Source organism: Polyodon spathula, chromosome 1 (assembly GCF_017654505.1).
Source record: "Polyodon spathula isolate WHYD16114869_AA chromosome 1, ASM1765450v1, whole genome shotgun sequence".
Lineage (NCBI taxonomy): Eukaryota > Metazoa > Chordata > Actinopteri > Acipenseriformes > Polyodontidae > Polyodon > Polyodon spathula.
In genome coordinates, this window is record NC_054534.1 from 40367712 (window position 1) to 40428659 (window position 60948).

General features: G+C 38.0%; 3 protein-coding genes across 6 annotated transcripts in view; all 3 read left to right on the forward strand.

Moving 5' to 3' along the window:
* LOC121318732 (kinesin-like protein KIF27) overlaps window positions 1-3730 on the forward strand; it is a 22912-nt gene extending 19182 nt beyond the window's left edge. The window contains exons 14-18 of the mRNA XM_041255740.1: window positions 135-350; window positions 962-1168; window positions 2073-2271; window positions 2625-2789; window positions 3162-3730. Coding sequence (XP_041111674.1) covers window positions 135-350; window positions 962-1168; window positions 2073-2271; window positions 2625-2789; window positions 3162-3607 — 1233 coding nt within the window. The 3' untranslated portion in view covers window positions 3608-3730. The remainder of the gene's footprint in view (window positions 1-134; window positions 351-961; window positions 1169-2072; window positions 2272-2624; window positions 2790-3161) is intronic.
* Window positions 3731-6098: 2368 nt separating this feature from the next.
* LOC121318741 (G kinase-anchoring protein 1-like) lies at window positions 6099-29776 on the forward strand. Of its 2 annotated transcripts, none has more exons than XM_041255752.1 (12): window positions 6099-6192; window positions 9924-10165; window positions 11410-11568; window positions 12070-12147; window positions 13449-13581; window positions 13678-13700; window positions 13949-14101; window positions 26499-26585; window positions 27065-27128; window positions 27878-27948; window positions 28377-28454; window positions 29432-29776. In XM_041255752.1, the coding sequence occupies exons 2-12, from the start codon at window positions 9938-9940 to the stop codon at window positions 29471-29473; spliced, it is 1116 nt and encodes a 371-aa protein (XP_041111686.1). In that variant the 5' UTR covers window positions 6099-6192; window positions 9924-9937; the 3' UTR covers window positions 29474-29776. The 2 variants fall into 2 exon arrangements, with proteins under 2 accessions (XP_041111686.1, XP_041111695.1); XM_041255761.1 differs by lacking the exon at window positions 6099-6192 and adding an exon at window positions 6557-6659.
* An 8540-nt stretch (window positions 29777-38316) lies between these two features.
* On the forward strand, window positions 38317-57143 carry LOC121318753 (ubiquilin-1-like). Of its 3 annotated transcripts, none has more exons than XM_041255784.1 (11): window positions 38317-38839; window positions 42816-42967; window positions 43105-43226; window positions 45329-45591; window positions 46354-46512; window positions 50064-50271; window positions 50468-50607; window positions 50947-51030; window positions 54799-54914; window positions 55259-55415; window positions 56643-57143. In XM_041255784.1, exons 1-11 carry the CDS (start codon window positions 38720-38722, stop codon window positions 56793-56795), a joined length of 1674 nt encoding a protein of 557 aa, XP_041111718.1. In that variant the 5' UTR covers window positions 38317-38719; the 3' UTR covers window positions 56796-57143. The 3 variants fall into 3 exon arrangements, with proteins under 3 accessions (XP_041111718.1, XP_041111709.1, XP_041111727.1); XM_041255775.1 differs by having other exon boundaries at window positions 38322-38839; window positions 50465-50607; XM_041255793.1 differs by lacking the exon at window positions 55259-55415 and having other exon boundaries at window positions 38324-38839; window positions 50465-50607; window positions 56643-56758.
* Window positions 57144-60948: the final 3805 nt, after the last annotated feature.

The window sequence follows — 60948 nt, forward strand, 5'->3', positions numbered from 1 at the left end:
TAAAAAAAAAAAGTTTAACTGTAGTAGGAAATGTGAATCATTCACAATACCTTCTCTAAAGAGTATTATTTTATGTATGTTATGGTTGAAGTACACTATACAAATAGCAACAGCATGTTACATGTTTACATTAGGCTTTAAGCAAAGACATCTTGACACTGTCAACTCGCCTGAGTGTAGTGGACAAGGAATTGTCGGATAAAAACAACCAGTTCCAGGGCAGCAGTGCAGAGAACAAGAAGAGGATTTCCAAAGAGGTGGAGGTGCTCCAGCAAGAGAGGAACCAGCTGCTAAAGAAGAGAGACTGCCTCGATGACAAGCTGAGGAATGGCAGAGTGTTAACTGTTGAGGTGAGGGAGACTGAAATCCTGGAGGGGTCCCCTTCCTGGCATGCAAGTGTCCACACAGTTGCAGGCTGAATTATAAAACAGTAAATAGATGCCTTTAAGCAAAGCAAGCTTGCCTTTTAGCCATAAGGACAGGGTCATATCATGTCCATGTCATGTCTGTTACATGTTATAAATGAGGTTTACCCAGTTACATACTGTAGAAATCACAGTAACATGTCTACTATGACAAGGGATCTATTTCAGGATACATTTTGACTGCGAAAAGGCATTTTGTTAATAAACTGAGCAAAGACAGAGCAATATTTATGTTTCTTGGATTATCACAGATAGCTACTTTTCAGATAAAGGATTTTGCAAACCTTATGAAAGGAATACAACTATTTTAAAAGTAGATGAATTAGCAAGGAATTTCTTACCCAGGTTTGGTATACTTTGCATAGATTATTACTTTGGAGAGATTCTCTGATGTATGTTTTCACAGCACTGTCACCTGAGGTATTAATTCTGTCATGAACTTAGAAAATAAAAAAATATAGAAAATAAAAATGTTAATAAAAATGATGATGTGTGATCTGTAGAGAGTAAAGTTTAATTCTTGTTTCGTTTTTTAGGAGGAACACATTCTTTTCCAGCTAGAGGAAGGTATAGAGGCTCTGGATGCTGCGATCGATTATAAAAATGACACTATTGACAGCCAGCAGCACTCTGTTAGGGCTTCTACTGAAATGCTGACATCCAGTGAGGCCGGGATCATGGTTAAGCTCAGTACTCTCTCTTTCTCTGAGATCAAAGCTCTTCTCTTCAGATACTTTAATAAGGTATGCTTGTAAATAAGCAACATTTGGGTTCATTTAGAAAACAAAAAAAATTGAAACGTGTAAAATAAAGGTTTCAGGATGCTTGTAGAAGGGAAACTGGTGGAGAAGGAGGTAGGAAATCCACAGAAGATGTTATTCAAATATTAATCTTGGTAATGAGCCAAGAAGAACATTCCTGAATGTGGCTGATGTTCTAAAAAAATAAACAAATCAGGCCTTGGTGTACAGTAAGTCTTAAGTTGCCATGGAGCTGCCTGAGCTTCTGTGTACTAAATGCCAGAAAGCTAGTTGTAAAGAAACTGCAAAAGAATGAATAATGTGCAAACAGAAATGGATGCCAAGGTTGGCAACAAAAGACAACACACATTCACACATAGTATGTTAGCGGTAGCACTGGAGCCATTTGTAATAAATATCTATACAAGTTAAAACAGATTGTTGTGATTCTACAAGGTGCTAAAACAACAATTTGACTTTGTAGAAAATCGTTAGCATACTACTTGTATGTGTATACAACAACCCTCTCAGTGTTATGTTGCACTGTATTGCATTAATCAAAATTCGTACAAGAACACTTTCAGTAAAGACTTTCAGATTTCAGTAGTGGATGATCAGTTTGGTTTCATTTCTATTATTTTTTTAAGTAAATATGCTATTATATTACATAAACACCTGTTTTACAAATACTAGGTTAAACTACCCAAATACTAACTTTATTTTGCAAACTCATTGTGTTTTCATTGATTTCCTCATGAATGGCACAAAATAAAACTGACCCCCTAGAAACTGTTGTTCTGAGAACAAACCAGTTATCCAAAGCACTTGACAGTGGTAAACTGTTGTATTGGATTTTGACAGCTTTTTTATTGGATTGTGACTGTACTACAAATCCTGTTCCTTTAAGGTTGTGTGTCTGCGCGAATCAGAGCGAAAGCTCCAGCTGCAGTGTGAAGAAATGGGGATACAGATGAAAGAAGAGGAGCGACTCGTCCATGAGCTGGAGTCTGCTCTGGAGCGCCTCACGCTGGAGATGGACAGGCGTCTGACTCTGCAGCAGAAAGAGCATGAACAGAAGATGCAGTTAATATTGCAGGGGTTCAAAGGTAGGGAAAAGCCTCAACTTATTCTTCCTGTTTAATTTTTTTTTTTCCCTTTTCAGCAAAGATTAATAAATTGGGAACTTTCAAACTGGGTATCTACAAGAAACCAAGCAGTCATTCAGTAATAAATAAATTTAGATTTTAACCTGTGTATAATAATATATATAATATATAATATATATATATATATATATATATTATATATATATATATATATATATATATATATATATATATATATATATATATATATATATATATATATATATATATATATATATATATATATATATATATATATATATATATATATATATATATATATATGTGTATGTATGTATTGGTGTCCTTTACAGAACAAGGCAGTGATGGTCTTGCAGAAAATATTAATATTTATGAAGCTAAAGTTCAGCAGCTGGAGAAAGATTTGTTCTTCTACAAGAAAACAAGCAGAGAGCTAAAGAAGAAATTGAAGGAAGTGGTAGTGGATTCACTCAACCAGCAGTGTGCTTCAGCAAAAGGTGAAGTATGAATTATTACAGAAGAATACAAAGAACAATGTGCTGGTACTTCACATACCCATTCTTTGATTTGAGAATTTTCAAAATTGATCTTTTCTTACATTATTATGACAATACTGTTGCATACAAACAAAAAAAATCCAACTTCAAACAATGTGGTAGATTCCATCTATAATTTTAATGATTTATGGAATGCATTAATAATGAACTTTTCACAAAGATTGTTCTTTTCTAATGAATCTGTTGCTGTGCCAGCATCACAGAATCAATATCATATTATGTGTTTTTAGACCAAAAAAAAGGGTCTTATGACTTAAAACAGAAACATGTGGTGAATTGGATGCTTTTCTAATCATTTAATGTTTTCCCTAGGTAATGGGGATGAAAAAAGTGTCAGCATCTCAGAAGAGGACAAATGGCCTACCAAGTTTGAAAGTAACAAAGCTAATGCAAACTCTCAAAAGGACAGTGCTAATCTTCCAACAACTACCCAAGTACAGAAGAACAGCAGAATTTGGGATGCGATTGCAGAAATAGCCCAGACTCCCACTTCTGCAAGCAGGAGGCGTTTAGCCTGCTATGAGGAACAGTCAGCTGGAGATGAAACCCCTTATTCAATCACTGCTCTTTCATCAGTTTCAAAGACTGGAGACAGTGCAGCACAGCTCGTAACTCCAGTCAGGGTGTCGAGGAAGGAACTGAGGCGGATTTCTGCATCAGAACTGTCAACAAGACGCTCCAGCCTTGGGGCCAGTGTGACCTCAATCCAGGAAGACTCCATTGAAATAGCACGAAAATCCACTGACTTTAAACATTAGTAAGCACTTAACTGGAGCCTTTAACAGCTTCAAGAAAAAGGGTTTATAGCATAAACTTAAGAGTGCACAAAACACATTCCCCAGATAGAAAGTCAAAGTAAAAATAAAATCTACAGTTGTATACATTGAAGCACTTTCATTATTGCTAAAGATTATAAAAGCAGGGTAAGAACAAGTTGTGGAGAAATAATAGGTTTTAAGAATAAAAGTGAATTTCTTGGAGCTATTTAGATGAATTCCCAGTAAAACAAAATGTTGGTAATGTCCAGATAAGCATTTTAAGTGTGCCTGAAACCATATCTAGCAAATACCACTGTTCATATTTGCAACAAGTAACAGCATCAGTCTGCAGTGTGTGATTGCACATGTACTGGTTTATCATTGGATACCCCCTAAAAGTGTCAACTACAACATTTAAAAACATACAGTATCCCAAACCAAGGTGTGTTTTTCATTTCTGGTGTGGTTTTCAGCATTGTAAGCATCTGGCTATGCTTTCATACCCTAAATCCTTTAGCTTGTTTCCTGCAGACATTACTTTGACCCTCAGCTTTTAAATAATTTTCCAGCTTACAGGAGCGTGGCGTTGTGAGGTTTCTCAAAGATTCACATGGCACATTACAGCAATTCGGCTAATGTAAGCGGTGCCTTTACACTTGCATGAATATTCTGGAATGTTGACCAAGAGGACGTATTATGGAAGATTTTGCTTGTGTAAATGCTACCGAATGTGCCCCCTTATCCTGTCAAAAGTTGGGGTTCGATTCAGGCACAATCTGAATATTTGCTAGCGTAGCGGCGATGAGGACACCTGGAACGATTTGAGAAAATTCCCAGCAGGCACTGCACGCAAACCAGCTACGTCATCACCTTGCTGCCTTCCAATGATTAACTAGGTTGTAGCATTAAATACCATGATTAAATATTCACTGCCTATACATTACATGAACATAGTGAAATAAGATGAAATATACGTTGCTCACTTTGAAAGTTTTTATTATCCGTTTCGTCAATGTCCACCACAAGCACTGAAGGAAGTAGTATTTTCAAATAATGGTGCCCAGTGATGTCGTCATCACACCTTAGTGTCAAATGGCTTCACCTTCCAAAGTGTGCGTGCTCATTCTCTTCTCCTGAGAGAAGTACCCCTGCTGTTGTTGAGATGAATGTTAACCTTGGCATGCTCTACAGTGAAGATAACAAAACCATTCCATACATCTTACTTGTTCTGGTCTTGGCTACAAACATGTTCATTTTAAAACATATCTGGTACTATGTTAGGTTAAAGAAAGTTCTCAATTCCTATCCCATGCCTTACGCTTAGAAAATATATTACACTTGCACTTCCTAGCAAATTTCACCACAGCAGTGTCTTCCTGGTCAAAGCTGTGAGGCAATATTTTGTGTTTCTTCTGAACATTTGATACCTGTATAACGAATGGAAATAAAATGTATGGAATTATTTTGTTAACACCAATAACTTAAAAATCACTAATAGTCGACCTCCAATATCGATAAAATGGAAGAAAAAAAAAAAAGCATTATATCCTGATCAAGAATACGCAATCAACCTTTCTTACCAGTGGCTACCAGTTGCATTGGTTTTGCACCAATCTTCACATAAAAAAAAGTATATTAGTTAGATTGAATGATTATATCAAAGTTTACCCATTAGGCTACATTGGCTTTTGTTGCAAACTGCAACCTCAGAGTTACTCTGTTATTTATCACAAGATAAAAGAAACACATATACATGAATTATAAAAATGAGTAGGCAACAGAATTGAAACAAATCGATTTCGCTAATTCAGACCAGTCCCTATGTATATGCTGTATTTTAGAAAAAAACCTTTCTTTTTTGGCTTCTGCTTATTTCTTTTTGAGATGTACCATGGCAGTACCAAGATTTTGCAAAGTTTAGTCCTGCATACTGCATAGGCACATTAGCCTTTTCATATGTGAACTTCACATTTTACTCCCTGATTAAAATTAAATAAATAAAATACAGTTCATCATAAGAGTTAATTCCAATAAACTGTAAATCTAAAATTATACATTTTTGTATACTTTAAGCAATTGTAATATTTAAGTATTTAATATGATGCTGCTCTCTCTCTCTCTCTCTCTCTCTCTCTCTCTCTCTCTCTCTCTCTCTCTCTCTCTATATATATATATATATATACATAGATAGATAGATAGACAGATAGATAGATAGAAAGGGATGCTATTAAACTGCCTTTTAGTACATTTTGTGTGGGTGCAGATGCACTCAAAAAGTTTTGAATCAAAGTTTTGCACACAACGAACAATAGTTGTTATAGACATCATTTATAGCTTTCGTTGCTGCCAGGAAACACATTTCTTTAACCTAAACTTATGTAAATAAAACACCTGTACATCAGCGCCCCCCTCCCCCGAAAAATCCTGATGCTGTGGTTTACAAATCCCCCACCAACTTTCTAACCATAAAGCCAAACCCAGCAACAATTTCCCAGCGTGCTCAGTGATGTTTTGTACTTCCGGGTTACGGTAATCCCTCAGCTGCTGTGTTGTGAGAAGTGAGACTGCAGAATAAACTCAAACAGGTTCAGAAACGTTTTTATTTATCAATTCCAGTAACTGCATTCGCACATTGCAAACATTGATTTGTTTAATATGATTTTATTAGCATTATGTTTTGTTAATGTCCGATGTTGTATTTTATTTGTTATTGTCAGAAATACTCATTGTTTATTCATTTGAAAAGGACAGTTTGTTGTCTTGCGGTAACTAGACCTGCAATTTCTAATTTACTATGCTGATAAATAAGTAATATTAGTGAATCTGTTGATTTTTTTTTATTGCGTTGTTTCTGTTTGTTATTTTTAATAATTGCTTAAAGCATTGTTTTGTAGTTTTGATTATTGTCGGTGTCACGTCACTTATGTTCCGGTTTTGCGGACATGCGCATGTCCAGGCTATTATCACCCTGCACTGCAAATGCCCAGATTTTTTTTCTCTTAAGACCGAGGACGGTCAACAGAAACTGCTACCTATTTTTTTGGATGAGACAGTACGTGTTTTTTAAAGTTACATTTTACTCCGCATGTAATAATTCGTTTTATAGTAAATATATACAGCTTGTGTTAACGAACGGTGAAGTGTACTAGTATAGAGTTAGATCATTTAAAAAAGCAAAAGATAAAACGGCAACTATACAGTGACTGCAAATTTTTTACATTGAAGAGTAGCGTTTTCTTGACATTACAAGCAACTCTTAAGTACACCTTTTGTAAAGCTGTTTTGCAAAGGCATTATTATTATTATTATTATTATTATTATTATTATTATTATTATTATTATATATTTCCTGGTGCGAATTCCGGTCATGCTGTTAACTTAAAAATAAGTAATTTAATTATATTGAATTATTTTAGTTCTGGTATATAGTTTTTAGAATATTTTCAAAGAGCTCACTATATATCTACCAAGAGGAGTGAATTGCTGGATTGTTTTAACGACCAAAAAAACAGAAAAAAAAAAAAAAAAGTTTATATCTACAGATGGAATTTTGGTACAGGTAGCACAATTTTGACAAAGTAGCAAAAATAGACGTTCCACCGGTGCTGTGTTAATATCCCAGTGGATAAACAGTGGTGTTTTGTATTACTTACCAAGTTAGGTTTAACTATAATTATGCAGCAATTTTAACTGAATACACTTTTGTCAAACGAATGACTATTTGTTTAATGTATAAATATATATTTCCTATTTTGATGCTGTATATGGAATGTCAAGTATTTGGTCAAAACTATGTCTGCTGTGCTCAAAACATGATGAACTGCGCTATCAGATCATCATAAACCTTACATTAGTGGCCTTAAATACCTCCAAAGTGTAGGCCTGATACGAGAACACAGTACAGTTCTATTATGCCAAGTTTCCATAGTCAAGCCAATTTGAGTACACACCCTAATTGACCTCCCCAATGCTGTGTTTCCGTGTTTTTGTAAAACTCGAGTTGGTCTCCAATTTGGGCATATACCTGAGTTCTTTGGTACCATTTCACTGTGCATTGGTACCATTTCGGGCTGAGCAGAAAGTACGTCACTAATCGTGGAATCTTGGGGTCTTAGCAACAATCTCTATGAAAGCCAGTGTCAGTTGTAAATTATAGTTACAAAAAAACAAAATAATAGCTTGCCTGTAATTTAACTCCTTAAAAAAACAAAAATGATTTAACATGACAGCACATGATGCAACGTGGAATCATGATGAAACATTATCACTGATTACTGTTTGGGGAGATCGGGTCATTCAAAGTAAGCTTCAAGGATCTTTTCAAAATCAAAAAGTGTTTTAAAATATAAGTCAAGTTCTACTTTCTATGAGTGTGAGTAGGAATGCGCTCCAATTTAGGGAAAAAAATCAAGGACCACAGAAAACATTCTGCTATTATGACAGATTACTTGCGATTTTAGGACACTGTCCAATATCACAAGACAGTCTGCAGTGAATTTTCTGGAAAAGTATCCATTGCCGTGTTTGATGATAACAATGTTACAATGTCAATAACGATGATACAGTTACCTGGTTACTATCTGGCCACCTGTGAACAGGATGACTTTGCGGGGGTGACATCAGACCAGAAATACAGACTCCAAACAGTGAGGAATGGTGGATGAAAACTGAGACGCAATGGCTGCGATCAGTGTTTTATTAAATAATAATAATAAACAAAAGATTTAAACAAAAACAGCTCACCAAAACAGGACACGACACTTGCGGCCAAAATAAAAAGGTAAACAAAACGGACAACACTAAACAAGACAGTGGACGAACAGACAAACAAGTACCGTGCTGACACTTCCAGCACGCTGTAGGAGTTGTTATTTTTAATCAAAACTCTTCTCTCTTACCAATTCTCCACTTCCGAACACACAACCCTGAGTGTGTGAAAAATGCAGCTTTTGTGCAGCTGTACCGAGACTTGATTGCTAATCAATCATTCAATTGGAGTCTCGGTACAACTGCACGTGAATTAATAAAAGTGGAATTCCCCGTGCTTGCATGTTATTTTACCTGCATTTGAAGTACTGGGCAATCCTCGTGCCTAAATACAAATATACATTTTAAACACTTGTGCTCATAACCCATATTTATAGCCTGTGTATAAAAACCAACATTAACACACTTCATACAACATAAAACACTGATAAACATAAAGGGGCGGGACACTCCGCCACACCACTTCTCACGATAATACGAGTGAGACTTGTCCAGTTCACGTAATAACTCGAGAAACAGTTTTTGTAGCCAACTCGCGTTGCGCCTCAACTCGAGTTTTGGAAAATTCAAGCTAACCCAGGAGCATTTGAGTGCGCTCGAGTCGGCTTGACTATGGAAACAAGGTATTAGTCATGGAGTCTCCATTCATTTTCTTTGACTATAGAATTTAACTAGATACACTACACCACCCTCAAGGGTTTTTTTTTTTTTTGTATTGCCTATCATTAGCTTCATGTCTTGATTTATCGTGTTGCTATATTGAACACCTCTGAAAAGCATAGGTCATTAATTTCTTCAAGTGCCTGCATGGTATTGTTTTAAATTCAGGTTTTCTCCAGGGGGTACAGATTGTTGTATGTAATATTAGAGCATCTTATTATTCTCGTCAATTAGATTTTCTTTGTATCGCTCTGTTTCAGTTGTGACATCTTGGTGACTTTTAAAATGTACTCATTGCCTCAATAGAGATCATGTCTAACCTCCAAGAACATCTGGTGCAGCACAGTTTAGCTACCTACCCCTTTGCAATACTTCATCTAGTGGATGTAAGCAATACATTCAGTGAGAAATACCACATTGAACAAATTGAGAAGTAGGGGCAGAGTGTTGCAGGGGGAGAGGTTAATCTTTACACTCTGGTATACAAGATACAGTTGAGATTAGACATTATTCTATAGCTGTTTACTGAGGCTACAGTGGTGCGATTTGAGTTTTAAAGAGTCACTAGGATGCGAAGCTCAGTTAAAAAAAAATCTAAAGAATTACCACCATCTTTTTTCCAGCTCTATTATGGATCACTTGAATCCTCAGTTATTTTTGGGGAAAAGATTAAGTGCGACACAGTGGAAATAAAACATTATTCAAGTTATTTTGCATTCAGTTCTGTAAAATGTTGCAAGAAATTGTATTGCAGTTTGACATTGTAGTGTTCAGTAACTTTTGAGGCACTTGAGTTGATTCAGGTTATGCAGTCATCGTAGTACAGAACAGTACTGTGTGGTAAACCAAAAAGGATTTAGTTCTCATCTGTGACTTTTTCGGTTCACAGGTTCTAACGCAGTAATGACTTCAGCCGTGATCTCCTCTGTTCCCACCACTGCATCCAGATTTGCCTTGCTGCAAGTGGACAGTGACAGTGACTCTGACTCTGAGCCTGGGAAGGGGAAAGGTGGTCGGGATGCAGGCAAATCCCGGACTGGGAAAGCATCTGGGAGCAAATCTAACAACAATGAGAAGAAAAAAGAAAAGAGAAAGAAGAAAAAAGAGCAACTGCAAAGTGAAGCCAATGAGGTAAAAACACATTTGTTGTGGTAGTCGGTGAGAGCATCAGCATCTGAGGGTATATGAAGGAATTGTTTGTTTACGTGTTATATTTTTTGCAGCGAACCGCATATCCGGGAGATTCTTATTGACAGTTTCAAAGTGATGGCCATACTGTATGATTCTCTGAAAGTCACACTTTTTACATGTTAAGTAAGGCGGATGTAGGACATGGTATTTGTCTTTTTCATTATATGGAAGCATATGGAAAGACCTTGCCGTGGACTTGGGCGTGAATGATATGTATTGTAAAACATGAAATTATGAACTGATAGCATACATAAACATGTGGATTTTGTGCAGTATAGGTTATTATAAGCATATACTTTTTATTTCAATTGTAGTCGAGGAAGTAAAGAAACAATGGCCTAACCTGGAGACACATAGCAGAGAAAGAAGCATGACAGGGCAAGGGTGGTCAGGGTTTAACACAGTCAGAAAAGAGGCAGTACATGAAAGTGATGGAATTAATGGCTCCATACACAGAATAGTCGTCATTATGGTAAAGTATTTTCGGTAGATATATTTATTACAGGAGCGAGTGTTTGAAAAATTCAAATATTGGTCATATGGTTTCTGATGCTGTGACAATTGTGCTGTGTAATATCATATGTTTTATTTTTATATTATGTTTTGCGTAACAACATTATTGTAGATCTAGTAGAAATGTAATAATTGGCAAACTTCCATCAGCGTTTGCTGATCATTAAGTTTATACTACATTTAACTTTTTTTTGTGTGTGTGTGTTCAAAGTTATGTAAGAATTAACAACATAATTGTATTTATTTTTTATTAAAATGCTGAAACTAGGTATATTTACTTCAAAGCCTCCACTACACATTAGCACTCTGAAGTACGATATTAACACATCTAGTGTGCAATGGATTGACACAGGACTTTTTCGGGTGACGGATAATAAAGGACAGAATGGATCCAGTGTGCCATGGCCCTAATTGGGAGAGATGTGCAGTGTACTAGTCATAGTAATAATACTAATCCAATATTTAACAGGTCAACTAATTCTGTACAGATTAAGTTAAACAAGTACCACTGTATATAAACTGTGTGAAAGAATACAGTATGGGAAACCTTCAAACTTGCTTTACAACGTCTGTGATTTTTTTTTTTTAATTTTAATATGATTCAGGGAATTATTTAATTAAAAAAAGCAACAGAATGAGTTGGTGAACCTTCTTTGTATTTGATTTGATAGTTGCGAAGTCTGGCGTTTAAAAAGCTTCCTCAGAAGTCATCCCTGGCAGCATCAGGCCTCAGCCTTCAGAACATTGCTGCAGATCTGGTCCACCACAGCACAGCAGAGCACCAGGCACCGGGACCCAACTGGCAGCAGTGGAAGCAAAGGGATGAACAGGTATCAGGGAAGCAAAGGTGTAAGAAATGTACTGTAGGGTTACACAGAAAACTGGGCCTGCTAACAGCATGTTTGTGTGAGGAGAGGGCAACATTTGGAAAAGGACAGCGCCAGACAGAGATTGATGTGCTTACAGAATACCAGAGTAGGGGTGGGACAGAAATAGATGTGTCAATGTTGTGACCACGTCTTAATTTGTTGGATGACTGCCTGATTTTTGTTCCTGTCTGTTTCTTAGTCCAGATCCTTCACATTCCTAGTTTACTTAAGGGATGTGCAGAAATCTTAATGTTATGGCTAAAATCTACTTTATTCATTTATTTATTATTATTATTATTATTATTATTATATTATTATACACACAATACCAGCCAGTACAGTGGTTAAAAGTGGAGGAGTTTCAGAAACCAAAGTCCAAACTGAAATGCAGTGCACTTTTATTAGTTAGATATTATTATTATTATTTTTTTTTTTTAGCTTTATCTTATGTTTTATTTGCAGTTAACAAGTGAACTATATGAAACAGATCTTGAAAAGGCATTGATTTTAAGCAAACTGGAATATGAAGAGCACAAGAAGGTATTGTCACAATCTCTTCCTTGAGAATCATTTGGTTTTTGGCATTACAAAGATATATTAATATCTGTATTTTTTTACATGGATTTCGGATACAAAAATCAATGTTCATATTTGCTAGAAATGACAAAAATACCTCACCTCACCAGAAGTTGGGCAACTGTTTCTAAAATGGCAAATGAAAAAGAGCTCCTGTAATATGTGAGAATTAATATATTGAAAAAAAAAACATAGGATCAACACATCAGCTCTTGAGCCTCTATTGAAAAGTATTAGACAACAAAAAGTAACCAAACCAGATTATGTACACATAGTGCTCTCTATGGAATGCCATCTGGGTCAAAAACTTGTGCTGCTTTAGAGCGAGTGAGAATCTCATGGGACAGAAAAAAGGCAAGCACGTTATTCTGAAATGCCTCGCCTAAACAGTGCCCAACTTGCTGGAAAGGTTGTGTAGTGATTTTTATATAGATTTGAAATGTTATGTTTTTTGTTGCGACTTTATGTGAAATGTAACGAGAACCAAAGCGGTGAGTTTTCCCTTTCATTTTACAACGCCATTTCTACGTTTTATTTGAAGTGTTTAAAGTTACATTTCACTTTTTTCATTTGCTTGTTCAGCTACAAAAAAGGCAAAAAAAATGTGAGTGACCACTGTTTTCTGCGAAGAAACGGCAATGGCAAGGAATGAAAAAAAAAAAAGTAAAAAATAAAATGCGATGTCAACTTTATGTACTAAACAAAACAACATTTAACTTGAACTGCTATTTGGCGTCCTTTGTTTTGTAGTTAATTCACTGGGGTGAAATAAGGCCTACACAACATATTCTTTATTCCTGAGATTTTTGTACTTTGTGTCACATATTGTAATGTCTTACTGTAAAATAAAAGCACACACATGGGCCACGCCCTTCGCCCACTGCCCCTGCTGCTTGCATGCCTGCTTTCTGAGCATTATAATGGCTTTTATTGCTTTTTTTGAAAATATTTGAATATTCGCTCAATTTAAATATTCATTTAAGAAAATTCTGTGTTCATTCCAGCACACACACATATAGATAGAGAGAGAGAGAGAATAAGATAATTCATTTTAGCCGTTTGAAAGTGTAGGGGTCTGACTGTTGAACACAGTGAAGACATACATCATTGTTAAATATTCAGGGTGCCTGTTATTATTCTGTCAACGTAAGATTTTTAGACGGTCAACTTGAAACCATATTGTTGGCTGAAATAGGGAAATATTTTGTAAATAACTAAAATGAGTCCTCAAACTCTCAGACTAAACAAGGGATGTTTCTTCCTAGGAGTATGAAAACGTTGGAACTACATCGCCAAAATCCAAAAGTGGGGGCAAAAAAGACAAAAAAAAAATCCATCAAGGTAAAGACAAACCAGTTAGAGTGTCCTTAAAAGATTTCCAGACAGAAGAAAATATAGGTAAGCTGGGGATGTTGTTGAACTGTTTAGTGTTATAAAAAAATTTAGCTAGTGATTCTGATTATTTTTATTTGTTTTTTGTTTCTTTTCTTACAGGGCACCTTAATAAAAAACAAGAGGTGAGTACTGAATGTTACAAAATAAAATTAGAAACAGTAACAATGTAATTGCCATAGTTCTTGGGCTAGGTATCAAATATAGCACCCAATGTACTCAAACATTCATTATGAAAATTGTTATAAAAAGCTTTTAATATGCAAAAAGTGAAACTAGTTAATATTTTTAACATCATAAATAACGCAACTAACGTGTTTTTCCTGGTAGATTGTAAATCTATTTTTTTTTTTTTTTCACGTATAATTACCAGGAACTAAAACCTGTGACTGTACCAACCTCGGATGACCGATTTTTTAACAAGTTGGAAGATGATGTGAGCAAAATATTGCTGAAAGAGAAGAGAAGAGAACAACTAACCAGCTTCGGTGGAATAGAAAACTGTGCATCCAATGACCAGGAACCGGTGGGTTGACAACTTTTATAATTCAATCAAACAATCAATCAAGCTTTATTTTTTAATAGTGCCTTTCACAAAAGATCCCCGCAAAGAGTCTTACAAGGATACCAACATTCATAAATATTACAGAAAGTAACAGTAAACAGTAAAAATTAACAACACAATAAAAACAAAACAATACAATAGTAAAACAAGCGAGACAAGGTAAGAAAACATTTTAAGCTATACAAGATTATAGAAATGTCTTTTTAATCTAGTTTTAACCCTTTCCGCCTAATCAGAATTCCCATATTTGGACATACACGTGAACATGTTGTGTTTTATTGCTTGTTGTTTGGCAACCTTAAATCAGAATTTAAAACCCAATATATTAATAGAAAGGTCTGAAGTAGCTGTTTCCAATGATATAATTTGTTAACTAGTGGAATATAAAGAAATAAATATATAAGCCACGCCCCCCCCATTAAAAAAAAAAAAAAATTAATAACTGTTAATATCGATAAGTTAGATAGAAAAAAAATTATCTGGGTATTACAGTTGTGAAATTTTATGAGAATTTCAAATAAAAACACAGTTTTCAAATATTTTTTACTGTTGACAAGCTGCAAAGCTTTATCCAAACCATAGTCTGTATGTAAAAATACCCCAAACAGCACCATTTTATGGAAGTTGGACGGACTAAGCAAAAAGTACTTTGTCAAGTCTTATGCAAAACCTTTTACACTGAAAATATACAAATACATACAGGTGAAAATGCAGTTTTTATTTTTTTTATTATTATTATTATTATTAAAATAATTTTTCTTACATTTACTAAAGTGCATGAAAAGCACAGTCTTTTTATTTTCAGGTTACACTGTAAAATAAATAAACATGCAGCAAAAACTAATCGTATTAGTATATTATTATATGCAAACGTTATAGAAAAAAGTTCAACCACAAATAGTAAAAACAAGTATGAAAACCTTACAGGGCTAAGCAGGTCATTCCTGTCCTAAACTGGAGAGGAAGCCAGTGCAAAGATGCTAGCACAGGGGTAATGTGTTCTTGTCTCTTAATCCCTGTTAAAACTCTAGCAACAGCATTTTTGTACAAATTGCAGATGAGAAATAACATGACTACCAGAGAATAGGGCATTACAGTAATCAATTTATGAAGATACAAAAGCACGCATCAGGTTCTCGGCATCTGGTCAGGAATGAATACTTTTCAATTTGATATTTCTTAGATGAAAGAAAGAGATTATGGTAACATTTCTTATGTGTGGTTTATATATATATATGGGTAAAAGATTACTCATTTCCACTCAATTCAGGATAGAAGCCATCAAGGACAAAATCAGACAAATTTTGTTTGAGACCCCTGAATCATCACCTTTTGTTTTATCTGAATTTTATATATATATATATATATATATATATATATATATATATATATGTGAGAGAGAGAGAGAGAGAGAGAGAGAGAGAGAGAGAGAGAGAGACTTTAAGATCCTTTATTAAATCATTGCAATTTAAATCCATTAAATAACAATAAGGTAAAACACAACACAATTAAGATATTTGCTGGCTCCAGGGAAACCTCCCCAGACAACAGCATACAGTCCTAAAAAACATCATGTTCTCCTTTAAAAACTGATTTTAACCAAATAAAAGAATCATAATGTAAATAAAAACAAAAAACCTTATATTAAAATAATCTAAACAGTGCTTTTCCTGAAAAAACAGATTAAACCCAAAGTAAAAACACTGTAAAACCAATAAAACCAACTAAAATTAAAACTAGAAGTTTAACAGCAGCTCTCCCTCCTCACTCAGTGAGCACAAGGTGTCTCCCACACACCACCTCTCCTGAAAGCCCTCCAGGTTACTGACTATTTTAAAATAATTAAAGTCCAACATTACCCGGCTAACTATTGAAATACGAAAGTCTGACAAAATCTGTTAGTCCTGCCTTAAAATAAAGTTAATTAAAACACTCCTATTCCATGTTATAAAATTATATGGGAACCCAAAAATAAAAATCTCCTTGCTGAAAGTCACCCCAAGAGCTTGCAGGAGCCCCTGCAGGAGGTGAAAGAATGACCCCAGCCTGACAGTCACTGAACGTGTGGAACACTGTCTTCTCCTCCTCACAGAAACAACACTCAGCACTTGCTCAAAAAATAAAAGGCTATCTCTCCAGTGAGCACCTTTCTCAGCGTACAGGAGCCTTTTAACTGCCTACAGTCTGAAGGCTGCCACCCTGCTGGCAATGCTGACCGGGCCTTGCCCCCCTTCATCAGTGGGGAGGTACAGAACTGCTGGCCTCAGCCAGTGTCTCCCGCTCCAGAAGAAATCCAGCAGTATTTTCTGAATCTCCTCTACCATTCCCCGTGGAGAGTCCAGACATGCAGCTTGTGCCATAACATGGAGGCCACCAAATTATTGATGACCAGGAATGACAGCTGAGCCAGCAGCACCTGCCAGCTGTGCAGCCGCCCCCTCACCTTATCCACTAGGCCCTCCCAGTTCCTCTGCATGAACAGCGCTGTCCCAAAGAACACACCCAGCACCTTCATCTCAGTCCTGTCCCACTGCAGGGCCTGAGGCAGCATTGGGGGACCCTGCAGAGACTGGACAAGTGAGGCGGGCACCACCCACCAGACAACCTGCCCCTCAGAAGATGCAACAGTGGCTCTATAGACAACGAGTACAGCATGCCAGACAGACAGCAGCCCTGTCTAATGCCCCTGCTCAACGAGAAAGGTTTGCTCAACCCAGTATTAATCGTTAAAACACAAAAAACATTCGAATATAAACGCTCTATGCAAGAGATAAAAACAGGACCAAACCCGAAGGCTTCCAGGACTTTCACAAGGTAGGTGTGGTAGACCCTATCAAAAGCCTTCTCTTGATCAAGGGAGACCAATCCCACATTAAAATGACACGTTTCGCTCAGAGTTAAAAAATCCCTAATTAAAAACAGGTTCTCAAAAATACATCTTCCAGGGATACAGTAACTTTGATCTTTGTGTATTACTGTACTTATACATTTTTTTAAGTTTATTTGCGAGACACTTGGAAATTTTTTTCGAATCGACACATAACAGCGAAACAGGTCTCCAGTTCTTTAAAAGGCAGAGGTCTCCCTTCTTGGGCAGCATTGTGATCAATGCCCTGCGCCAGCTGAGAGGCAGTTCTTTTTTCTCCAGACTGTCCTTTAGCACCTGGAAGAAATCCTCATCGATCACCGGCCTGAAATGTTTGAAAAACTCAGCGGGAATGCCATCTATCCCAGACGCCTTCCTACTGGAGAGCTGTGTCATTGCAGTAGTCAGTTCCTTGAAGGAGAGCTCTGTATCCAGTCCACTCTGCTCCTCCTCGCTCAGGCTGGGTACATCCTGGAGCAGGGTCTCTGTGTCATCAGGATCAGACTGTTCTTTGGTGAATAGCTGTTTGTAGAACTGCACAGCCGCCTCACTGATCTCCTCTCTGCTGTGTAGTTCTCTACCGCAGGGTGTCCGCACACACCTCAGCTGCTGGCTGCACGCTCTCTTCTTCTCCAGGCCAAAGAAGGAAGTGGGAGCACCCATATCCCTCAGCTCCACAAAGCGAGAACGCACCAACGCCCCCTTCACCTTCTCCTCCAGCAAGCTGCCCAACACATTTCTTTTTTCTTTTATTTTTTGTAAGGTTTGCTCATTAGAGTGATCTTCATTATTTTCTAAATTTAGAATGTCTCTCTCTAACTCCCTGACTGCTTTGTCCAGTGACCTGGTTGCCTCCAGAGTGTACTGCTGACAAAAAATTTGAATTTGTATTTTCCCAATGTCCCACCACTGCCTTAAATCTGGATAAATGTTCCGTTGTTTTTGCCAGACTTTCCAAATTTGCAGTCTTTTAGTATTTGAATGTTAAAATGCCAATAAGATGATTTGTGCCCTTCAGCTGGAATAAGTACATTGACTAACAGGCAGTGGTGGTCCGATAGACTATTGGGAATGATACTTGCCCCTACAAAAAAATTGAGGTGACAACTGAATGAATAAAACCGGTCCAGTCGTGCTCTAGAAGTGCAATTATTATGAGACTGGGACCAGGTGTACTGTCGGCATGAGGGTGCAGGCATCTCCATACGTCAACCAGATCACTGGACTGTAAAACTGCAGTCAGCTCTCTGAAGGATTGAGGATGTGGCTTCTCAGTATTCCTATCCTTTGTAAAATCTCATTATTTTACAAAGTCATTATTACATTTTAAAATGGTTTGTTTCAACTTATTAAACAATACAGTTCTTTCTCTTCCTGTAGTTGGTGCATAAATATTTATAAAAGTAAAGTTAAAACCAGCTATTTGTGTCTGTACTTTTAAAAACTTTTTTAAAAGGGTATCTCTTATGCTGATGTAGCTCCTCGAGTGTGGACTTCCTGGAGACTACATGCGTAGAATGTAAAAAACAACTTAAAATCGGGGAAAAAGACTTTTAATGTCCACTCCCCTCTTACCTTTGGTACTGTCAAGAAAGTTATTAATATACTGTAATGTATATAGTTTTTTCCTGACGGGTTGGCTATCAGGGGCGTCCGAGATTAACAAGGAGAGCCCTTCGTCATCCGACTCGTACATGCCCTCAATTTCCTTGCCATCTGCCCCGTCTTCTTCAGTGGCTTCGCCGCTCTCCACAGCTTCAGCCTTAGCCTCAGTATCCTTTGTCTTACTACCTATCTCGTAGTCACACTGGGACAGATCTGTACTGCTTTCTTCCTCCGGGCAAGGTGGCACAGCCTCCGGGGAAGACGTCGGCTCCTCTTCTGACGTCAGTTGGGGATCGCCTCCGCTCTCCGCAACTTTCACGCCGGGAGACTGAGTCTTCTCTCCGCTGTCCACAGACACTAACTCAGAGTCCTGCTTTATTTCTCCTTCTTCAGGTCGTTTGCTTTGCTTTTTCTTTTTTTCGCTACCATTTCAAACTCCTAGTTTTGTCCAGCCTCTTCTCCTGAGGCTGCTGGCGCTTGGCTGTGGCTGTGTCTCTTTTGTTGTGGTGTCAACTTGGCTTCAGGCACCGCTGACTCGGGCTCTGCTGGTTCTGCTGACTCGGGCGTTGCTGGTTCCGGGGGCTGCTCGTCCTTCCGCTCTCCCCGATCGCCCCCAACCTCCTCCCCACCAGGAGCTCCCTTATCCTGCTCTGCTTCAGCTCGATCTCTGTTTCTCGGGCACTGTTTTCTTTGATGTCCCTGAGCTCCACATTTAAAATACCTTATTGTATCAGAGCTGGCGAAAACGACGCAATTCGTCCCCTCTGTTAAAATTCCATGCTACCTCAATAACTAGATTAGGGTCATTTTGTAAAATAAACGCTTGCCTTCTAAAAGACAAAACATGTAGAGGGATCATCTTAATGGGATACAATAATTTTCCATATCTTGATAGCTCTCTTTCCAGTAACTCGTTTCTTAAGAAGGGAGGGATATTAGATAATATTACTTTGGTTACGGGTGTTACTAAAGATGAAACTTCAATAAAAGACCCCTGCACACTAAAACCCTCCTCCACCAGCTTATTTACCAAATCCACATCAGTTAAAAAATGACTAGAGCTTTATTCATCCTCGAAGCTGATTTTATTTTCTCAAAGCCCACAACCTCTTCTACTGCCACCAGGCAATCCTCCACCGACACCCTGATATCAGGCACACAGCGGCAGCCATGCCGACGAGTCCTCCCACAATGAGAGAGAGAGAGAGAGAGAGAGAATGAATTAATGAATAAATTGGTTATCGTCAGCATATCAATCGTGCCCTCTGGGACCTCACATGTAACCTTTGACAAAAAGAGGTCTCCTCCTCAATTTTAACAGATTGAAGCCTGTTTGAGAGAGGATTGATCCCAATACAGGACACTACCTAACAATCCCACCATATTTTTAAGGCGATCAATTAAAATGGAATGATCAACAGTGTCAAATGCAGAACTTAAATATAGAAATATAAGAACCAAATTGCCTGAGTTACACTTCAATAAAGGTAATAGAAAAGCGGAGCAGTAGAGAGTTGCCTACAGTTGGTAGTTAAAGGTTACTGCTGTCACAGTGTGATGGAGAAGCTACAGTCTAACCTTGTATGTCATGTAATATTGGAGCCATTATTAGGCTAAAAGAAAAAAGTTAATTAGATTTTTCCTCCATTTTCTTTTAATGCAGTAGCACAATTAAGAGATTACCACATGGTCTGATGAGAGTACAGCTTAGTAAGGTTGACATGCTTTTGACATTCCTTTTATAAGGCCAAGTCTTAAAGAAAATAAAAACTTTAAGTGCTGCTTGTGCTCTCAGTCTTACTGACTGCAATGGAATTAGTCATTCATTTGTGTTCTGCATTGATGTGTAGGTCTGTGTTCGAAGGTTCGTTCACTAGTTAGGAATTCGAAGATTGTGTTAAACCTTCGAAGGTTCATCAGGCACCATTTAGCACTGTGGTGTTTTTTTTTCCCTCTGTTAACAAACTGTTTGACCATGTGTGACTACTATAAATCACACATTAAATGCCACTGTAAATTAGATATTTTGATTTGTATAATGCATAGTACTTAAACAAAAGTTGTAGTATCACTACCAAATCATTGTTTGTAGCTACTATATGGCGCCGCTGCCATGTATGAAGCAGGGTATAGTATCCAAAGCACTGAGGGGGTAACTATAGCGGTTATAGTGCTTCAGTAAAATATGTACTGAATGCCTAGTGTACAAGACAGTGTAAGAGAAGTGCTATGGAAGAATATGTTTGAAACATACAAAATATACACTAATAGAAATAACTGTAAAAAACTGAGCACCGTCCACCCCTCCCCCTTCCAGCTCCTGTTATGCAAAGGCAAACCTCTGCGTTGTATAGCGTAAGCTGTATTGAAAGAAATGTCTCAAAACCCCTCTGCTGTTTGGGATTTTTTTTTTTGTTGTTAAATACCCAGACGACCAAAAAAAAGTTGAATGCACACAGTGCAAGTTAGTGTTGATGTATCATCAAGGCACTACCAATCTCCGGGGTCACTTGACAAGCGTAAGTTCATATTCATATTGTTGTTGTTGTTGTTGTTGTTGTTGTTGTTATTATTATTATTATTATTATTATTATTATTATTATTATTATTATTATTGTAGTAGTAGTAGTAAAATGTGATTGTGACTGATGTCTTGCTTGGAACAGTGGCTGTTAAATTAAGAGTGTTTTGCCTAAGTCTGCTGCAGTTAGTGCTGCTGCAATGCAAACTTAGGCGCAAGCAGCATCAATTATGTGTAAATAAACAATGTGTATTTTTTTTTAAAATTTAAATTATAAAAACATACTGTTCTATGTAGTGTATTTTTTAATTGCATGTTTTATTCCGTTTATATGGATTACATGTAAAGCAATAGGATTGTCAGTCCAATACAAACAAGTAGCTATGGTGACGTCAACAGTAAACTATGAAAATTAGTACCATCGAAGGTTCGAACCTTCCTTCGGTAACGTATTCCGAACCTTGTAGAGCCTTTGTGGTGTATATGGTATCTTGTCCAAAGAAAGTGAATAGGTCCTCCTTGTCATGGAGTACAGTATGGCCTATCCATATTAAGGTATATTTGTGAATGTGGCAGGCTCTGGGTGTGATACTATGACATTAGGTGATCCACTTGAAGCCTGGCTCTGTTACAAATATACAAGGATGTTGGCATTTGCCAATTGTTAAGGTACCGGTTTGCGTATAGCAATTGTGATATAACGGGAATGACACCAATGGTAGCATAAGAATGGTTATCGAGAGGAACGGTAGTTCCTCGTGCCAAGTTATAGTGAAGTGCGAGAACTGCCAGTGACTATCTATACAGCACGGATAGTTTACGTGTTTTCAGGGTATTGGCGCGGCAAAAGTAAATCAGCCAAAAGCACAATTTCACTCTTAATTTGTAGTTTCCAACACTCTTACGTGAAATGTAGAAAAAAGTAAATGCCTGTCATACACTAAGAGAAATAAGTAGCCAGAGGAAGGTAAAATGTCCATCTCCTCCTTCTTTTTCTTCAAATGTGTTTTTTTTGCAGACCCCAGGCACTTTTATCCACACATGTATATTACAGGACATCCGAGTTTAATGACAGTTAACAAATTTTGTCAACATGGAAATATACTGGGGAATGCACTTATTTTGATGTCTGTATCATTTATATTAAATGATTTATTGATATTTAAAAATGGACTAGTCGTACGCATCACAGGCAAAAAAAAAAGAAAAAAAATTGTTGAAGACCCCAGGCACTTTTATCCACGCATATGTGTATTACAGGACATCTGAGTTTAATGACAATTAACTTGTTTTGTTAACATGTCAATTATAATATGGACTACACTTATTGTGAAGTCTATATCATTTATATTATTTAAAAATAATATTTTAATTAATAATATACTATTTTAAAATGGAACATTTGCATTAAAAAAAAAAAAAATCTGGTATACGTGGGATTTGAACCGTAACCTTCAGTTTACAAGCATGTTGTGTTAACTGTCAGTGTTACATGATTAGTTGAGACAAGCAGTATTTTGAAAGATGAAGTCAACCAGCGGAGAATTCTCTGGAATTTGTTATATTTTTTAGATTTTTCGAGCTATCAATAATCTTCATCATCCTCATTCTGAGATTCTGATCTTGAGCTCTGAAAATTTTTGGTTTTCTGCCAGTTCAGCGCTCATTGTGGTCCCTATTGGTGCAAGGAAGTACAGTTTCTCTCTCTATACTGGTTGATGTACTGGTTGAGTAACGCTGTTTTGGTCCCTACTGGACAAAAAGGAACATTAGTTTCTGAGAATTAGCTATGCTCAAGGACAGCCTATATATTTGGTGAAAGTAAAACATAAATAAATAAATACATTAATATAAATATTGAAATAAATACATAGACATTTTAATACTGTATGAAACGAAAATAAATATTCAACAGTTCTTGTTCAATTGTATATTAGTGAATTTTTTAACATAAATGTTGTCATGCTTTTATATATTTTTACTTTCAAATAAAAAAAAAATATTGTATGACCCGGACAATTGCTTTGTTGCAGGACTTGCTGTCTGTTCAGTTGGTCTCGTCTGTCTTTTTGTATATGTTACATGTATTGTAAGGGGAACGGAACGGGTCTCGGCGTTATTGAATGGGGAAATGTGTGGTGTTGTTTACGGGGGTTGCAGAGCAATTGATTTGAGAATTCAACACTGTATCCCTGAGTTAGGGGTGCCACCTGCTTGGGTTTGACCGGACAGACTGAGAATTGGCATCTGTGTCCGGGTGGCAGGAATTAACAAGTCCGGACGCCCTGATTTCCATTTTTTAAGTGAAATGCATTAGAAACAACCTTCCTATAATATTTTCTTTCACATACATTAGTTGCTTCAACAATTTCCACTATCATATTAGAAAAAATGTACTGTTTAGTACTGATCTGTACGTTCTACTTTGTCCCCAGCGTTTGAATAATGCTGATGACAATGAACATATACATGTGATGTACACAGTTCAAGTGAGGAGTTGTAGTCACGTGACCCCAGGAGGCTGCATACTGTCAGTATTGGCAACCACAGAGCACATGTCTTAAAACCTCCAGTCACAGGAATTAGAAAGATATAATTTATGATGTGCCAGCTACTTGGAATTTGTGACGCCTGCTGTGCACCACTTTGACGTGATTTAACCAAGGTTCTTTTTCCCTTTTAAGAAAATGTACTTACCAATACATCTTATTAAGAAAAAATACATTTTCAATAGTTTGTTACAAAATACAGTACTTATATGAATTATATACAGTATTTCTATGTTTGTATGTAAACGTTTAACATCTCGTTATAGACTCACAATTAAAACATTGCATATGACATATTTCGTATAAGAGTATCATAACTTTGTACGGGATTAACTAGAATCTGTAGATTTCCTGTAAAATCAACTTCAGCTAGTGACAGCTAAACGGGTAAACGGCCTAGATCAGGCCGTCCCTCCAAACTGGATGACCGAGCAAAAAGGAGACTGATCAGAGAGGCTACCAAGAGGCCAATGGCAACTTTGCAAGAGCTACAGGCTTTTATGGCCAAGACTGGTCAAAGTGTGCATGTGACAACAATATCCCAAGCACTCCACAAATCTGGCCTGTATGGTAGGGTGGCAAAAAGGAAGCCATTACTCAAGAAAGCCCACCTTGATTCCCGTTTTGAAGTATGCAAAAAAACACCCAGTGATTCTGTAACCATGTGGCAAAAAGCTTTGTGGTCTGACGAAACCAAAATGGAACTTTTTGGCCTAAATACAAAGCATAATTTTTGGTGCAAACCCAACACAGAGCATCACCCAAAGAACACCATCCCTACTGTGAAGCATGGTGGTGGCAGCATCATGTTATGGGGATGTTTCTCATAGGCAGGGACTGGGGCACTTGTCAGGGAAAATGAGTGGAGCAAAGTACAGAGAGGTCCTTGAGGAAAACCAGCACCCTCTGCAAGAAAGCTGAAACTGGGACGGAAGTTCACCTTTCAGCATGACGACCCAAATCACACAGCCAAAGCTACACTGGAGTGGCTAAGGAACAAAAAGGTAAATGTCCTTGAATGGACCAGTCAGAGCCCTGACCTAAATCCAATCAAAAATTTGTGGCATGACTTGAAGACTGCTGTCCATCAACGCTCCCCAAGGAACTTGACAAAGCTTGAACAGTTTTGTAAAGAAGAATGGTCAAATATTGCCAAACATAGGTGTGCAAAGTTGGTAGAGACCTATCCCAACAGACTCGCAGCTGTAATTGCTGCCAAAGGTGCTTCCACCAAGTATTAACTCAGGGGGGTGGAGACTTATCTAATTATGATCTTTCAGTTTTGTATTTTTAATATATGTATTTTTTTCTCAATAAAAACTTTTTCCCCTTAACAGTGTGGAATATGGTGTGTAAATAAGTGGAAAAAAAATCCTCATTTAAATGCATGAAACTCTGAGGCACTGACTAAACAAAATGTGAAAAAAGTTCAAGGGGGTGTAGACTTTCTATTGGCATTGTATACACGCACACACACACACACACACACACATATATATAAAACACGGCTTGGAGTAATAACATCCTCTGATTGATTAAACAGCATCACATGACATTAGTTACAAAACCAGTGTCAAAGATGGGTGACATTCCACATATTTCCTTTAATATATTTGAGGAAGAAACTTCAGATAACTGGTACAACACCATTTGAGTGAAGACAGCAATCCACCTGAAAAAAAAAAGTAAAATAAGTGCACCAGCAACTGTCAAGGGTAGACAGAACAGTAGATGAGGAACAGCTAAATGAAACAAGAAAATAAAGCTTGATAAAACACTAAAAAAAACCAAAACTACAGCAAGTGCTATTAATGTATGTAAACTAGTTTAAAGAAAAAAATATGGACATTCATTTTAAGGAAATAAGTCAAATAAATCTGAACAAAATAAGGGAATTTTTATGCCAGTGCAAAACGTTCAACTGGGGACAAGTATTCAGTCTCCAGTTTTATAACTCTCTGCTGACTGAGTTTAAAACCAACAAGAACCTATTCCTGTCCATCATGAAAACTTTTAGAAAAGCAGGTAAAGACGAGGCCAGACACCACCCCCTGAATTACTGGCCTGGATATTAGGCATCTGCGGGAAAGTGAGGCATTGGTGTTTAAAGTCTGGTTTAATCTTCAACTTAATCTGGCATGACATGGATGACTTTGAGATTGCCACCCCAGCCCTGTTATATACCATGGGAGCGGCATGGCCCGTTGCGGTTTACACCTTATATATAAAATGTGGCAGGATTTGAGCCCTAACTAGTCATACTTTCATTCCAACTACATAACCGCTACTCTGCACAGATTCACATCTTAACCCTTTCAACAGACTAGGCTACTGTTTACATTTACCCTATTCAAACAGCAGTACATTGCGTCAATATAGGTTGAACAATTTTGCTATTCCCGTAATGTGTTTGTGTGTGTTATAAAGTAAAAAATCAAGTAATATCTGAAACCAAAACACATTGGAAATGTGAAAAAATGGCAAGTTATCAAAAGTGCCCAGCCATTTATAGTAGAGATATCAAAAATACAAGCCAAGTTTCAGAAACCATTGGCGCAACCTTGCCCAGTATAAAGCAAATAGGCACAACTGTAAAACCGATTGGGGCAAGTTTGCCCCAATGGTTTCTTGAAACTTGATTTGTGTTTTTGATATCTCTAATTTAAATTGCTGGGCACTTGTAGTATTTTCACAGTTCCAATGTGTTTTTGTTTCAGATATACACGGTTAAGTATTCTATGTAAAATGCAGTAAATGTACCTTTTTTTTTTTTTTTTTTTTTTTTTTTTTTACTAATTCAAGGTTACTTTTTTACAGGATGTTAGAACAGAACAACTCAAATATGAACTGGAAAAAAAAGACTTGGAGATAGAAAAATTAAAGGTGGTTATTTCACAGTGGGAGGTAAGCAGATTAATGTACCTTATTAAAAGATGTTATGCAATTTGATTCAAAGGGCAGCTTATTAAAGAGCAAATTATTTAAACCTGTCTGAAGCTCTTAGCTTATCTTTCACTGTCCAATTTCCTTCATGAAAACAAATATTACTTTTTTTTGGGCACAAGATTTTGCTCCTCCTTTAGGTTATGATAAGACTACACTGCAATAAAAATATAAATAGATAACCAAATAGGAACCAAAAATGGACATGCTCAATGTATATAGTTTGATCTTGTGTGGGTGGACCCTACAATCACAAGATTTTTTTTTTTTTTTTAATGTGTTATCTGTGATAGACGGGCTAGAATTATCTGGTGCATTCCTTTTTTTTTTTTTTTTTTAAACAGAAAACAAAACAGACTGATAGGGTTTATCATAATATCAGTTATTTAGTGGCTAAAGCAAACCAAATCTAATTATAGGTCAACATTGTTTTATTGCAGACTAAGTACAAGGAAGTAAAAGCAAGAAATTCACAGCTGCTGAAGATGCTTCAGCTAGGGGAGAGTAAGTATAATGGAGTTCTTTGTACTAAAAATGTAGTGTTTTTTTTTAATACTTTAAGTGCCATTTTATTAATTCAGAATTACATAATTGCTTCCTTATTCCCAAAGAACTCACAAAATCATTTGACTTTTTTTTACTTTTTTTTTTTTTTTTTTTTTTTTTACACAGTGCTGTGGTCATTTTGAGCATGCGATATTTGGGGAAACTAACCGTTTTCATTTATGTCCTAATCTGGATCAAAGGCGAGAGAGCAATGGTTATCCCCTGTCACAGGGATGTAGTGAAAGGATACATAAGCATGTAGAGCATTGGGACCCCATTTGTTGTCTGAGAAATTCTCAGAATTAGGCAACTGCTTATGCCCAACTCCACAACCTCATTCATTAACCCTATATTACCAGAAGTGTCTTTCAAGCAATGTTCTGTTTAATAATTTACATGTATTTGCTATTTTTCCAAAGATTCTGAAATATTTCTCATTTTAGAATAAATCAATTACAGCTAAAATGTAAGCATGTTTACAAGTTCAACACAGTTTTGCAAGGTATCTTTTATTGTAATAGTAGTGCTCTTAACTGTATTTTAAAGATCAGTCTTTTGTATTCATTTGTGTTTTTTTTGGATCCAGTGCAGGTAGCATCCTGTTTTAATACATTTCTGTGTGTAGGGTGCAGAAGTGTTTACATACCAGTGAAGGCGACTTGTTCATCAAGACTAGTTAATAACTTGATTTTTTTTTCTGATTTTAGTGAAGGATAAAGCGGAAATACTTCTGCAGGTTGATGAATTGATGAATATCAAGCAGGAGTTATCAACGCAGGTATGGAAACTGTTAATGTAGAAAACCTAATGAAGTGAAAGTAATAAATCAGTCTGAGTAGACCGTGAGTACTACAACGTCACGATAGAATAGAACATTGTAACATGTTTGTTGTATCTGTTGTGTCCTCACAGTTAAACATTCCTTTGGCTGTTAAGCTGTTTACCATATCTGTTAAACGTGTTCTAAATACAATAACACAAAGGCATTGGTTCACTATTTTTGGGTCCTTGAGTTCTGCGTTGTGTGATCATATTTAATGTTTTTCAACTATGTCATCTAAAATAAAGAAGAAAAAAAAATCACATGCAAACGTTTTCCAAGACTGCTTTTCTATATGCACAGATCACCAGGAATTGCATAAACATGTTACTATTGAACAAGAATAACCACTTCAGAGAAAATGATCAATGTGTTTGTTTGCATAGGTCAATTCATTACATGTAGCCCTCGAACAAGAAAAATCTAAAGTGAAGGGCTTACAATCTGATCAGCCAAAACATCAGGTATGTATGTTTATTTTTCAGAACAGTAACTTCACACACAGCTACAGACTGATATTGCACTCCACTGACAGAAAGATAACTCCACTCAAAGATTAACTAACTAACCTTTTGTAGGTTTATACACAGCTATGTATTATATAATTAGTCCTCATAGCCTAGGGTTATGTTTTTGTAAATTTACTTGATAGAAGAGTTAACACATTTTATTAAAAAAAAAAAAAAAAAAAAAAACTTTGCTGTAATTTTTAATACAGTGTTGTGTAACTAGAATGCAAGTTTGTTTAATTTTTAGTTGTATTGTGGTTTTCATCTTTTTTAAATATATAATGTAATAGCAAGATAATAAACCTTTGCAGAAATGTGCTTGCTTTTGTAGATGAAGAAATTGTTCATGAAAAAGGGTAGCAGTATAATTAGGTGAAGTTTGGTGGTTGTTAATCTCTTAATTCAGGAATGTTTTCCTGGGACTACCAGGTTTATGTGACCTAAACTTTTTTCAGTTCTTTCAAATTTATTTCATTAATCTGTTGAATTATGTTGTCAGTTATTTCCCAGTTTGATAACTTTATTCAGTTTTGGCGAAAATACACTAAAATACTTTTTTTTGACTAACGCATAATCATTCATTTTATGTAGTTTAATTGAGGAGATCATTATAGATTAGACAGTGTTTCTATGTTAGAGCAGTGTTTGAAGATTTGTCAAGTGTAGTAAGCACTATGTAAAAACTGCATAAATCTCACATTTAATATTGCTGAAACATAGTAACTAAAATATACCTGTTACTGTGTAAAAAAAAAAAAAAAAACTCCAGTGAAAAACTCCACCTCAAATTAAAGAATGACTGTAACCACTGCCAATTGTTCGTACATTTTCAAAGTTAATTTTATCTGTATTTATCTGTTCTGTTTATCGAGTTGTGAACACATACACATGCTTGTTCATGTTGTGACTCAAGTGTTTTCTTTGGTCTGCAGGGCAACAAGAAAGGTAAAAAGAACTCTGAGTCTGATATATGAAGACTTATAAGGGACAAAGCTGATGGCAAAAAACAACCTTTGTTCAGGGTTTCCTCATCATGTATACTGTACATAATTCATACACCATATAACTGAAGCATTTAATGCAGTCTGGACTATTTACTGTAAATGCTTGAATAAACACTTTGTTGCATTTTTGTTAACCAATGAATTCTACAAGTAAAATCTACCAACGTTACCAAATGCAAAATGTAATTGTTTTTTTTTTTGTTTGTTTAAATGCCAAAACCTGTATTGCAGTGTTTTTCATTAGCAAGTAAATAAAGTTTACTTTTCCAATGACATCTGATGCTGCATTTTGCTTTATGCTGTCTGTCCTGTATAAAATATATGCTGACTGACATTCTTTCCTGTTACTGTTCCTTATAAACAGTTATAATAACCAAATCTTTAAGAAACATGTTCTTGGTGTACTACTGTAATAAATTACCGGCTATTAATTTTTTTGATTCACCTTGATATTTTGAATGTTTTTATTATGAACAGGAGGGCTACCAAAGTTTTACAACTCCACACTCTTTTCATGAAAATGTCCAGTTTGTTTTTTGATTATCATGTTTTCTCTTAAGTATTTTAACTAGGGGTGGGCACCAATATGAATATTTTGATACGATATTGATAGTAAAATCCATATTGCGATATCATAGGATTAAAGAAATACATGTACGCTCGCAGAGCCCTAGTTTTTATTGCTAATACTGCTACAATACAGTGACAAAGAGCGAATGAACCTGGATCAACACTCTCCCTCTCGACCAGTTCACTGCACAGCAGGAATTATGTGCCCTGTACTGAATGGTTTGGCAGTTCATTCCGGGGGGAGTCGGAAGCCGACCATTCAGGAAAGGGACGACGTCATGGTACCAGGAGTCATCGCCGTAGTACGGTGAGCGAAGTTTCATTCATGAATTGGAGGAGATGTGATTGAACTAGCTCTTGCAGGGGGCTGGTCTATGGGTACTTTAGGGGGACATGACGTCGTGATCGGTTCCTTTCTTGTGGTTGATGGGAGGAAACGAAGACTGTGTTTTGAGAGACGGAGCTAAGTGGGTGTTTGTTTTGCAACCGTGTGTGCTTTCTGTCACCAAGCTGATCGAGCACGGAGCTGGGAGCTGCAGCCTTAGGGCCAGCGATTCACTTGAACTTCAATGCACCTGCACTTAGCTGACATCACTGTTCCAGCACCGTACCTACACCAAGAGCACTGTCCGGTGACGCGTCTGTTTTTAGTTTTCTTTATTATTATTTCAGGACTGTAAACCCTCGTTTTTGCGCTGGCGATACCAATTGTTCTGTAGAGCCAGCTTTATTATTTCTGAACGGTGAAAGTGGTTGGAGGAATCAAACTGTGAACTTTGTGTCTGTCCTTGTTTGGAGCACCTGCATCACCCTTACTATGCACAACAAACCACACGTTCACACGTGGTGTCAGTACGGGAGATGGATGTTGCCACACTCACTGCGCTGTTACAAGCGCTGGAACAGAGACTGGAGACGGAAGAGAGACAGAGAGAGGAGAGATACACGATGCTGATAGAAAGAGTCGGGCTCGGGAACGCGGTACCCGTGATGGTTCCCCCTAAGGCGCGGGCGCAGAAGATGACCGCGGAGGATGACCCCAAGGTTGGCCAGTATTGCGCAATGGCCAAGGGAGTACTGGGCCAGTCAATTGGGCACCTGCCTGAGCGGGGAGGCTCAGGCAGCCTACCAAGCCATAGATGACAAAGAGGCCAGCCAGTACGACCTGGTCAAGCGGGCCATCCTCCAACGCCTCAACATCACAGGGGAAACACACATGATGCGTTTCCGGGAATAGCGGAGGCCATGGGAGACCCGCCCCAGGGTGGTCGCCCAGAAACTGTGGGACCACATGGTGCACTAGCTGAACCCTGCGCAAAAGACCGGTGCACAGATGGGTGAGGGAATGGTCCTGGAGCAGTTTTGCCATGTGGTCGGCACAGACACACAGGACTGGGTGCGACGTCACAACCCAGACACTTTGGAGGCCACCGTCAAACTGGCGGAGGATTTTGAGGACTCCCAGGCTTCTATCAAGAACTACTGACCCCTCTTCCTCCTCTCACCAGCCGAGGAGCAGTGCCTACAGCAGCACCACCACTAATACCTCTTCCCCTTGGACCCTGACCGGCTAAACCAGCAATCCCTATGGGCCGACCCACCTCCTCACCATGGAGGCAGCGGTTGGCCCCCAGCTGGGGTAGAAATACTACCCCTGACCCACTGCATTATCAGCAGTGGGACAGACCGGTAACCCCAGTGCCTTCTGCCCCGATTATCTGTTTTAGGTGCCATGAACCTGGATACATCACTCACCTGTGCCCCTCAGCAATGGAGTGCAACGTGGTGACGTGCAATTTGGCATGTGAGGCAGGTAAGGAATGATCGAGAGGGGCCTTGTATTATTGATGTAATGGTTGGTAATGTGAGTACCCAGGCTTTAGTGGACTCAGGGTGTGCACAGACCTTAATTCGACCATAACGCATCTCTCTTAGACGGTGTGCCGTGGCAGCCACAAGGCAAGGTGGCGATCTCCTATATACACGGAGATACGGTGACATATCCCACCCTAAAAGCATATGTGTCAATAGATCAGACACAGCGCTACCTCACTGTGGGGGTGGTGGAAAGGCTGCCGCACCCCGTAATTCTGTCCCGCTCGCACGGGTAACCGTGGCAAGCAAAGCAGGGGAAACAATTGGTGAGATTTTCCCCCTGCAAGCTGACCTGTTTTCTTCCCTTTTTCATCCTAGGAAAACAAAAAAAGAGAGACAGATCGAAAAATGGAAAGGTGCATCTCTGAAACGAGGCTGGGGGCTGGTGGGGGAGAGCGCGGATGGTATCAAACGTCACTCGAAGGGAGTCGGTACGCAGTGTGACCAAGAGGGCGAGGTTACTGGACCCTTCAGGGCAGATGTTACTCCGGCCCCTCTCAATATACCGAACACGTGGGGCTCAAGCGTGGACCTAGTGTGGTACCAGAAAAACGACCCCACACTGGTGCACACTTGGGGACAGGTCCTGTCTGTTGAAGGTAAGGATGTTGAAGGTGCTGGGGCGCTAGTATATCCGCACTTCATTATCAAGGGGCTATTACTGTATAGGGTAAACCCTGCCCCAGGCACAGGACAGCCTGTAACACAATTGATGGTTCCCCCATCGTGTCGGCCCGAGGTCATGAGGCTGGCGCATGACATCCCCTTTGCAGGACACTTGGGAGCCGACAAGACTCTGTGATCGCCTGGATTTGGTTGGTCATTTGGCACATGACATTCTAAAAACGGCTCAGCACCGGCAACAGCAGCATTATAATAAAAATGCACGCATTCGGACCTTTCGACCAGGAGATAAGGTAATGCTGTTTTTTTTTTTTTAATACATTGGAATCCAAACTATATGCTAAATGAAAGGGGCCATATGAGGTGATTCGGGCTATAGGGAAAGTCAATTATGAAATTCAGCAGCCCGACCGCCGCAACGAATGGGAAATTTAACATGTCAATTTGTTAAAGCCCTGGCAGTCAAGGCAGGCCTTATTTATAGCCCCAGGTGAGGTAGAGGATGATTTTGGACCCTGTATAGAGGCCCCTAGCTTACAGTCCATTCCGATGGGGGAACTGTTACTCCCAGATCAGCAGAGAGATCTGCGCAGGTTAATTGAGGAGTTCAGCTATGCTTTTTCTGATGTGCCCGGCAGAACTAATCTTGTTCAATATGACATTGTATTTCCCCCAGGTATCATGGTTAGAGAGACCCTACCGGATCCCTGAAAGTTGACCTGGTGGCGTTTGCAAAGAGGTATGGGCGATGCTCAAGCTTGGGGTGATTGAGTCTTCCAGGAGCGAGTGGTGCAGTCCGATTGTGATAGTGGCCAAAAAGGACGGCACCAACCGCTTCTGTGTTGATTTCCGTAAGGTAAACGCTATTGCCAAGTTTGATGCATATCCCATGCCTCGGGTCGACGAGCTTCTCGACAGACTGGGAACGGCGAGGTTCATCTCGACTTTGGACCTGAACAAGGGATACTGGCAGATCCCCTTAACCAACAGATCATGTGAGAAAACTGCATTTTCTACCCCTGATGGTCTGTTTCATTTCACAGCCATGCCGTTTGGGCTACATAGTGCGCCCTCTGCCTTTCAGAGACTAATGGACCAGGTTTTATGCCCACATCATGAATATGCAGCAGCGTATATTGATGATGTGGTGATTTACAGCTCCACCTGGCAAGAGCATTTGGCTAGGATCACAGCCGTCCTGCAGTCTCTTGAGGGTAGCCCGGCTGACAGCCAACTTGGGTAAATGTGCATTTGCTAAAGATATTTATATTTTATGATTTATTATTGGACATGGGCAGGTGAAACCCGTCACCACCAAAGTCCAGGCTTTGTTGGATGCGGCGATCCCAAAAACCAAGTCCCAGGTGAGATCTCTCTTGGTGTTAGCCGGTTATTACTGTCGATTCATCCCCGAGTATGCCACCGTGGTCAACCCCCTAGTGAACCTCACTAAAAAGAGTGCCCCAAATTTAATTAAACGGACAGGAGAGTGTTAGGGGGCCTTTGATACCATTAAGCAACAACTCTGCCAAGCCCTCACCCTAATCACACCAGATTTTGATAAAGAATTCCTCCTCCACACCAACGCTTCGGATGTTGGTCTGGGGGCGGTCTTGTCCCAGCAGGTCGACAGAGTAGAACACCCCATCCTTATATATAAGCAAAAAAATGCTCCCTCGGGGGCGTAACTACTCCGTCATAGAAAACGAATGTCTGGCCATTAAATGGGCCATTCAGACCTTACGCTGTTACCTCTTGGGACATTCATTCAATCTTATCAACGACCACGCCCCACTCAGATGGTTAAGCACGATGAAGGATAGCAACGCCCGGATAACTTGGTGGTATTTGGCGTTGCAACCCTTCATGTATTCCACACACACCATGCAGGGAGAGATCATCAAAATGCGGATTATTTTTCCCGGGAGGAGGATGTAATGGGCAAGGTAGATTCAGCCGAGTGTACCTTCGACTCCACTCTGAGCGGTGGGATATGTGACAAAGAGCGAATTAATCTGAATCAACAGTCTCCCTCTTGACCTGTGAGAGCATTCCACAGCAGGAAGTACGTGCCCTGTACTGAATGTGAATAGCAGTTCATTCCAGGGGGAGTCGGAAGCCGGCCATTCAGGAAAGGGACGATGTCACGGTACCAGGAGTCATCGCCCTAGTACGGTGGGCGAAGTTTCATTTATGAATTGGAGGAGACGTGATTGAACTAGCTATCGGAGGGGGCGGGGCTATGGGTACTTTAGGGGGACTTGACGTTGTGATCGGTTCCTTTTGTTGTGGTTGATCGAGTTGTGATCGGTTCCTTTTGTTGTGGTTGATGGGAGGAAACGAGGACTGTGTTTTGAGAGACGGAGCTAAGTGGGTAAACCCTTGTTTTTGCGCTGGTGATACCCATTGTTAGGTAGAGACAGCTTCATTATTTCGGAACGGTGAAAGTGGTTGGAGGAATTAAACCGTGAACTTTGCGTCTGTCCTTGTTTGGAGCACCTGCATCACCCTCTCACTACGCACAGCAAAAAACACATTCACAAATACAAACGCAGTACAATCAAGTTTATTTTATACAGCAAAACATATGTATACATACCAAGGTGTCATAGGCAAACACCACACACTAAAGTGTTCATTTAACCATTTTTTTCCCCACTGATTGGCGTTTAGGTACCAAACATTATTTGCATGCTGCATAAAGCTCTATTGGCATTATGTTGAGTAATGCGCAGGCGTCAGCGGTTCATTGCATTTCGTCTGTGTGATTTACAGTGATAATAGAAAGTCTACACACCCTTGAACTTTTTTTTACATTTTGTTGTGTCAGTGCCTCAGAGTTTTATACATTTAAATGGGGATTTTTTCCATCTTATCTATACACCATACTCCACATTGTTAAGGGGAAAAAGAAAAAAAATATATACTAAAAATACAAAACAGAAAGATCATAATTGGATAAGTCTCCACCCCCCTGAGTTAATACTTGGTGGAAGCACCTTTGGCAGCAATTACAGCTGTGAGTCTGTTGGGATAGGTCTCTACCAATTTTGCACTCATAAATTTGGCAATATTTGACCATTCTTTTTTTAAAAACTATTCAAGCTCTGTCAAGTTCCTTGGGGAGCATTGATGGACAGCAATCTTCAAGTCATGCCACAAATTCGTAACTGGATTTAGGTCGGGGCTCTGACTGGGCCCCTCAAGGACATTTACCCTTTTCTTCCTTAGCCACTCCAGTGTAGTTTTGGCAGTTTGCTTTAGGTCTTTGTCATGCTGAAAGGTGAACTTACTTCCCAGTTTCAGCTTTCTTGCAGAGGGCAGCAGGTTTTCCTCAAGGACTTATCAGTACTTTGCTCCATTCATTTTCCCTTCTATCCTGACAAGTGCCCCAGTCCCTGCTGATGAGAAACATCCTATTGTTGTCACATGCACACTTTGACCAGTCTTGGCCATAAAAGCTTGTAGTTCTTGCAAAGTTGCAATTGGCCTCTTGGTAGCCTCTCTAATCAGTCTCCTTGCTCGGTCATCCAGTTTGGAGGGATGGCCTGATCTAGGCAGGGTCTTGGTGATGCCATACACCTTCCACTTCTTAATAATCGTCTTGACCATGCTCCAAGGGATATTCAAGGCCTTTGATATTTTTTTTTTTCTATCCCCTAATCTGTGCCTTTCAAAAACTTTGTCCTGGAGTTCTTTTTAAAGCGCCTTGGTGCTCATAGTTGAGTCTTTGCTTTGAAATGCACTACCCAGCAGAGGGAACCTACAGGAACTGTTGAATTTATCCTGAAGTCATGTGAATCACTACAGTTTAACACAGGTGTAGGACACTTAACTTGGTGTGTGATTTTGAAGCTGATTGGTTACACCTGAGCTAATTTAGGATTGCTATTACAGGGGGGGTGGACTCTTATCCAACTAAGCTATTTCAGTTTTTATTTTTAATTAAATTCTAGAATATTTTTTTCACTTGGAAGTCGTGGGGTAGGATGTGTAGATAAATGAAAAAAAAAACTTTTAATGCTTTTTAATTCCAGGCTATAAGGCAACAAAAGGTGAACATTTTGAAAGGGGGTGTAGACTTTCTATATGCACTGTACTTACATTATTATTAATGTACTTTTTTTAAATGTGACCTTTTGGTATTATAAATGAGATATACTTTTAAAACCACAACATTTCTCAAAATAATGCAAAATTCGGCATACTTAATACTTTTAGAGATGTTGTGATTCAGTATTTACATGCAACAGTTAATTATGGATTGGCTAGAAAATCTGTGGTGGCTGATGATATTATTATTATTATTATTATTATTATTATTATTATTATTATTATTATTATTATTTGCCTATTTCATAGCAGGCGCCCTTATCCAGGGCAATTTACAGTTGTAAAATTTTACAAAGTATCACATTACAGATCAGAGCAGTTATAAAATACAGTAAAATCAGTAGAAAATAAGATCAAATTGAAATGAGAAAAATAAAGAATAGAGGAAGTTAAATTTCCTACAAGTCTTTGGCATGGTGCAAACCCAGCTTTTCTCTATTTTGTTAACATTAAAGTTCCAAATACCAGCAAGGGTGGTTTTCCTGGTATTGCATATATCTTCCAACACAGGCCTTAAAAGAGTGATAGCTCCTCTGTGCAACTTGAATTCAAAAGTCTTCAAGCCACATTGATTCCAGGTAGCCCATTACCGATTTCAATAAGTGATTACACTCTACTGTGTCAGCATGGAAATATCGATTGCTAAAATACCCTTATTTAGTTTTTTCTGAAGACTTAAAAAAAAAAAAATCGTACATCACATGCAAACAATCATTTTCTTAAGTGGGCTACTTTTTAAACAGACAAAAAATGCCTGTGTAGAACTTTTTTTTCTAAAAAGGGTAACTTGGTTATTGTTCATTACATGTGCAATGTTTTGGCCAGATACATGCTATTAGTGACGTGTATGCCGCCTCCGTATTTTAATATAACTGCATTCAGTGTATTAACTTGGGTAGCCACAATGTGCCACCTCTCCAGTTGCCAACTACTGCAGGCCCCTTCACATGGAGATTAGGACCATGAGCATTCTGATGCTTTGATTAATATAAATTTGCCATAAGTGATAAATAATTTTGTGAACTGCAAAATAATTGTTTTTGTCTGCATCTAAAGGATACAAGCTAAATTAAAAAAAAGCACATATTCAAATTGCTCTGTTATCATTTGCCACATTGCACAACAGTGTAGAGCATTTAAATGCTTAAAGCATGTTACAGTGTTACATCTTCGTTTTTTAATAATGCAGTCCAAATCCCCAAAACGCAATTGGGACTACTCTACCACAAACTGGTTTTTCGGGAAGGCCAACAATTGAAACCATCGTTGAAGGCAGTAGCTGGTTTGCCTTTCTGAAAAATAGTTTTTTTTTTTCCGACCTACTGAGTCTTTTCCAAAATCAGCTGGTTTTGAGAGCAGTGTTGCCAAGTCTCACGAGAAAAAAAAAAAAAAAAAAAAAAAAACGGTACTGACTTTCAAAACAAGTCCAAAACAAGCCCGACTACTTTCAGGGGGAGGGGAGTCGGGGTGTTTATACAAATTCCTCTCAAAAAATTAAAGCGACGTTTTAAAAATAGAAGCCCAATTCCGCTTATTATAAGCAGACTTGGCAACTGTGTTTGGGAGTAGTGACCACATGCGTAAAGCGTTTTTTTGCTACGCCATCGCTGTTGGAAAGCTGAATTAGACGAGCGTGCGCAATGCTGTGCCTCCTCAGAGTAGAAACACGCCGTGGCCTTCCCCTTTCTAGCAACTTCCTTAGAATAGCTACGTCATTTTTCTGCAGGTAAATAACCTCTGTTAAACAAACCCTTATTTGCGCTTACATATTTATTTAATTGGTTTACAAAACGGCACCGCTTTGATTTGTCGAATATTAGAAAACTGACAGTTCTTAATTAACGCTTTGCGTTTTTTTTTTTATTATTATTATTATTATTTTTACCCATGATGCCCGAGAGGAGGTTGTAATAAATGAGGAAGTTGAAGTGATAAGTTTCGCAGACGGTGAGATCGTAATATCTTTCTTTCCATTACTACTGATTTTGTGAATATCTGACACCAAACGGGGGCATACAAGTACAAATTGCGAGTATGGCGGAGAATGGGGAGACCCCGGGACCTTTCTCTGATCCAAAAATCATCAAAGTGATAGTGAAAACTCCCAAAGAAAAAGAGGAGTTTGCCGTTCCTGAAAACAGCACCATCAAGCAGGTCAGTTTCTTTACTGCTATCCCGAGTCATTAAATAAAGCAGTGTCAGACTTGTCACTGACATTAGTTAAAGGTTGGCATTTTGCATTTAGAACTGTCACAGTGGGAAAGGAAAGGTAACATGTCGGGATGAGGTGTTATTGAGCATATTGATCAAGTCATCCGGTCTCCCAGTGCTCGACTAGTAGCTGACTGCTGCTTTGCATTCTGTTGTGTAAGTGCTCCTGTCACAGTACAAATTCTTGAATAAATAATACATATATATATATATATATATATATATATATATATATATATATATATATATATATATATATATATTTTTTTTTTTAATTTATCGACTAGTGAACTACTTTTAACATCCTTTAATTTTTATGTCAATTTTGTATGCACTATCTATCAGTCCTCTCTTGCAAGCTGTTACTGCTGTTGAAACTTCACTGATGATGTACCAAATTCGGTCCCGCCTCATAGACTGCACTGTCGGGTTTTCCACGTCAGTAAGGGTCCACACCTTGCTGTGTATATTGGATGTTACATCAGACCCACCTACTCTATTTGTGTGATTTATGGTTTTTAGTAGTACAGCATATAATACCTTTTACATTTTATATTCTAGAACACTGGAAAATACATCGCTATATCTCACTTAACCCCACATGTGAAACCAAAAAGCTGTAGAACGTGTTAATCTACCAACATACCTCATCAGTATTTTTTGTCCCTTGCAATCATTTATATAAACGATTCTCTTAAATTTGTTCTGGTTTCAAAAAACCAACGTTCGGCAAAGTGAAATCAAATTGATGACAAATAATGGGATTTAATTATTTGTTGTAAATGAGTACTATATATTAGAAATAGCACATCTATTGCTAAGGCAGCTAATTTCAGAATTATGACCATTTACAATTACAATATTTAAATAAACCAATTACGCCTAAAAGGAGAGTAGAATCTGCCCTTTTCAAACGCCCTGTGCTGAATTCCCCTGTGTGTATGAGATGTGTTTGTTACAGGAATCAGTCTGCTAGCTCTGTAAAGGACACATGCATTACGTGATAAGAGACGACCACAAGTACTTTGATTCTTTAAAAAAAAAAAAAAAAAAAAAAATTGTTTCTATCGATTTGTTTTCTTAGGTTCAAGAATGGCAAAAGTCGGATTCAGTAAGACAGGAGCTGCTTGTAATTTGAACCAATTTAAAAACTATCAGTGTATCTAATTTAATTGGTAACCTATGAACCCCTTTGTGGACTACACCTTGATCACTGTGTTCTAAGCTCTTATTACTGGTTTGCAAAATTCAACAATACATTTAACATACAAGCTTGCATTTCTGTTAGAGTATTTTAAGTTAAATCAATGAACTGTAGCTATTACACAGGCTAAATTCAATATCAGTAAGTTGTCTCTTGTTTCATATATATACACACACACACACACACACACACACACACCCAGTCAAAAGTTTGAGTACACTTGCTGGAAACTAGGTTTTTTTTTCATAATTTCGTATACGTTTCTGTAAATACTTAAATGAAAAGACATGTTACAATATACAAAACATAAGGAGTATGAAAGCAATGTTCAAGGAAATTGAAATTTGTCTCTCAATCTTGGATTCCTCAAAAAAAGCTTCACAAACACGAGGCATTCGGTTAACAAGTTTCAGCAGGAAATCACCCGACATGTCTTCCCAGCTCTTTTGCAGCAATTCCCAGAGATGTAGGGCACTTGTGGGTAGCTTTGCTTTGACTCTTCTGTCCAGTTCATCTCATACAAGTTTTATGGGATTGAGGTCTGGAGACTGGGCAGGCCAGGTCATTAGATTGAGCTGTCCATCACTTTCCTTCTTCACCAGATAGTTCTTGCACAACTGAGGTGTGTTTCAGGTCATTTTCTTGCTGAAGAATGAAGGACTGCCCAACTAGCCGTAATCCTGATGGAGTGGCATCCCTCTGAAGTATGCTATGACAGCCATGCTGGTTGAGCTTGCCATGGACTTGATAAAGATCACCAACTCTGTCACCAGCAAAGCAACCCCAGACCATGACGCTGCCTCCTCCATGCTTGACAGTGGGAACCACACATGCAGAACTCATGCGCTCACCCTCTCTGCTTCTTACAAATACTTGGCGGTTGGACCCAAATATTTCAGATTTTGACTCATCGGTCCATAAGACCGACTTCCACTCCTCAAACGTCCAGTTTCTGTGTTTTTTGGCTCAGGCAAGTCTCTTAAAAATGGTTTCTTTGCAGCAGTTCTTCCAGTTAGGCCAGCTTCACGCAATCGCCTCTGAACAGTTGATGTTGAAATATCTGTACTTCTAGTAGCATTTAACTGAGCTTGTATTTTAGGGGCAGTTAATCGCTGATTTCGCAGACTTGTGACTCGAATTAACTTGTTCTCCTATTCTGAGGTCACCCTCGGCCTGCCTGACCTTGCTCGGTCTTCATGAGTGCCAGTTTCTTCAAATCATTTGATGGTCTTGGTCACAGCAGTGACAGACACTTGCAAAGTTCTTGCAATTTGTCTTAAAGATCATTTCTTCATTTCTTAAAGTAATTACTGACTGTCTTTTTTTTCTTTGCTTAACTGAGCATATTTTGCCATTTTCTGCTCCCTTACATTCAGGAATGACAAACTTGTGCCTATGCTACCTATATTTATAGTAATCATGGTGTGTGTTAAGATTACATTTACTTCATTAATAATGCAAGTGGCAGTGTGTGATCTGAGACTTCAATTCCCACCCGATGGATGAGATGCTGTCAGTGAATTGCTCATTAGAAACTCTTCAGCTAATTCTTTATACAAAATTTGAGGGAATGCTAGTTCATGGACATAATGTATAGATGTTGCAGAGCTGGGCTTTGGACAAGCCAATCCAGAAATGTTTATAATTGCTGCTCAAGTTACAGGTAGTTTTAGAAGTGATTAAGTACAAAATCCCCACCAAGAGGTAGGCTACACTACAGGAATAGATCCAGAAGTTACCATTCTGAATCATCTGTATGCAGCGGTACAGCTATGAAGAAAAGTTTTGCTCCACCTAGAATTTTAGGATTGAAACATTTAAAGAAGTATATATGTATGAACATAATTTTAGATCTTTTATTTAACATCCTGTAATCAAACCAACACAAAATTGTATCCCAAAAGTCTACTGGGAGCCATAATAGTTGTACAGTATGTTAATTTTTGAAATGTTACATTGTTGTCAGTTTTTTGTGAAGTATATGGTAAACTATAAAGTGGCATTGTAATTAAACATGTTAACATAACATTAATCGTCCGGTTTTATTCGACTTTATGAAGCAAAATTTGTTAATTCTATAAATGCAAGACTGTTGTCCATAGCTGTAATTTTGCTCATTTCACAAAAAAAAATACCCAGTATTCTTTCTGTTGCCTTTTCTGCTGCTGTTACACCTCGTAAATCATTCAAGGTGCCAACTTCATATTTTCAATGGGATTTTATGGAAACAACTGCTAAAATCAAATGACAACATTTCTGTTGACCTGAGGACTGACAAATTTGTAGTCTTGTGACTTTCAAGGTCCCAGATAAAAGACCTTACACTGTCATGTGTTGACTTTGTACTCAAAACATAACTGTATTTTATGGTTCTGCAGTCAAGTTGTTGGCCCATTTGGCTAGTAATTTTACAAATCCACTGCCTCTGTATTGTAAAAACTACATATCTAGGCAGGGACTTCATATAGCAGTGTTGTAAAAACGGTAAGGTCAGTATGTTGGTGATCGTAATATTGACCTCTGACTTGTGGCTGTCAAATTGAGGCCTTTGACTTTGAGATACTGTGTTGCCCAATAAAAATATTTTTTACTTACACATTGATACAGAGCTGTATCTTACACTGTGTCGATTTTACTTCCTGATTACAAACTATTAAATCAGAGATGCCATTCCCTCCCACTTCTGGCATCTTATGCTTATTGTTTCTCTTTCAGTTCAAAGAAGAAATTTCCAAGCGCTTCAAGACACAGATTGATCAGCTTGTGTTGATATTTGCTGGTAAAATCTTGAAAGACCAAGACTCTCTTACTCAACATGCAATCCATGATGGGATGACTGTTCACCTGGTCATCAAAACGCAAACGAGGTAAAGATAAGCAAGCCTAACATAAAAAAAAAAAAAAGCAAACTCAAATAGGAACGAAAAACTGTATACTGTCGGGGGAGGTGGGGGAAGGGAATTTAAACAGTGGCAGTGTTTACATCTGCATTTCTGTTTTTAAGGTCACAGGACCATGCTGCTCAATCGTCCAGCAGCTCAACTAGCAGTAGTGCGGCTGCCTCTTCAGAGTCCCGCAGCACAACTGCGTCCACCATGCCAGCATCCAGCAGTCCCCTAGGTGTGGGTAAGGATCTCCACTGCTCTGTACCCATCATTCCAGCCATTTTTTTTTGCTACTTCTATCCCTAGCAGCATTCGCCGGCAAGGTCAACCAGTTAAAGATTTCCATGCTCATCTTATAGGGTGCCTCTTTTAATGTTAACCCTGGCTTGTAAAAGGTAGTCTTAAAGCATTTAGCCTTTCAGGGTTGTAGTTACTCCCAACATCTGCATCAGAGTTGTTATTCCCCAAGGAAAGATGCATATCCTAGATTCCAGTGTGACTACAGGGCTCGCAAAATCGATAGCCCGACGTTCCAGGACAACCAAAAAAATCTGTTGGACAACGTGTTTTTGTCTTTTTGGCTGCGTGACCAATGGGCAATCCAATTTTTTACTCTATAACAAGATAACGTTCTGTGCTTTAATAAAACAGAGGTTTCTCAATCGAGATTCCGCTCACAGATCATCCCAGTAAAACATGTTTAGAGGGATCAATGTTTTTTTCATTGGTAATGCTTCAGTGATTTCCGGGGTGATGTACACGTGAACATTGCTTGGGACCAAATCCCGCGAGGATTGCCTGTGTAACCCCCCTGACTACTCAAGCAATCCTATCTTGTCAGCGCGCAGGTATGTCACATGACTGTGTCTGCTCCAGAAAAACGAAGGGTATAATGGGCACTACGATAGCCGAAGTATATACTTTTATACAGATTATTTTAAACAGAGTTACAGACTGGAATTACAAGCTACTGTACTCTGCTCACCAAGATTAACATTTTGTTGTTGTTACCTTTATTAAATCATTAATGTTATTTCCCAACCCAGAGGGGGAAAAAAAAGTAAAATATGATAGTTATTATCACTGACTCAGATTTAGCACATATGCTGACATCGCTTTTTTTCATTTCTTTTAATGCGATTAATAAATTGTACCGGTAATTTTATTTTAAATGTATGGTGCTTGCTTGTAAAGTACAATAGGATAGAGCCAGAATACTGGATGCAGCCACAAATAGGTACTGTACTTGTAATTCTACTTTTATTCACAATCTTCTTCTTATTGGTAGGAGTGACATACTGTGACAAAAAAGAAAATAAAAAATAACAGTACTAATATTATTAATAATTTAGCGAATGCCTTTATCCAAGGTGACTTCCTTAACTTACTCCAGCAGTTTATATTGTTCGTTTTGGATTGTCCTTTTACTATATTGAACAAAAGGCTTTGGACCCAAACAGGGTTGTTATAGCGAGGGTGTACTGTATTTATTATTTGACGTGTATGTTTAATATACAACACTTGCACATTTTAATAGATAATGCATGCACATTTGGTATTTCATTTTTGTTATTTTTAATCCCAGAGTGTTTAATATTTAACAGAGGGTATAAAGAAGTTTGGATCAGAATCCAATATCATCCCTTACAAAAAAGTAACATACTGTAAGTAAACTTGTGCCAAAATTGTCAGGTTTTAGTATACTATTGATACCATTGTGCTATTCTATATATTCTACATATTCTACTTGCAGTATACAGCTTTGTATATTCTTTTTGTAAATAATGCAACATAGTTCTCAAATATTGGACATCTTTCTTCTCTTTTGCATACCTGCATTGTCTCTTGCTAGATATGCACCTCCAGATTCAGACAGATACTTTTAGAAAACTAGGAGCAACTTCTGCTCTGGATCAAAAAGTTATAATGTATGAACCCTGAGATACTATGCCTATATTGAGTACAGTGTACTTTGTACAAATATAGGTCAATCATGGCCAACTTGACTCTTTTTTTTTTTTTTTGGACAACCAAATGTCGACAATGGACTGCCGGAAGGGCAAGTACCATTACCAAAATTTTGCAAGCCCTGTACTGTATAGTGGAGGCTATATACTTTATTTAGGCTACTTCATACTTCTATAGAATCACTTATCTTATTGTGATCAAACTTGCTTAAGGGTATTCTATAGTAACATTTCTTAGACATATCAAAATATTATAACACATACTGTGAATGTAGGTCATGGTGATCTTTTCATGATACTAATTCATATTGTACAATGTCATGGCAGGGGATATGCACACTAGTAAGATGTGATTATGCTTTTGTCATTATTTCAGGTGGCCTTGGAGGGCTGGCAAGTCTAAGCGGCTTTGGAATGAACTCGTCAAACTTCTCAGAGTTACAGATCCAGATGCAGCAGCAGCTTATGTCGAATCCTGAAATGATGGCCCAGATCATGGAAAACCCCTTTGTACAAAGCATGCTCTCCAATCCGGATCTGATGAGGCAGTTAATTATGGCAAACCCCCAGATGCAGCAGTTGATTCAGCGAAATCCCGAGATTAGTCACATGCTCAATAATCCAGATATAATGAGACAAGTAAGTGTAAGCACTCGCACTGCACCAGCAAATAACCGTTATGTAGCATAAACATTTGTGAGCAAGCCAAGTACACATACTTGTGATTACTTTAATGCAGTTCTAGCGTCAACCAGAAATGCAGTTGCAGTACCTAACTTACAGTACCAATCATTCAGAAGAGGATTGAATTAAGTAAACAAAGTGCCTTAAGTATAAAATGCTAGTTGTTATGTAAACGATAAACTACCCACCCCAAATACATATTTGTGTACATAAGCCAACGTTTATCCCATTATAAAAGAGTTGCCCCTTTACACAAAGAGTTTCTAACACGGCAATTCCTGTCTGTGCTGTAATTTGAACTTCTGTAGAGTACTGTGCTTTCAGGCAATATCAGATAGAACTGATCAATTCACTTTCAGACAGTTAAAATCAGAACCCCTTATTGTAGGCAAGCTGATTATCGTGTGCAGACCCAATGATAGCATGCATATAAAATAAATAGTTACGAAATTATTTTTTTTAACCATTACTAAGGTCAGTACAGAATGCATTTTAATGTGTTTATATATATATATATATATATATATATATATATATATATATATATATATATATATATATATATATATATACACACACACACACACACACACATATATATATTGTATGTATATTGTACACATTTAAATACACAGTTCAGTTCCTCCAGCATATGGTATGTGCTTTGTATGACTGGGTAGTGTTTGATAAAAGGGGAATGTATTATTCTGTCTGTAGACATTGGAACTTGCCAGAAACCCAGCTATGATGCAAGAGATGATGAGAAATCAGGACAGAGCTCTGAGCAACCTTGAAAGTATTCCAGGAGGCTACAATGCATTACGGCGGATGTATACGGATATTCAAGAGCCAATGTTAAATGCTGCTCAAGAACAGGTGAGAGGTTAATAACCATGGCCTTAAGTTTTCATACAAGCTTCGATGACAAACCAAGCTCTCTACAATAAAAAAGCTAGCAAATTATTAAAATAAATTTATATACAAAACGTAAAGCTGCAAAGGGTCATAACTTGTGTTCTGTTTTAATGATCTAATTACCATGGCATGTCTTAAAGGAATACTTTATACAATTAAAAAATATACACACTCAAATTACACCGTCACACTGAGCGTCCCTCCTCTCCGCATCTTGACCTCCTGGTCAAGGATTTTGTAAAAGAAAATGAATTATGAAGTATTCCACAAAACAAAGATGCTGTAAACACTAAAATCATCATAAAAACTTCGCTTTCAGTATTTTCTGACTTGCTGAAATTCAAACAAATCAAACTCGACAATGTTTAACCCCTTTACTGCTAAGGGGTTTTCCACACCCAGTGCTAGGAGGTTTTTCTTGAATTTGGGACTGAATTGTTTAAGTCAAATATCTCACAGATCACTAAAGGAAACATAGGAAACCTATATATTGTTTGTTTCAGCACAATCTGAACTTTTCAATGATATAATTTACTTGGGCATATCTACTCAACAGATTGAGAGATTGCAGATTAAATGGGGGGGAGGGATGAAAAATTGCAATTTCTGTGCCACTTTAAAGCCCTAAAGTAATTTCCTAACATGGTAATTATACAAATTGCATGTGTCTCGCATTGCTAATATGTTAACTATCTATGGAGAAAAATAGGAGTTAGTATGTTTGTCATGGCTGCGTCAACATTTGTATTAATAATAATAAACATTTTAAACATCATCAGGTCAAATTTAAAATATAATTTCTAAGGACTAAATCCCCCTACACATGTCCTAATGTTTTGTAATTGATTACTCACTCGCAGCCTTTAGGGCATCAACGTATTTTATAATATTATTATTACTGCGGCTGGTGCAGCATAGCCTGTGAGAGTATATCGCCATCAATCACGACTGATTAGTTCTGAAAATAAATGTTGAAAATTAAAATAAAATTTGACAAAAAAATATCTCCAGTGGGTCTGCTAAATGTTGTAGCAGTCAGGATTTACTCAAATCAAACCACGATCCAAAATATGAAACTCTTCAGTTTGTTTATTTTAGGGATGGGTCGGTATACCGGTTTTTCGTTTTACCACGGTTTAGACACATTATGGTATTAATACAGTTTATTTTATTTTACATTGCAATTATCGTAATTCGGTTATACACCGGTTAGCACATTTTTTCAAATGCAAACACGCTTCTTCTAAATCATGTGATGGTACTTGCAGCCTTAGCAAAGTGTCTGAGGAAGATCTTTTTGTGAACTGATGCTGTATTTTGATAATGGTTTCGAAGGAAACTGACAAGGACACAGAATACACGTTTCAATTGCTGCGTTCTGTTACCCAGAGCTTGCTGTGCCGGCTGCTCTTGGCTGCTGTCTTTCTGACGCCACGCGCAGTTTTTAGAGAAACGCCGTCTCCAAACCTTGCAGCTTAGCACACATTTTCAGCGTGCTATGTTTGTCTGGATTATCAACAGTCAGTTTAATGTAATAGATAAACATTAACTTTATTGTAAAATTATACATCACTTGTCACGAATTTAGTACATTGTGGGTTTAAAAAAAAAAAAAAAATTGAGTATTACATTTTTCTTAGGTAAGTGAAGAATTTGTTTTTTGTTTGTTTTTTTACAAACTCCACGTGTAATAATCACTGGAAGCTTGCTTGTGCAGTGTCATAATTGTAAATCCAATAACACGTTTTAGTATTAAAATACTTTTTAAAATGTATTTATTTTTTGCTATACATATTTTATTTATCCGGTTGAAAAAAATAGACGACTCATCTCTTCTCTTAAATAATAACCTGTACAGGTACGTATTTGTGTTGTAAGCAAAACACCGATCATTTCCCAATTCTATTTGCCATCAGCTAAAGAAAGTATTTATTTATTTTATTTTATATGTCAGTGTTTTATCAAACTACAGCACCACGTCATTTTGAGCAAATAGATCTTAATACTGTTGTTTAACATTGAGAGTGTACAACTTCTAGTTTTTTTTTTTTTTTTTTTTTTAATTATTATTCTGATTGCCTTTATAAAAAAAAGAAACGTTACCAAGTTATTTGGCATAGTAAAATACTAAATACCAAATGGTTAAATCATTCCATGAAAGGAAGTGTATTTTGTTGGTTTTATTTTTGTGAATTACGGTAATTCAAGTGATTTACATTAGTCTTTCTTCATTTAAGCCTTTATTTGATAACTTGCATGATGTACTGTATACCATGATATTAAGGTTACCACGATATTTTTTTAACTGTTATCATACCGTGCAAATTTCATACCTCCCATCCCTAGTTTATTTGACTTGCTGGATTCCAGACTGAGCAACATGGAGAAATCCTGTAGGCCAGTTTAGGTATCAATTAATCACTGTTTGATTGATGTGATCAATCCATCATTCACGTTTTTGAGAGACTAAACCCTCCCACACATATCCTAAAATGTCGGAATCGATTGGTCAAGCACCGCGTGTCCAAGCACTGAGTTACTACCACATATGCCACGATACAACAGAGACAGCATACAGTAATCATTAGCGATCGATCAGTTCTGAAAGTAACTATGGAAAGTAAGAATAAGTTTGCTAAAAATAGGTCCTTGGATCCCTAAATGTTATATCCACCAAAAGTTGCGCCAATCAAGCACTATAAAAAATATAATGCAAACCTTTTTGTTTGCTTGTCTGACTTCCGCATCCAACATTGAATAAATGGAGAAATCGTATACAGGGCAGTTTACAAGTCAGTCATGCACTTTTTAAATGACGTGACCGACACACCATTCACATATACCCTTCTACACACTCTAAAAAAATTGAAATGATTGAATACTCACAGCCGGCACTACAGTTAGATTTATTTTAGGACATACGCCGTACGACCCCTAGCACTGAAGGGGTTAAACATTTAAAAAAAAAAACCACAATGTTTGACCTAAAATGTGTAGTTTTAGAAGAAACAAAATTAGATCACGTACAACATTGAAGAATTTAGGAAAGTAAATGGATATTGACTCAATACCATGATGCCTGAATGTTTAAATAGAAGGGGATTGTAGATCATTACATAATTGACTTTACAAGCACATTAATATATTTAAATAGAAATAAATTGGTGTAGTTACCATGGTATCAAAAGCCTAAAAGTATCTCTACTGTTTGTTTTCAAACACACTTTCCCTTGACAAAGCTATGTTAAACATACCGAAGCGTTGGGAAGTTGGCTGAAGTGGGATAACAAAAATATATCCACACACTTGATATATATTTTTTGCTCTTTATTTTTCTGTAATCTGTATTCTCAATCGTCATCCACTACTATTTGGCATATTTTCCCACTGGGAAAAGTCTTAGAGCAAGGCTGAGTAATGATACCAGTATTCAAATAAATGTCACTAGTGGTCTGTGGGTTGCAAAGGAAAAACAGCAAGTGACTTGTGTAAATATTTTTTTTCTTTTTAAGTTTGGTGGCAATCCCTTTGCTTCTTTGGTAAACAATCTAGCTGCTGGTGGTAGTCAGCCGTCACGTACAGAGAATAGAGATCCATTACCAAACCCTTGGGCACCTCCTGCAGCAAGCTCACAAACCTCCTCCTCCTCCTCCACTGCCACTGCTGCCCCCAGCCCAGCACAAGGCCCTAGCCTGCCAAACCTGGGACCAGGCCTGGGAGGTAAGGTGCATAAGAACTACTTTTTCATATTGACAAAACATGTCCAGTTCTCTCTTAGTACTTCGGATTATTAAGGGTCTACATGAGGGTAGCTTACATGCTGCACCTTCAACTTTAACCCGTTACCTACTGTAAGACGACTGCTATATTGGTGGGTTTTTTCATTAACTGAAATGTATTTTCTTTATTTCAGCAGGGCTGTTTAACACACCTGGAATGCAGAGCCTTTTGCAGCAGATAACAGAAAACCCACAGCTAATGCAAAACATGTTGTCTGCCCCATACGTGAGAAGCATGATGAATTCACTCAGCCACAACCCTGATCTAGCTGCACAGGTATGTGGAGAAAGTGTGTGTGTTTATTGGGAGGGGTGAATAATTTAAAAAAAATATTAAAAATAAAATATGTAATTCTGTGTTTGTCAAGAGTTAGTTATAATTTTCGCTGCAGTAAATTTCGCTGCAGTTTCAATCTACTGTGTTCCATGTCTTTTTCCCAGTTTCTTTGTAATGTAATACCATTATTATTTTGATTGTAATGTATTTTTCTTGTTACCACAACTGATTTGTTTGACAGTTGTCAATTTTCATGATAAAATTCTGGCCAAAATGCTTAAAGCAAATACTTAAACTGATTCCTTTTCCACTCAACATTTGGTGTGTGCTGTTTTACAGGTGATGTTGAACAACCCTCTTTTTAATGGAAATCCCCAGTTACAAGAACAGATGAGACAGCAATTACCAGTCTCCCTTCAGCAGGTAGACAAGGCAAAGATAAAACAGAAAATAAACAGAATATGTTTGTGGCATTGTGTGGTGAACAGCTGAAACAAGAAATACACAGGCTATTTATATTCGCGCTGCTGTAAATAGAGGAAACTGTCTCCAGATCATTTTTGATATTGAAAATACAGTGTTTGAAAATCTGGATGCTATAGCTCTGCCTAGGAGATTACAGAAGACAATGTGTACTAGTAATGCCAATGACATCATATTGATCTGTGCCACCAGGGCTGGCATTGGACTCGCTGGGGCCCAGGGCAGACACTAAGTAGTGGGTCCCCACCCCGTCTCCCTTACCTGCTCTCACATTGGATTTTTGCAACATTTTGGTTTTATCAATACCATAACAGTCACATTACTACTGTGATTACTGCAACTTATTGCCGCCCATAATAATCATAATACAGCATAAAAAGGACTTTTACGCAAGAAAAACAAACAAATCACAACACATTTCTTGACAATATGAAACATGACAAACTTGCTCAAATCACTTAGAAGTGGACCTTCCTTGCTTTTGAGGAGGCAAAGTCTTATTTTAGAGAAGTCCAACCTGCTACAAATTTTGTGTTCAATTGAAATTTTAGCCAGACCTTTCAGTCGATCTGGTGACATTGTTGAACGTAAATAGTTCTTCAGTAACTTTAAACGCGAGAAGCTTCTCTCTCCTGAGGCCACGGTTACAGGTACAGTCAAAAGGAGATGCAATGCTTAAGTTTTGGTACAAATCCAACAACTATTCAGAGTAGATTTAACAACTCGAGGCGAGTTAGACACCCCAGTTGGCAAGGCATTGACATCTGAGCATATCTCAAGATTCAAGTCATCAGCATCAGTGTCACCCATTTCTTCAGCTAAATGCTTGCAACTTTCACTTAATGTGTTTGCATCTATAGCTTCCTCATCTCCCTGGTGCTAAAAAGAAAACCAAACAAACTAGAAAAAATGTAGCTGAGAAAACCTCTTGTTATAGCTGCATCACCTGGGGGGGTGATCTCGCTTTAACATTCATAGTCAAATATCAATTTCTTCCTTTGGTTTTTCTGTTTGGGAAACGTTATTTCAGTCCTGATCTGTTCTTTGATTTCCCGTACAGATGCATGAGCTGAAGCAAACCCATTTCGTCTAAAATCTTGAAATGTTAGCACTGCATTTGTTTCATTTTTAAGGGCTTCCATCCCTACAGTGGGGCTCTGAAAGAAAACGTCATACCATACAACAATGCACGAGTGCTTCAAGGGCACAGTGCACTTCGTTTAGGTGATATCGAAGCACCTTAACACTATCTGTATGAGACTCCCAGCAAGTGACAACTGTTGGACCGTAAGCTGGATAACGTACTGTTTAGGTATGGAGCAGCGTGGAGTAGAAGAACTGAAAATAACAAAAACACACTGAAACACCCTGAAATGTTACAGACAGCGCAGATGATTTAGCAGCATTCAGGATAACCAAATTCAAGCTGTGACTGCTTCAGGGCATGAACAGAGCTTTTTTGTTAATGTCCAAGCTGAATGAGCTGACTGACCACGCCGAAATTGATCCGTCTTGGAGGTACACAGCCAAATAATGATGTAGGCATTTGAAATAGAAGGTCGCAGAAACGAATAGCCGCAGCGGGGAAACTAGAAGCAGAAGAAACAGTGAATTCTGAGCTTCTGAGAGGACCAAAGGCGGCTGAGAAGCAGATGGTCTTCATAAGTAGATCCTTCTAGGGGAGAAGCAGCCTTTCCGAAGAGTTGAAATGAGCGAATGGAGAGTGTCCGTTGATAAAGGCAGAGGGAAGGCTCTTAAGAGTCCCACGGAGGGTCAGGTGAACTATTGGCATGGAGAGAAAGGAGGGAGAAGGCATAGACATAATAGGGTACTGATACTGGATCCCGGAAATGTAAGATTTAATAAATACTGAGGCGAGATGGAGAGAATCCCTAGCATGGATGACAAAAGCCAGGATCCGATTTTTGATTGAAGGAATAGGATGAATCCAGTTCTGGTGCGGAAAGTCGAAGACGATGACCAGGCTGTAGAATAGGAAGCTCTTGATGGAGCGAGGGCTGCAGACCTGTAATGCTGAGCATATTGAAGGAGGTTACTGAGAGTAGGAATTCGTTGAATAGCAGCTGGTGGAAGGAGGGGGGGAGGAAGCAGGCAGGGCTCCAGTTTTCATGTTGTCATTTGATGTTGTACTTTTATACACATGCTGCTTTTTCTTTGGTCAATTTCGTTTTGTTCTTAGCTAATATTTGCAACTTTAGAATTGGGAATTCCATCTAAAAGGCACCACAGCACTGTTCATTGTCTGTTACATGACCAACAGGGGGTGCGGGGAGTTGAAATTGAAGAATGTCAGTAAATATAGGTAGGCAAAAGGTTGAGACAGGAGGGGACTGAGAATCCCTCAGAGTGACGACGAAATGCAGGAATGGATAGCAAGGTTGGAGTGTGCGAGTTTTGCAGCAATAGCAAATCAGCTTAAATTATGTAGAGCTTGTGATATTATGCTGTCATCTAAAGGAATTGGAATTGAAACTGTTGGCTTCAGTGAAGCAGGGTAGAATATATTTGGTTATTGTGATTTAAAATCCTTGTCTGTATAAAAACATTTGCTTATTCAATTTAGTTTTGAATAAATATATTCAGTACATGTAGAACAGTTAGTGATGTATATAAATAAGTTAATGGAAGTCTACAAGATGAGCCTGCAATTTTTAGATTTGAAAAATTCAGCGAGTTGAACTCGCTCTCGCATTGCACAAGCTCAGCAGCAGGAGCCAGAAGATTGCAGTACTGAGGCACAGGCTTGCATTGCCTGATGAAGCTGCCTGGTCACTATGGCAACTTGCCACTCTCCATAGACACTAGATGAGAGCATTGCGATGGGAACCATGGTCTGTGAGGTGCTGGTGGAAGAATTGCAGTACAACAGTGTCGTTTGAGTCACAAGCCACCACAGTTTGAATAGAGTTTGTAGTGGGCTGGATAGGTGTTTAAAATGTTGAACGTACTGATGGAGGTCCAGGACCGGATCTTCTAATGGAACTGTAAATTGTGCTGGCTCTGTTGGAACGGAAGTCGAGTGGGGAGCTGGGGAGGGGCGCCTGATTACAAGCGAGGAGTAAAGAGATTCAGCAAACAAAGCTTTGTGGTAGATTTAAAGAGCTAAGGCAAAGCAATCACTGACGAGGGAATGTCGATGTTTTGTCTGGAGGGCCAGTCATTGTAATGAAGACGCAAATAACAGTGCTGTTTCTGGGCTGGAGACTGGATGGAGCAGGAAAGACTAATGCTGAAACTTCTGCAGCCAAATAAAGACACTGAATAAGAAGAATCACTGAAGCAAGTAGAAAAATAATTGATAATATCTTGGCAGAGGTGTGCAGAGAAGTGACCTGCAATGAAATGAGCGAGGCAACAAAGTTTAGATGTTAGCGAAGACGTTTAAACTGAAACACGAGTGTCGGCGTCTGAGCGTTTGCTACAATGAAAACACTAGACAGAGGGATTGCAGGTGATCAGGGTTTACAGAGGGAATTAGAGATTATGCAGTATAACTATTTGTGTGGTTAGTAGTCAGTAGCTGCCCATTACAACACAATACAATCCAGAAACATTCACAGTCGGGATTGTAATTGTTGTGGGTCAGTTAATTCAGCCTTTTGATCAGTTTCAGCCTTCCTAATCATAATCAAAAAGACAAAAACTTGTGGGACATGGAGCCTTCTGCAACTTCTTTTTTGTTTTCAGATGCAAAATCCAGAAACCTTGTCAGCCATGTTGAATCCCAGAGCAGTGCAAGCACTATTACAGATTCAGCAGGGCTTGCAGACTTTGGCAGCAGAAGCACCAGGCTTTATACCAGGGTAAGGCTCTTTCCATCTTTGGAATTGGAAGGGGCAAGATGAAGATAGGTAGTATTATTCAACAAATGGGTATGATTTCAATACACTGTTAAGAAAAAAAGGTGACTAAATAGAAAATATATTTAAAATACTGTAAAACGGTGATCTCGAAATACAGTGTGTTATATACAGTTTGTTAAATTATTTTATGTTAATATTTCTTGTGTGGTCCCATAAGTAGTGTACACATTTTAATTATCATGTCTTTTTGTAAAACAATCTAGATATGCCTGCTAGGTTAGTTTTCACTTGTGTGTAGCAAAATATTTTAAATTCTAAAATGATTTTGTGTCATTTTCCGTCAGTTTTGGGCAAGGTAATGTAGGAGGTGTTGGTAGTGTTGGAGGCACAGGGAGTACCCCTTCAACAGGGTCTGATCTCAGTTCTCAAGGAAGTGGAGAGATGGGGCAGCAGCAGTTGGTACAGCAAATGTTACAAGCACTTGCCAGTCCAAATCCACAGGTAACAGATCTAAATCTAATCATGTTGGGCAAGACCATTCACCTTTCAGCAACCCAATTGATAACAATGCCTTTTAACCCTTTGACTTCCACTTAGATGATTTGCACTTACTTGTTTACCTTTTAAAATATCACAATAATCTAAAGAACTTTACAGGAGGTAAACAAATTATTTTTCTTTCTTTAAACCCAGCACATAATTCATAGCATATGGAAATGCATTTGGGGCATCTTACTGAACTGAAATGTACTTGGAAATATAACTAATGAGACAAACTAGGTTCAAATATTTCTCTAAAAGTTTAATGTCTGTAAACAAATGTACATCTTCCACTATCCAGTAAGGGTAATATAAATTAATTTACAAACTGTGTGTTTATAGATGTAAAGTATTTTATGAATTGTTCGGGCCCTTTCACGCTGGGTATGCTCGTAAATGTACCGAGTACAGTTCACTTACCAAGTGTACTCAACTCTTTCCAGGGCAAATCTACTAAGATCATTTCTCTTTCACACTGGTTGTGTAATGAGTACACCTGGAAATGTACAGCGTACACATCCTTTTTTCATTTTTTTTATTTTTTTTTCCCCCAAGTATACTGAGAACATTTCCCTTTCACACTAAACGTCATTGAAGTGCAAGTTTACAGCCATGGGGAATATCCTGTTTTGTGTGTTTTAATGGTGTGGTGTTTGACACATTTTGTGGATAAACTTTTGTGAGTATTGTCAAACAGATTTTGTATGAGTATCTGTCCATGTTTCAGTAATACACACACACATATATATTTTCAAAACGTTTCAGCTTTTATTTATTTATTTATTTTTAATGTATTATCTATCATTACCAGTGTGCTCTGTCAACTGCAAGCCTGAAATATTTACCGCTCATGAACTTACCACTTAAGTAGCAACAGCTTCCGGGAGATTGACCCTGTTGGGTACATTCACACTGAAGTAAAAATAAGCGGAGACAACCATTTCGAGAGCACCTCCCTCAGGTGGTCTCGGTATGGTTCATTTTAATCGTACCCGGGAATTGAATGCAAAATGTACCGAACTGTACTCTGGTACGGAATTTTTGTGGAAAATGTACCCAGTGTGAAAGGGCCTTTTAGTCTCTTTCGGTATTTTAAAAATAGTAGTTGATTCTGACAAATGAGTGAAATCAGACCCTGGGCAGTAAATTGAATTTATTTATTTATTTATTTTTCCTTCCATCTAACAGATGCAGAGCCCTGAAGTGAGATTTCAGCAGCAACTCGAACAGCTCAGTGCAATGGGATTTCTTAACCGTGAAGCCAATCTGCAAGCTCTGATAGCAACAGGAGGCGACGTCAATGCGGCCATTGAGAGGCTACTGGGCTCCCAACCATCATAGCATTATTTCTGAAAGCTCCTAATAAAAAAATGTAATTTATTTTTTTATATAATCGTTCACATTTTTGCTTTATTTCCCTTTACCCTTGAGACTTGGATTTGGAAACAAAGTGGAGTGAAATGCCGTAATATGAGCAGTGGGAATCAAAGGCTTTCAAACTCTTGCATGCATCCAAAACAAAACAAAAAAAATGAAGAATATCTTAAACACATTAATTATGTTAAATTCATGCTCTGTTTTCAAGTTGTGTGATCCACTGACATTTGATCTAAAACAGCCCTGTACATGTGTGCTTTTTTGAAATAGTCTTCAGTAGTAATTTTATATTCAGTACAAAGTATAGAAAAATAGGTTTAAGATAGCCTTAAACCTGAATTGCCATAAATGTTTTCCTGGTAAATGTCTAGAACAGTGTTTCTGGGGAGAGAAAAAAAAAGTAAAATTCACCAATCCAAATGAGAACCACAGCGACTGTTGGCTTGTAAATGTTTAATTTTCCCATACACTCTATCAACCATCTTTTGAAGTCTCATAGTATTTTGAAAAATCTTGTTAGAAATACACCTGTACAGAAAATTGAAATAATTATTGTCCTATAAAATATACAGTAATTGACCATCCTTGATTGTAAATGGTAAATCCTTTTGTAACCTCAAAGAGCACGTTATGCCCAAATTGTGTGTGTGTTTTCAATGCCTATTGCTACTTGGCTCCTGCCAGTATATTCATGAAATGCTTTAGGATTTGTAATGGAAGCTGTTGAAAACAAGTGTCACTTGTGATATTAATCAAATTGCTTTTAACTGACTTGTACAAAATATACTGTATAGCTTTTGTTTTTATCAATTGTTCATTTCTCTTGTGCACAGATAATTAAACAAAAAAACAATTAAACACCCTTGGTGTGTTTCATTTTTATAAGTTTGCAATGTTTTTCCATTAATTCTCCCCGTGAGGGGTGGTTGTATGAGTTTTCAAATCTAGGTGCCACTAAAAGTAAAAAATCTATGTTGGCTGCAGTATCCGGTCATGTGACTTTTTGGTTTCCGGTTGATAAAAACTTGATAAAGCTTCAAAATACTGGCTTCATACTTTGTACACGACTATTCTTGGATTCTCCCAGTCAATTTTCAGTTAAGGTTATCTTAGGTTTTTGTTGTAAAGACAATTTGAGTTCTTGTATTACAGCTTTGCCAATCATTGTCTTAGATTTTCTTTCGTAATGCAAGTTCAATATCAATGATAAAGGCCACATGCTTTTGACAGTGTTTTTACAGCTGGTAATCTGGTGCATTCTGTGATTCTCAGTTTCCATTCTATTACACTTGGTCTCCTGTGGAAATGAACCCTTTCACTTCCACATTGTTGTAACCTCTTGCCACTTTTCTTCACAGATCCATTTTACTTCATGTTTACAAACCGTTTGATCTCGTATAACATTCCAGTTAGGTTATATCCACACAATGCTTTGTTTTTGTTCACAAAAACTCCCAGTTCTAGTTTACAGTTAAAAATCCAAAAAAAAGCAACAATTTGCATTTAGCCTGGTCCTCAAGAAATATCTGCAGAGTAGAACTGAAAAAGCTTTCGAGTCACTGATGATACCGAACAGACCATAACCTGGCATGTCATCTAAAGGCGTACATGTGCCTTTTAATCTCATATGTTTCATAATAGGAGTAAGACGCTTGGGTTACATTTTCAAAAAATGCATTGCAGCAGATTACAACTCAAAAATAAAAAAAGTAAAAGAAAATAATGATCTTGAATTTATATTTTTTAAACTGTATTATATATCATTTCAAAACCATTGTCCTAAACCAGCAGTTTGCCAGTCCCAAACTGTTGTAATATACAGTGCTAAGAAAAAGTTGTGAACCCCTTAGGATTTTCACATATTTGACATATTTCAAACCTAAAATGTTATTAGATCTTAATCTCAGTCCTAATAATAGATAAAGATAACCTGATTAAACAAATCACACAAAAACATGATACTTTTATCAATATTTATTTATCCACAAATGATTCATCATTCAATATCCATGTGTGAAAAGTATGTGAACTTTTTGATTCAGTAACTGGTGGCACCCCCTTGAGCAGCAATGACTTCAACTAAACATTTCCTGTAACTGCTGGTCAGTCTCTCACATCGGTTTTGAGGAATTTTGGCCCATTCCTCCTTACAGAACTGCTTCAACTCTGTGACATTTGAGGACTTCCTTGCATGGACAGCTCACTTCAGGTTCTGCCACAACATTTCGATGGGGTTTAGGTCCGGGTTTTGACTTGGCCAGTCTAAAACGCTGAATTTCTTCTGCAGCCATTCTTTTGTAGATCTGCTTGTATGTTTAGGATCACTGTCTTGCTGCATGACCCACTTTTGGTTCAACTTCAGCTCATGGACGGATGGCCTGACAAATTCTCCTGTAGAATCTTTTGATACAATGCAGAATTCATGGTTGTGTCAATGATGACAAGCCATCCAGGTCTCGAGGCAGCAAAGCAGCCCCAAATCATCACACTCCCACCACCATGCTTGACGGTTGGGATGAGGTTCTTCTGTTCGAATGCAGTGTTTGGTTTTCGTCAAACATAACATTTCTCATTGAGGCCAAAAAGTTCTACCTTTGACTCTTCTGTCCAGAGAACATTGTTCCAGAAGTCTTGTGGATCATCTACTGTATGTGCTTTTTGGCGAACTTCAGACGAGCAGCAATGTTCTTTTTAGAGAACAGTGGTTTCCTCCTGGCTATCCTTCCCTGAATACCATTCTTGTTTAATCTTTTTCTGATGGTTGAGTCATGAACACTCACATTAGCCAAGTCGAGAGTGGCCTGCAGATCCTTGAATGTTACTCTGGGGTTCTTTGTGACTTTCCAGTATGTTCTTGGAGAGATTTTGGTAGGACGACTGCTCCTGGGTAGAGTGACGTCTTGAACTTTTTCCATTTGCAGACTGTCTGACAAATCCTTAGAAATGGGTTTGTAACCCTTTTTAGACCGATAAGGGGTATATTTAAAAAAAAAAAAAGTTTGAATACCACTGAGTTACAGGATTCTTTACATACTCTGTTTTGCTACTTTTTATTTTCTTTGAGAAATAACTTAATACTTCCTGAACACTGGTCTCTTTGATCTTAATCACCATGAATAAAGTTGTGTTGAATCATCTATAAAACCAGACTTCATTATCTCAACAGAGCCATTCGTGTATATTTAGATTTTTGTTTTTATTAATTTAAAGGCATTTGTGCAAAAAAAAAAAAAAAACAACCATCCATGATACCCGTAATCTTTTCATAGAAAATGTACACTTCAAAGTAAGTTTCCTTTTGAAATAAAAAAGGACTCGTTAGTCCTAGCATATAATTGAAATGTAATGCAGCAATCCTTATAGGAGCTTGTATCAGGGTGAGGTCTGTGCTGGCTGTCTGACGCATGCATGATCCGCTGGATCCGCATTTACGTACCCAAGAGGGACGTTTCTAGTTTAGCTGGCTTGGCAACCCTGTAAGTAAAAGTGAGGGGATAGCAAAGCATAGCTGAGGACCCGAGCTGCTTTGGAGAGCGACGGTTGTGGGAAGCAGCAGGAAGCATCAACTTTTATTTGTAGTTTGTTAACAGTGTTTTATTTCCCTGTTTTCTTTCTCCTTCTGTTTTGATTATTATTTTGGGCACCTGCATTTGGAGTTTTATTTCCCTGTTTTCTTTCTCCTTCTGTTTTGATTATTATTTTGGGCACCTGCATGTGCGCCAAGAGTGGACTGTAACCCTTTACCATTGTTGGCATTGGGTTTACCTGTGTGATCGTGCCACCCTGTGGCGGAAAAAAATCGGTGCACCCAAGCACTGTTTCAAACTCCAACCTTCTGTGTCCTGTCAGTGAACTTACCACACCCCATAGACCTTTTTAACTTATCACAATACACTTAATGTCTGCAGGATGGGTCTGTCATGACCCACTGGAGTTTTATTTCCATGTTTTCTTTCTCCTTCTGTTTTGATTATTATTTTGGGCACCTGCATGTGCGCCAAGAGTGGACTGTAACCGTTTACCATTGTTGGCATTGGGTTTACCTGTGTGATCATGCCACCCTGTGGTGGAAAAAAATCGATGCACCCAAGTAGTGTTTCAAACTCCAACCTTCTGT

Coding starts and splice junctions, on each gene's coding strand:
- LOC121318741 (XM_041255752.1), top strand. CDS start 9,938: ATGACTTCAGCCGTGATCTCCTCTGTTCCCACCACTGCATCCAGATTT. Junction 12,148..13,448: donor AATATGAAGAGCACAAGAAG/GTATTGTCACAA, acceptor GTTTCTTCCTAG/GAGTATGAAAACGTTGGAAC. Junction 27,949..28,376: donor AGCAGGAGTTATCAACGCAG/GTATGGAAACTG, acceptor TTGTTTGCATAG/GTCAATTCATTACATGTAGC.
- LOC121318753 (XM_041255775.1), top strand. CDS start 38,720: ATGGCGGAGAATGGGGAGACCCCGGGACCTTTCTCTGATCCAAAAATC. Junction 42,968..43,104: donor GTCATCAAAACGCAAACGAG/GTAAAGATAAGC, acceptor TCTGTTTTTAAG/GTCACAGGACCATGCTGCTC. Junction 45,592..46,353: donor ATCCAGATATAATGAGACAA/GTAAGTGTAAGC, acceptor TTCTGTCTGTAG/ACATTGGAACTTGCCAGAAA.